Source organism: Apostichopus japonicus, chromosome 10 (genome assembly GCF_037975245.1).
Source record: "Apostichopus japonicus isolate 1M-3 chromosome 10, ASM3797524v1, whole genome shotgun sequence".
NCBI lineage: Eukaryota > Metazoa > Echinodermata > Holothuroidea > Aspidochirotida > Stichopodidae > Apostichopus > Apostichopus japonicus.
The window spans coordinates 7,054,684-7,122,419 of NC_092570.1; the positions used below are offsets into that span (position 1 = coordinate 7,054,684).

At 36.9% G+C, this 67,736-nt stretch overlaps 4 protein-coding genes across 8 annotated transcripts; 1 reads left to right on the plus strand and 3 right to left on the minus strand.

Annotated features, from left to right (window-relative positions):
* Window positions 1-269: 269 nt before the first annotated feature.
* LOC139974858 (SPRY domain-containing protein 7-like) lies at window positions 270-10,089 on the minus strand. The gene is made up of 6 exons (XM_071982343.1): window positions 9,873-10,089; window positions 6,202-6,318; window positions 5,751-5,920; window positions 5,097-5,199; window positions 4,137-4,250; window positions 270-3,300 (listed from the first exon to the last, which is right to left on the minus strand). Exons 1-5 carry the CDS (start codon window positions 9,997-9,999, stop codon window positions 4,153-4,155), a joined length of 615 nt encoding a protein of 204 aa, XP_071838444.1. The 5' UTR covers window positions 10,000-10,089; the 3' UTR covers window positions 270-3,300; window positions 4,137-4,152.
* Window positions 10,090-11,017: 928 nt separating this feature from the next.
* On the minus strand, window positions 11,018-30,057 carry LOC139974857 (armadillo repeat-containing protein 3-like). Of its 3 annotated transcripts, none has more exons than XM_071982342.1 (19): window positions 29,930-30,057; window positions 27,897-27,983; window positions 27,227-27,344; window positions 26,205-26,330; window positions 25,502-25,570; window positions 24,683-24,884; window positions 23,631-23,799; window positions 22,862-23,045; window positions 22,017-22,169; window positions 21,041-21,326; window positions 20,360-20,432; window positions 19,442-19,578; window positions 18,268-18,436; window positions 17,474-17,574; window positions 16,635-16,733; window positions 15,610-15,819; window positions 14,054-14,216; window positions 13,257-13,352; window positions 11,018-12,092 (listed from the first exon to the last, which is right to left on the minus strand). In XM_071982342.1, the coding sequence occupies exons 2-19, from the start codon at window positions 27,942-27,944 to the stop codon at window positions 11,982-11,984; spliced, it is 2,514 nt and encodes an 837-aa protein (XP_071838443.1). In that variant the 5' UTR covers window positions 27,945-27,983; window positions 29,930-30,057; the 3' UTR covers window positions 11,018-11,981. The 3 variants fall into 3 exon arrangements, with proteins under 3 accessions (XP_071838443.1, XP_071838442.1, XP_071838441.1); XM_071982341.1 differs by having other exon boundaries at window positions 29,925-30,041; XM_071982340.1 differs by having other exon boundaries at window positions 29,878-30,020.
* Window positions 30,058-30,151: 94 nt separating this feature from the next.
* LOC139974859 (succinate dehydrogenase assembly factor 2, mitochondrial-like) lies at window positions 30,152-33,489 on the plus strand. Its single transcript, XM_071982344.1, has 4 exons — window positions 30,152-30,303; window positions 31,147-31,322; window positions 31,492-31,601; window positions 32,096-33,489. Exons 1-4 carry the CDS (start codon window positions 30,229-30,231, stop codon window positions 32,209-32,211), a joined length of 477 nt encoding a protein of 158 aa, XP_071838445.1. The 5' UTR covers window positions 30,152-30,228; the 3' UTR covers window positions 32,212-33,489.
* Window positions 33,490-34,361: 872 nt separating this feature from the next.
* Window positions 34,362-59,238, minus strand: LOC139974718 (long-chain-fatty-acid--CoA ligase 4-like). Of its 3 annotated transcripts, none has more exons than XM_071982065.1 (14): window positions 59,080-59,238; window positions 49,465-49,879; window positions 47,857-48,034; window positions 45,161-45,267; window positions 44,579-44,723; window positions 43,219-43,366; window positions 41,938-42,133; window positions 41,128-41,267; window positions 40,277-40,449; window positions 39,234-39,308; window positions 38,576-38,764; window positions 38,128-38,294; window positions 37,104-37,209; window positions 34,362-36,509 (listed from the first exon to the last, which is right to left on the minus strand). In XM_071982065.1, the coding sequence occupies exons 2-14, from the start codon at window positions 49,813-49,815 to the stop codon at window positions 36,355-36,357; spliced, it is 2,130 nt and encodes a 709-aa protein (XP_071838166.1). In that variant the 5' UTR covers window positions 49,816-49,879; window positions 59,080-59,238; the 3' UTR covers window positions 34,362-36,354. The 3 variants fall into 3 exon arrangements, with proteins under 3 accessions (XP_071838166.1, XP_071838167.1, XP_071838168.1); XM_071982066.1 differs by having other exon boundaries at window positions 59,076-59,182; XM_071982067.1 differs by lacking the exon at window positions 59,080-59,238 and adding an exon at window positions 58,795-58,814.
* Window positions 59,239-67,736: the final 8,498 nt, after the last annotated feature.

The window sequence follows — 67,736 nt, forward strand, 5'->3', positions numbered from 1 at the left end:
TCGGGGTGTAAAGATTTTTGATCATATCTTATACTTCTTGAGATGTGCTACTACAAGCATCGACAAAATAAAGCAGTTTCTCAGAGGAAACAACATTAACCAGTTCTTAAGATTAAATGTTATTTATGGTGATGAGCAATGTGTCCTCCCTACCAATCCCCTCCCTCCCTACCCATCCCCTCCCTCCCTACCCATCCCCTCCCTCCCTACCCATCCCCTCCCTACCCATCCCCTCCCTCCCTACCCATCCCCTCCCCCACCCACCCAAAATAATGAAAGTTGAAGAAGGGAAGAGGAAGAAAGAATGGTTCAGAAAGTAACAGAAATTGAAAGAGCCTCATTTGTATACTGAATATCTGATTAGTACTGGCGATCCGGGATTTAATATTTATATTTTTGATATTTTTAATGTAATAAATAATAATAAGCAGGAAATGAAAATCAAAAATTGTAAACGATTACGGCTAATAGTCTTAAATTTCTCCTTGAGTTACCCTCGGTTTTATACCTAAATTACCATAGGTACTTGCTGGTGCAAACCTAAGTGAAATTTTCACTATTCCTCTATCATGAAATATTATATCTTGCAAAAATTAAATGGTCGATAAGGTCATATATGTGGGGAAAAAAAATCCTCAGCCTTTGGGACCTTTATTAATATGAATGATGGATCAAAGATAACAGGTATTTTATTCTGATCATAGATCATTGGAAGAATATTATGATTATTTTTTTTATCAAGATAATGGGATGTTCAAGTTATATAAAGGTGATTTCTTATGGGTTGTAATATTTCAATCTAATTCGGTCGTAGTATTTCAATCTAATCGGGTAAAGTAGGCATTTTCGAAGAAGAAAAGATCTGAAACATTCAGAACCCTTTCATATGGTTCAAGTTTGATCAAACAGAAAATCTAGAATGGAACCATCATATTATTCACTATTGCGACAATCACTGGGTGAGACATTCAAAAAATATCAAGGATCATTCATATCGTCAAGGAAACCGCTCGGTTGTGGAAAGTAAGCATGCTTTGTAACAAATTCAATTTATGCCAAAATACTCTTTAACACTGAGAATTTGAGGCATAAAAATGTAGCATAAAATAAAAGAAATCGGTACAAAACCATCCCCAATGTATACCAGGCTGGGTTTGCTTTGTCAGTCTCTAGATCTGTGCATCTAAGTATTTGCATATAAAATAAAAGCAGAATAATAGAAAGGATGCCAGCTGTAAAATATGGTAGCATCACAAATCTTTTAACGCAAAATTTGGTTTCTCTCTACGAAGTTCTGAAATGTAGTCGTATCATGACAGACACCCCCCCCCCCCTCCCACCAAAAGTACTGTAAACACTGGCTGACTTATCCTGACAACCCTGTTAATATTTGGATCATGAATGTTAAATGCCTCACGATGCAGAAGCCAAAAGTTATGACTTGATTGATTGTTACCCTAATGGGTAATAAAGAAACAACTGGTAAAGTCCCTCAATAATGACAGTGTTATAATAATAATAATAATAACAGAGATTTATAATGCGCACATATCCACCCTACAGGGTGCTCAAGGCGCAACAACAGTTCATATAAAGCGCAAGTACACACTTTAGTCTCAGTGCGCTGATTATTATTAACCCCTGGTCATTGGTAACTTGTCACACCCACACACCAAAGTGTGCACAATTCAATCAATCTCTCCTGGGGCACCACAGTGCACCACAACCACGTGTCCCCCGGGGGACTTCCCATAGGATGCAGCCACAAACCGGCGCAAACAACTATATTTACAAGTTACCTCGCAGGTCCCCATTTATACACCTGGGTGAAGAGAGGCAATGGAGATAAAGCGCCTTGCCCAAGGACACAACGCAATGATCTGGCCAGGGCTCGAACCTGTAATCCTTAGATCACAAGTCCACTGCCTTAACCACTTGACCACAACGCCCTCAACGTGTTATAGTTAGTACTATAGTAGTGGTCCCTGATACAGTAACTATTAAAATACATTAAAATACACAAGTTGCCATAAACAGTTTAAAAAAATTAAAAATAGATTTACAAACTTGGCAGCACTGTTTTTATCAGTTAAAAATGAATCTTGTTAATAGCCTTCTGCAATTTTTTTCAATTACAGTACTTTCATGCATTTGCCACATAGCTTATAGATAGGTTGATAGTTTCAACTTTGTGCCCCAATTCTGATATTCAAATAAGACTTGACAATATACATCGGCTACCAGAGTGATATTTCAGGCTTTGGTGGAGATTTTCTTGGATAATTTTGGCAAAGGTTACACACTTTTGCACAATTGTTGACATATGTATGTGACCTACATTTTCTATTTCAAGAGTATTCTTGAAGGCAGAAACTCCGGGCTCCATACCCAGTCATTTCGCTTTAATATTCTGGTCTTGTTCAAATTCCCGAGAGCAAGAAACCAGAGTTTCATAGTAGAAAATCAAGAGTGATGAGTTATTCCTTTACTTATCCATTTCTTTTTTAAATTTTTTTAAATTAAATTTCTGGAACAAAGTGTACATTACTCCACATTCTCAGCGTCTTTGGACGGAAACGAAAAGTCACTTACGTAACTTCATTGTGGTGAATATTGGCTACTTTTTGCGAAGATATTTAGAATCTGTTTTTCACTGCTCTATTTATATACCTAGTAGTATATATGAAGACACTTTAACTTGTATTCAAGATGATGGTCTCACACTATTAAACACATATTATATACAACCCAGCTACACACGTCAGGGTGAGCTGAATCTTGGACAGAGAGACGACTAACAGATTTGTATTTTTTATTTTTATCGGTGCAACATTTAAGCAACATTTGTTCCCACTATGTATTTCAAACCGCTGTCGGCCTGAAAAGGACTTATCTACACTGTAACAATGTAAGCATCTTCACACAATGTTATTAACAGATTGTACACATGTATTAAAGAAACACAACTACATGTTCATCGCTTCTAAATACTCAAGGACGAATGTAGACCGACTGCAAACCGGAAAGGATTCGATACCAGTGCATCCGTCCGTCCACAACATCCAATGCCAATGAAGAGGAGACATTCACCAAATATTTTACCTTTGCAACAACATGTAAAAGCCACGAGAAACGGGTAGAATACAGAGGGAAAGCTGCGAGGATGACCATCAAAACTTCGGCATCTACTGGTCAATATTTGACAAAGTCAAGATTTCTTCCGTGGTGGAGAGGAGGAAGCAGACCTCAAACATCGCATGATGACATCACACGACAGTCAGGTGATAGCTGGTCATGGACCTGACAGAGAAATAGAAAATGGAAATTCTGTTATTAATATCTGAGAAAATATACCATGTAATATAAACATGTATGTAATGCCAGGGAAAAGGAGACATTCATTGTGGAGACAACCAGGTAGAACATCACCTAACTAACCTTGATCTGAGAAGCATTAACGGTAACTTATATTTGCTTTCCATGTATCACCATCTTCAGTTGCTATATTGAAATTATCCTACAAAGTGTTTGCCCTTTACAGGACCTTATGAGGAAACTATTGCTACATGATAAAATTTTGGGTGTAATCAGATGTACATTTAGATTATGAATGTACACACTGACTTTTTCCTACATAACAAAACTTTATGGGGTGTCCCAGTTTGGAAAGAAGGGAACCTGAGGAATGCCAGAAAGGCAAAAATATGATTTATGCATGGAGCCCTCTAATCTATTTCTTGAATTATCGACAACCTGGTGATACCTTACTCCACTGTTACAGAATAGGCAAAATACCTTACCACTCCATCTGTAAGTTTCAAAATAGTCCACAACAGCCCTGGCCACCGAGAATGTCGAAAGTAATGTACATAACATGACTACAAATGTTCAAATTACATCAACTTTGTGGGACACTCCATTTGGTTGTATTTAATCGTTAATAACTCACTTATTTGGAGTCATTAAATGGTTGGAACCCTTCGAAGAACATTGGAAAAGAATCCAAATATGGGTGAAATAGACATGGCTTGATCAACATTGTGTAAGGTTCCTATATTACCCAATGCAAACTGTTATAAAATGTTCTCACTTCTCACAGAACATTAGGATTGAAACTTAACTGTCGTAATACTCACCAGACAACAACACATTTCAGAGCAAAGATTTCTCTATCATGATTTTGTCAAAGTTGTTTGGCGGAACGTGATAGAACTCGCTGAATTGGATGTCTAATATCGCGCTATCATCGACTATAGGGAAAAATGATAAGAAAGGAACAGTGAACTAACTCTTCCAAAAAAAAATGAAATTTAAACAGATTATATAGTAGCCTGTTTGATATTATAAATAGTAATGGTTTTCAATGCCTTCAATGCATTGACAGGATGCAATACTGTGTGTCTCCACTGTCAACCATGTCTCTTACTGTCTGAAGACAAATAGTCAGCTTTTCCTATAAAACTACAGTTTAGTGGTCACAATATTCAAGCAATATTCAAGCAGCTAACTTAAGAGAAGTACAACAATGTGAACCCCTCGTTTGGAAGCAAATTATTCTACAAACAGCTATGTGAGATATCACCAATGATGTGCAGCGATTTGTCCAACATCTGTTTCTAATTTTTTATTCTTTTAAGTTTTTTTCCTAAATGCAACAGACCAAGAATACATTTGTGTGTGCACGTTAGAGATAACAGAACTAAATGCATTTACGCAGCTGTTTTGCATTTTATTCGTCAATTTACGGCAATCTTACTGAATATTGATCAATGTAAGATTTACAATTAAACAATAAGACATCCTTCTATATCTTCTCACCAAATGACTGCATTAGAGAGTCATTATTACATCAATAATTTACATTCATATTTGTCACCCAGACACTTTTCATCTTTAATAGTGTACTAGTCTTTACTCAAATGTAACAAGCAAAATTAAGAAATTTCTAATTTCAAGTTGGAAATGAAATGTAATTCATTTAACAGAGCTCGAACAACTACCTGATCTGGCTTAATTATCTGTAAGTTGTTTATGTAAGGGGAGGAGGGGGTGGGGGAGAGGCGGTAGTTTAAAAGAAGGGAAGTGGGATCACTTACCGTACAACGCAGGGTAGAGAGTTCCTTTGATACCAGTGACTGGACTCTGTAATGATTCGCCATTCTTGTAAAAATTCAGCTCTATGTGGTCATAAGTTACCCCCTATGTATCAAAAAAGGAAACAGAAGCTTGTTCAAGTACGAAAGCAAAATTTTAATCAACTTTGGACTCTTCAAAAGAAATACATGGATTGTTAAGGGGTTCAATATTGATAACATTCTACTTGCTCGGACTGTTATAAACACCTCCATCTAGGCTTTAGCAATATTTTTTGAGGGCGAATGATTTCGCCCTGTTATCGTTTCACTACAGGTTCCATAATTAGACAAAGATTATTGTACCTTGCTGTCACAGTGTGACAGGAACACCAAAACTGCCAGACATTGTATCCATCCAATTAATAGAAAAATAAATTAACTAGAACATACAGGCTTTTTCCATAAACAAGATCCTTGATATAACAACTGATCCAATGAGATGGTAAATCAATTTGTCACTAACAAATGTTAAACAAAGCTATATCATACAAGTTTATGTGAATAGACACCTAGTGCTCAAGTTACATGAGAATATTCTAAGATGGGTAGAAATGTAATGGCTACTCCATGATATACATGTTAACTACTGGGAATCACTTTATCAGAAATACAAACCAGTATGTCGCCCTCTTGAACTTCTATCCCCAGTTTTCGAATGCATTCCGACCCATGGTAGAGGGCGCCATCTGATCGAAGCATCCAGCATTCCGCGTCGGCTTGGTTGAAGCCCAGTGGTACTTTATTCAAATCAATCTTTCGAGTCGCTAGACCGATTCCCCAGATTCCTGACGAGAAAAGAATGATGGGAAGAATAACAACATCAACAACAACAACAAATCTTTACTCTACAGGAATGGGTTTTTAAAGAGGTTAATGGAAGTTCCATGGACAAAAATGCAATTCTTTCAGCAAAATAGATTATCCAACGAGATCCAAGTATTGTTATGTGAACCCAGTATGACTAAGGCCTGTTTAATTACGAATAGAAGACTAGATAGTATCAAAACTACAAATGATGTATATAGTTGAGAAGATGCTGACTGGTAATAACTGCTAAAAAACTTACCTGTGGATTGCACTTTCATTTCAAAGTAAGCTTTGTCTTGTACTAATGGAGCATTGGCAAGAGCGCCCCCAGTACCACATATTCTCCTCCCAGTCTTGACAATGACCACATCATTTCCTGCATTTGATGATACAAGGAAATCAAAAAAAATTATTGCACTAAAATCTGAGAAAAGTATACAACATGGTACAAAAATTGATTACTTGATTTGTTTTAGATCTCCAAAGATACAATATTAGGCAAGAGAGTCGTACCGGTTTACTGTGTACAGATCAGAAGCAATTAAGGAAAGCAGGCTTCACTGCCTTGCACATTCTCCCTCCCTCCATCCATCCTCCCTCTGTCCTGCATCCTCTGTCCCTCCACCCTGCATCCTCCCTCCCTCCCTCATCCTTCCTCTGGCCTCACCTTACCCTGGAACCTTTACACAGCTTTTGGGGATACTGTCTTGGATGTCATCAATCATTGAAACTTCAATGCAGCGTAAATATGCAAATATTCAATTTACCACTTTCTATTTCCGGCAATGAATATATAACAAAGCTTACCTTAAAATGTTCACACTGCCATATGAGTCATTAAGTAGTTCAACTTTTCCTATTCCAGCTTTCCTCACCACCCACTCACATATATTCAACGCAAGCCTTAACATTCTTTGAGGGAGACAAAGTAACATTGGTTTGGAGCAAAGAGGCAGACTGTTACCAAAATCTCACTAAACCATCAGGAGATGGAGCTTAAGCTTTTTGCAGGGTAACGCTGGTAGGGTGCTCAAGTCTGAGGTCTTTAAGGGCCTGCCCATAACCGACTAGTGCGAGATTGTGGGAATTATTTTACACTAGATCAAATATCTGTTGAGGGGATTGACTGATGTGTAGGTTATTTATGTCTATTTACTGGACTGTTTGGGTCAGATTTATGATTTCAATAAGACTACTCTTTGACTTGAAATGGAAGCAAAGGCATTTAGTAATGATGGACATATTATGTATAGTACATCAATATGAACATCCCCTGCGCCTTCCCCTACAGGCTACGACAACTCCCACCAATCATAGATATATATGCAACTAACATAGTTTGATGTTACACATTTCATACATCACTATGCACAGTGTATTATATGTCATGTTACACACAGTTATGGTAGACCTCGCTGACAAACCATACCCACACACTGAGGAGTCTGAGGTCCACATGGAGTACTAAAAAGCTAGTAGTTTGCATTAAATGTACACTTGCAAGGTAAATCTGTTTTACTTGCTGGAGGTTTGAAACTACAAATTGAAGCAAACAAGTATCTATATAACCCTGATAAACAGAAAATTTGCAAAAAAATTCAGATTATTGATGTACACAAGTTTTAAGTTGAAGCCTATTTGAAGGAAGTTATAGAAGTAGCTAAAAAGGAAACATGTTCAACATGTATATATCCTCCTGCTGTATAACTTGCCTTTCCTTGAAGCTTAAATCCTTGGTTTTAAGAAAGATGCCCAAGAATGTAAACCAAACAACTTCATCCACACACATCTCCATCCCAATCCTTATAGGTGAAATCCTATAACACTGAAGCAGTTCCATCCAGAATGAACTCTAGACAATTCAATGCTATAACCTAACTCCTAATAACCACATGACTGCAATGAGGTTTCATTAAAAAATGCCCTCAATTAGCACAATAATAAGTCCTTGTTGAATATTCTATGTGTATAAATATTCAACAACTGCACAATAGTATCTTTGCCCATACCACCTGTTCCTAGTATGATGAACTATGCAAACCCAATTCATCATCCACAGCTTAGCCAAAATTCTTAGCCCATTCAATGTAACTACTTTGCACTCCATACCCCTTTGTTGCAAAATACATGTAGACATATAGCTACCTGTATTATAGTAACAGTATAAGTTTTAAGTGTATGTATCACTGTATCTGAACTGTTCAGCTCAGAGAATGGTGAGGCTGACTGCTTCTTGGCTGTGATTATATCCATACATGTAACAGTAATTCTGCACTAGACATAACACTGATCACAGTCTCAGTAAGAGAAATCTGGTGCTGATCGTGTATTACAGACCTGTCAACCTGTTTGACCCCAAAATAGGGAGAATAACATTTTTCAGGGCCAAAAAACCAGGGGAAAATAGGGAGGTTGGTAATTTTCAACTGAAATTACTCCTAAATAAATAGTCTACAGTACCGCTCATGTATAACTGGACATTAAAAAACCGGGAGAATAGAATATGAAACCGGGAGGCTGGGAGATTCGAGTAAAACCGGGAGTATCTCAGTAAAACTGGGAGAGTTGACAGGTCTGGTACACAGAACTTGTTATGGGGTATTATGTTGTTGTCGGGAATGGGTGGGGGGTTTGGCCAAAGTTGTATCATGGATCACAAAGGGGGCAAAGAGCCAAAGAACACCTAATGAAAATATAGATAAGAATTCTCTTCAAGGACAATAACTTACAAATTCTAAACCAGTTGGTTGTAAAACTGGTTGTCACCATTAACATACTAACAATATAGTAATCTAATGGACATACACTAATGTACACTGTGTACTGCATAATGCAGACAGACTAATCATATGGCTAACATTCTTTCCAAACCTTGCAAACAACAAGTGACTAATTGTTCTAACTGTCCTGAGCATTGCCTTACCCTGAGAAGACAATGATTTCAATTGGTTGACATATATAATAATCACCCAACCTATAAATGCCTAGTCCTACATAAAACATACTGTAATCATGTGCAAAAAGTATGCACTTTCATTAACAGTTGATAAAGTAGATGAATAGGTCATTGACCTTGATACAAAACTGTGCATCTTCAATTCTTTTAACTTGAAGTGAATGCCAGTTTGTCAAATTCTTGTCAGGTAAAATTAGGCTTAATGTTACAGTACATCAGTCCATGTCCCATTCATAGCTGGTTGTTTTATTTTAGAATATACCATTCCATAATAGGTTGGCATCAAGTTTAACAATGGTAAAAGGGTAGGGATTAATAATAATATAAATAATCTTAATCCACTAAACTACAATTGATTCTGGATGTGAATTGTTTTCTCAAATAACTTGAGAGCGCCAAAACAACGCCTGTTTTAGATTGTACACGAATAAAAAACTGCCCAGGCTACTTAATAGAATGTTTCGATTGGTGACGAATGGGACATGATCCTAGAAATCAAATAGTTCTTGAAACCCAAGAAATCCTCACATTGTTTTATATTCAGAGGGTTTAGGCCTGTGTGATACAAGAACATCATGAGCAGGGTCATATTTGAGTGTCTCAAAGTAGCCTTAGGGTAATATTAGCCTATCAATTAGGCTTATCCAGGCCTTTAATAATAGCCTAGGCCTACAGTATATGAATTTCATAGGTGCAAGACATGACAACATCCCCTGTATCATCCTATGGTAGCGCTTATGCTTAATAGTAAGGTCGAAGGTTACTAGTTTATTATTGAGCATAGGCCTATAGTGGTGTATTATTAACCTGGAACTCAAGCTGTAAGATATTGGTAAATTTATTACAGCGGAGTAAAGCTAGAATCGGCAGTGTTACTGTTAGCCTAACATTAGACCCTGTGTAAGGCCTAACGTTACAAATCGACTAAGAGTAGCATTGACGGAATATCGACTAATTAGCTGGCAACATCTTACCCATATGATTGGTGTCTAAGCAAACGACTGGAATTTCTTTGAGGGGGATGTGGCCAGTACCAAATCCTACCCTCCATGGACAGCAACGACACCTAAGGCAGCAGAAACAGCCCGACATTTTATCCATTGGCTGTGTTAATTAAATTTCGGTGACTCATAAATTTTCGCTGAAAGGATACTGAGCCGATAATGTACATTCGGGTGTACGTATATGTACAAACCCCTTTCGGCGATCGTAAATAACAGAAATATGAATATGCAATCTCAGGAAAGAAAAACAACCAATCAAAAAAGTTTTCTTTATGGGGTTTCGCTTACTAAACGGTTGCTCATATGGGAGTTGACAAGAGAAGAATGGAAGGTTCACTAGATCTTTCTGGTAAACATTTTCTAGCCTAGATGATAAAATTATAACTACCAGATACAAGAACAGGGAAACAGCAGGGTGGTGAAGAAAGTTGGGATCTAGGAAAAGTTGAAATACTTAATGACTCATATGGCAGTGTGCACATTTTAAAGGTAAGCTTTGTTATATATTCATTACCAGAAAAAGAAAGTGGTAAATTGAATTCACATAGCATCATGCTGTATCATGGGGAGGTACCATATGCCCCTCTCCTTGAGAAAGTTTGGTACGATCTGGGGTGTTTAGTTGGAAATAGGTGTTATATTTTGCAACTTTTGAAAGTAATTTATGTTCAAGAATGTTCCAATTATCATTTCCTTAATTAATGTCATTTTCCTTCTTTTTTTCTCTCCAATTCTTTGGTAACCCTCTGAATGCTTTTAGCAACCACTAATAGGTCGGACCCTCACTTTGAATACCAGGGTTATAGAGGATGGGAATAGCTATTAAAAGCAGTCTTCAAGAAGATGAACTTCAAGAGGATACTACTGTAATACACAACCTGAAGCAGTCATTCATTGAAAATCATCCCTGAAGGTTAGTTCACAATAATACCCTTAATTTGTTTCTCTTCCCATAATTATGGTGCATACTTTATTACTTGATTTTTGTGATTTCATTTGTGCCATACTACCTGCATTGGTGTGATCCTATCATAATAAGTGCCTATTCTAATACAAGAGATTTGATGAAACATGTGAACAAGGACTGTACAGAAGCTGAAACACAAATGGTATACTTCGCTATTAGCATCTTTAATGTATCCATTCAAAAATCCCTTTATAGAGAGCCTTTATTGATATTATTCTGAAATGTTTTTCTTTTCTTGCTTCCATTTGTCAACAACTGTCCATCATTTTGCAAGAGTCTGACAAAGTGCAGAGAAGCAAGACCACCATGTGAAACTTATTTTTAAAACTTACATCCAATAATAAAATACAATAACATAAATAAAAAGCATTTGTTGGAATATTACTTTATTTCAAGTTTCCCAATTCTCTACAACACACGTATCTACATATTGAGGTTTTAAGTCGTTACATTATTATACAGGTCAAGGAAACAAAACCAGAAGAGATGAGGGTTTACATAACTATATACTCACAACCAAACAAATGATTTTGCTAAAGGAACCCTTCCCCTCCCTTCCTCTTTTCACCTCACTAAATACCTTCCTCCCCCCCCCCCTCTCCTTCGTCTCTAAGGTAGAGTCTGTGTTCGCTTACACTTTCCCTGTCAAGAGCAGTAATATTACCACAGCATCTCAATCAGCATCAATGAATTACATTGAAATTGTAACTATTAGCTAATTAGATAACTAACGGTAACCAATAAAAGTAAAGCTGGATCAATACTCGTTAGGTCTGGTAAGATAACTGCAAACTAGCAAACTGAATGCAGATAGCTTCTTTTCAGGGTATTCTTACAAGAAACCACAAGATAGCAAAAAGAGAACATGTCACACAATTATAAATATGAAAACATCACAACAATTGAGGCACAAAATCACTTTTGGTATATTTCTCTAATGAATGTTACACTAATGTTTCTCCACACTTCTTAAAAACAATGTTTCCCAAAATATTGAAATATGGTTGATGTTTTGTGATCTTGTCCAGTTTATCTGATTCCCAAAGTTGTCCATGTTTTTTTCCTTCAGTCTTCAGGCAGCTTTAATTAATCTTGTGTTGATGCTTGTTTCTTCATATTTTCTGGTAATTGATGGCATCTGGTGAATCGGATAGAAACAGACTCCCTGGATGATGGATCAAATCTACGATGAACGGTTTTGGAGGAAACCTTGGTAACTCGGGCTGTAATAATAGATGGAAGAAAATAAGCGATTCAGAATGAGTCAACATACATTTATTGATGAATAGAAGATTAGCAAAGACGAAATATGAATGAGCTACTAATTATAAATCTAAGTACAAGTTTTATATTTGTTTGTTGTAATACTGAGGGTTTAAGCAGATCAAGGAGTGGGGACAGCTGTGAGACAGGTAGCTGTTGTGTGACATCACAGATTATTGTTTAATCCATTCTTCTAAGTCCACAAAATGATTTTCAATGGTTTTTTACCCTTGGATGACATTCAAAACTCTTTTTCCTCCAATTATTCTTCAATGAATTGTAAACATTCCATTTGAAGCAATAAACGTCTTAGGATTTCCCATCGAGTTTGATTGTGCTGCATCTGAGAAACTAACCTTATGATCTGTGAACTAGACTACATAGTCCAGTCACTTTAACTGATGGACCACACTACTTTTTTCAAAGGTCATTTCTCAAAATTTAAAAAAAGTGTTATAAAATTCCAACCTGGACTGATAGCAATGTGTGTTTTTAATGGTCTACATTGATCAAATTCAATGTTGTGCCTAAAGTTATCCTCTCATACAAGAGAACCCCATCTCGATATGTTTGTCCCTAACTTTAGATTATGGTTGATTGCATGTAACCTAATTCGGCTAAAATCTTCCACAACTCCAGGAAGTGTATCACATAAGGTGGTCTATGATGTCATTATGGTAGATGAACATCAAAAGCATGACATTTCTCAATTTCTTAAATTTTAATTTTAAAAATTTTAAAAATTTTAAAAATTTTAAAAATTTTAAAAATTAAAATTTTTTTTTTTTTTTTTACATTTTTTACATATTTTAAATTTTCTCAATTTCTTGTTAATTTATCCTTGAAATGAAATACATTTGGAAGTTTGCTTAACTCCATTACCATGATGACATCATTCACCTTGCTGTTGCCATGTTGTGCATGTCACAAAATATCTCTACAATTGTGACCAGACTCTATCTGGTGAACACCACAAGCTGTCTGATGCAAAGCATGATTTATTGACTATAAAATAATGATCATAATAAAGTTTCCAAATTCACACATAATTACAATGACAGGAACAACAAAAATTATGCTGGCAATTAAAAACGATAGAATTTGGATGGAAATGAGATACTTACGTTGTCATCGTCATCTGTTAAGAGTACTTCGTTCCACGCTCTGTTGTACTCTCCTCTCACTAATGTGCACGCAAGACCGATCCTGTCTGCTAACACCTAAAAGAATCATGATAAGAAATTACGGATTACTTCTCTCACTTGTCTCCATATTGAATAATTATGGTACTTTAAAAGCAACAGGTAAAGACCATCAAAAATGATATCATTTACTAAAGGAAATTGATCCCAGTCCACCTATTTTAGATGTGTCCCACAAGATCAATTTTCTGTCCCCCCGCCACCCCCCACCCCAGCCACCGCCCAAGGTTTAGAGTTACCGTTTTTGTCTACCTTTCAGAGTAGTGCTCTGTGGTGTGAAACCCTATGATATTACCACCAAATTAATTTTATGTCACCCCACCCTCCAAACCCCACTCCTATGGCATAGTGATACTGTTGTCAGGTACCTTGAAGAGTAGTGCTGTGACAGTGGATCCCTCAGTCTATTCCCACTGGATTAGTCATCACACCCCTCTCCCCCCCCCAACTCCCCCCTCCATCTTAGCATAGTGTTATTGTTGTCAGATTACCGTAAGGAGTAGTGCTCTGTGATAGTGGATCCCTCAGTCCACTGATACTAGATTAATTTCACGTCCCTATCCCCCTCCCTTCCATCTTATCATAGTGATATTGTTATCATATACCTTATATAGTAGTGCTCTGTGGTAGTGGACCCATAAGTCTATTCACACTAGATCAATGTCACACCCCTATCCCCCTCCCTTCCATCTTATCATAGTATTAGTGTATTCAGTTACCTTATATAGTAGTGCTCTGTGATAGTGGATCCCGCGGTCTATCCTGCCGATCGGAATGATGTTATTCTTCAACTCGTACTTCAGCTGACTAATGGATAACTCGTAGCTGAAATTTGAAAGCTGCCCTCGCTCGATACTGCCTCCCATTTTCTGACTGACAAATCTGACGAAAAAGGGAAACGGTAAATGATCATAAGATGAATCCTTACAACAGGTTTACCTGCGACCGTACCTGTTTGCTAAAACTGACAGTGGCAACTACCGTGAGAGTGAATAGTGACAATTTTCTCTTCAACTGTCACCAGTAGTGTCTAACGAAGCAACTATTACTTCATATGAAACACTACTTCAACCATATCTATGATCAATAGGATGACAGCCTAGCCATCTATTAAAATCCACATCTATTAAACCCACATCTATTAAACCCACATCTATATAAGACCCACATCTATTAAAATCCACATTGCACTCTGAAATACTCTATATTTCCAACCCATGCTGTTTTACAAACTGAAATTACACTTCTAAAATGTAGTTATAAACTCTAAAATGATTTGAAGTTGTTAAATCAACCCAAACATGACATCAGGTGATTAGATTATATATAAAGTGTGATGTCAAAGGTCATTTGAGAACAAAACTCCACACAGTTAGCACAGATATGGGGAAATAATTTATCCAGTTTCACATTGCAAAATGCTACACAAAATGGTAAAATTTGCTATAAATATCACTATTCTTGTACACAGGAACCACAGTATTTACAAAGAGACAGAAACCAGAACATCCAAAACAGCTACACAAAATTTGAAACACTGAGTTATTCCCTGTGATAGTGTTAACTGAGCAGTGTTTGGGGGGTGGGGATGGGGAATGGCATGTTATATACCACATACATATCTATACCATTAAATCTATATCCTGACATGATAGTGTCCTGCAGTTCATTGTTTGCTGAAAATTTATCTTCATATTTAGGTCAATAACCAACATCCCAATTTAGCAAGTTTTGAAACCATGAAGATGCAAATCTTTTAAAAACTGGTTAAATATTATGAATAATGCATCTGGCAACAAACAGAGTTAGTATAAATGTCATCATGTGCAATTTGAACTGAAAGTGAAAATCAATTTATCCACCGAGGAAAATAAAAATTCTTCAAATAAGTTTGCAAGTTAGTTAAACCTTTCTAAAAAGGAGGAGAACAATAACAACCAAGCAAAAATTCCAGATTTATCATATTTTAAGACAAAATCATAACCAATAATATTACAATATAAATATAGCAATAAATATTATAATAAATTTTTCTTTGAAAAGACCACACCTACTATGACCCACTCCCTGATATAAGGCATTGTTGACATGGTTACACTATGTTTACATTCAAGCAACCATATCTCAAGTTAGGAACCAGATCTTTGAGATTTTGGGGCTTTCAACCAAACCAGTATAAGCCATTTTGCTCTCTTTCTCCCTGTATGCGTGTAGCATTGTCTACCACCCTGATGTTAATTCCTTTTCAACTTTTCCTCACAGAAAGTCAACTTACTGTGCCAGACAAATGACCTGTTCCTTGGTGGTCGGTAGCGGGTGTATTTCATCTGTGACGGCGTTGACGTACTCTTCTAGTTTGGAGTCCGACTGCGGTTCATACGGTGACTGTTGCTGTGACAACAGTGCCTGCTGCTCGGCTAATCTGTCCGCCTCTAATCTCTCCCGTAACTCTCGTTCTTCCCGCTCTCTCTTCGTCTCTCTTTTGCTGATAAAAAAATTGAAACCAAATAACAACTTCAAAAGGATTTAAAGATGTTGAATAAAACCTTTTGAGACAAAACAAACTGATATATTGAGATAGAATCTGTCAGTGACTAATGTAGATATAGATTACCCGAATTAAATTATCTAACCTCTCCTCACCCACCATCTCCACACTTACCTCTCTCTCTCTCTCTATCCAAAGAAGAAAAAAGAAAAAAAGTATCCTAAGAAAGATCCTATTATATCCATCAGTCATTTCTATGCAAACTTTAATGCATAAATGGATGGAACTTGAAGGAATTCTTCTTTGCAGGCGAGCAAATTAAATACATTCAATAAAATAAACAACAGAGAAATAATGTCATCAAATTATCTTTCCCTTTTGCCTTGTAATGGATACTTTTTTGTTACATTCACTTTGCTAAGCAAGATTAGAAACTAGACCAGGTTTCCCTTATCGATGAGAAACATCACAAAATCTTTCCGGTCATTTCAACTTGGACACAGAGGACAAGTTTTATATGCCTGACTTGTAATGACTGACTTACAAAGTGTGACTTGATACAATCAACAATGACTTGATACATCTGACTATGTATCACTTATTAGTGATTTGTATGAACTTTTAACATTGCCAATGTTTTCAATTGATAATTCTTCCCTTGACAACTTTACAAACTTTCAATACTTCAGAGACTATATTATTTGGTTTATAATTGATACAAAAAGTAGTAAACAGCATTTCATTTAAAGGAAGGTGTGGACTTGGGTTGGTGAAAGGGGTTGTGCGGTGCAAGAGGTATTCCTGAATCCTACCTTTTTACAGAGGACTTTGAAGGTCTCATACTCGTTTTGGAATCCACTCTGATATCGCCATCGGAAGGAATGGTTGGGACTGGAGTTACCGTAGGGCTGCTGTTGATTCAAAAAGAGGAAAAATGGATCAGTAACGATATAAGCTTACATCAGCAAAAGAGAAAGTACAGAGTTTATATCAGTATCAGTGACACAAAACATTGCCCGGGCCATCGGCTTACAAGTTTGCATTCTTAACTACAATTCAAGTTATGAGAGCACTGTTATGTATGAACATGACACGGGTGTTGTCATGACAACAGGGGCTAATGGTATAAATGAGCTACAAAACATGTGTCCTTTAGCTTTACCTACTATGGACTTATTCTTACCTTCTTGGCACTCCACAATTAACCAGTATGGCAGCTTTAGCTTTACCTACTATGGATCTATTCTTACCTTCTTGGCACTCAACAGTTAACCAGTATGACAGCTTTAGCTTGACCTACTATGGACCAATTCTTACCTTCTTGGCACTCCACAGTTAACCAGTATGCCAGCTTTAGCTTTACCTACTATGGACTAATTCTTACCTTCTTGGCACTCAACAGTTAACCAGTATGACAGCTTTAGCTTGACCTACTATGGACTATTTCTTACCTTCTTGGCACTCCACAGTTCACCAGTATGACTGTTTTAGCTTTACCTACTATGGACTAATTCTTACCCTCTTAGCACTCCGCAGTTAACCAGTAACACAGCCTTAGCCTTACCTATTATGGACTAATTCTTACCCTCTTGGCACTCCACGGTCAACCAGTATGACAGCTTTAGTTTACCTACTATGGACTAATTCTTACCTTCTTGGCACTCCACAGTTAACAAGTATGACAGGTCTCTTTTGGTTCACTTCCCTCTTGCTCAGTTCTTCGAGGGTTTGAAACTTTTCATCCGGTCGGATCTATATCAAAGGAATCAAGAAATTTTACAGAATGACATCTCTTACTACGGATGAAAAGCAGATAGACAAACATAACATTCAGTTGGGAGATTTGAAAATGCAGTCGGGGAATATTTTGATTGCTCCTCTGAGATCAGATTGCTCTTCCATACATAGGTTCATGACTTTATGAAAAGGCTTTGAAGAATCGTGCACAAAGAAACGTCTCATGCCGGTAATCTGACCTAGTTTCCAATGAGAACAGAAGTGTTAGACACCACCATCGATCCCAGAAAATACACACACAGCTTGCTACCGTCGGTAATTACACACTGGTGTACAGTCAATACATGCAGCTATGGTCAATAACCCCAACACAGTGTACATAACAGCGATGAACATCTCAGGTCTATATAAAAGATAGCAAGGTATCACGTTTCATTACTGTCTGCATTTTGTAGCGACAAGAAGAAAACTTCACTTGCAAGCAACGGACAGTTAACCTATTCAGATGGTGCCACTCGGTTTGGGGCGAATCTTGATCGCCTTTAAATGGAGAATTTATAAATTGGCCTCTCCCTCCTCCCCCCCCCCCCATCTCGAAATCCTGTGCACATCACTGGAATGAGCCACAAAGTGCTCGTAACATTGAGACTACTCTTTCATCCTGTTTCCATCAGCTTAATCCAAATTCAACATTTTGACTCCTCCTACCTTGCCAGCATCGTAGAATCCATCTGATATGATGTCCGTGACTGCCAGCTGTCCGGTCAGACTGTACTTGGCAGAGAGCATATTATCCAACAACCTCTCCAGGGCTGCCTCGCTGAAACTGTTCTGTCTGGTCGCTGATTGCTGGATCTCCTTCAGGACATCTAGACCACTGAACACACAGGAAATAATGGCAAATAGTAATATAAGTTATTTAATTTACCTAAATTAATCCATTGTTAGTCCAAACGTTGCATATTTTTCACAGGATGGGAACATTTCCTCATTTCTGACCAGGTCATGTATGACAGTGGTCCACAACCTTTAGTCCTAGACCCAGAAATTTCCATGGGGTCTGAGCCATGACCCACCAGACCCCCACTCCTCAGAATCAATGCTCAGAATACATGAAAGCTAGCTTGGAGTATGGACTTGTCGGCAAAATTCTGAAAACTTTAGATAAATTATATGACACCTGGAAAATTTCCAGTAACCCATTGAAAATTGGGGCCTTCTTTTGGACCACATCCTTTGGAACCCATCAATCTACAATTACTCAAGTACTCAATATTCTAATTTGTTAAATTAAGTCCCACCAAATTTATGTAGTGTTGTTTGGTTTGCTTGAAAACACCTCTAGATTTTATGGAATAATTTCATATTTTCTAGTGCAATTTGGTGGACTAAAGGAACAAATTTACATACATTAAAATTACACTCGCTTTCCTTCAATAATTTAGCATGATACGACATGAATGTGGCATATTCTATGCAAAACATTCATTAAGAGCCATCTTGTCCAATAAACAGCCAGTTGGGACAATTTCCTAATGCTAATACCTCTCTAAACTGTACTCCAAAATCATGCACTCAAAGCACTGGTATTGTCAGTACAAACAGTTCCTAACCTTGATCTGATAGAAACATGATATTCATACTGCTCCTACTGACAATACGAGTGCTTTGAAGTGGGACAGAACACTACAGTATAGAACAAGTTGTTTCAACTGGGTGCAATAAAAAATATTCAAGACATGCATATTCATAGCTCAAATGACTAACAAAGCCACTGATATCAATTTTAATGTTAGGCTAGAAAGCCTAAACAGACTAGATTAGGAGACAGTCCTTACAAGTTTCTAATATACAACCGAACCATCAAAACAAAAAACATTACCCAAGCTTGCAGAATTCTGTAGCTGTGAGTGAGTCGTTGGCACAGACAACAATTGCCCAGGATGCTGCTCTCCGAACCTCCTGGTTACCGGATTCCAGAAGCTTTAGGAGAGGAGGCAGACCACCTAGACCTCTCAACTAAACACAACAAGCATTAGAAGACAAAAAAATAATAATAATAATCATCAGTCCTTTTTTGACAAAATTTTAATTCAAACAGAGAGAAATTGTAACTTAAAATACAAACTTTATCTATTGCATGCATATCTTTAAGGAACTTTCCGAGAGTGTGTGTACCACTGTCCAGTGTAGATGATAAGTATAACACTAAACATTGAGGGAGACCAGGCATAGTAGTTCAAGCTGCAGGAGGATATATTTTCATTTGTCATTTGTTAATTATCAACTCCCAGGCAATCCAAACAACATTGGAAAAGCAAATTATTTTGTTAAATTTTGTGATATTTTGTTAACTTATATTTGTTAACTTATATTTTGTTTTTTGTTATATTTTGTTATATTTTTATCTTTTGTTATTATATTTTTGTTATATTTTGTTAACTTATATTAACTTATATTTTGTTGACTTATATTTTGTTAAATTCTCTTCCCTAAAGAGTCTTCCTCAGTCGGAGTTCAAAGTCATTCTTCGCACTCCAAGTTAAAAGTGTCTGCCCATTTAAAGTAAATATGCAGGCGATTTCCCCTTTTTGAAAATAAGCCAGCACCCACTGAATTTGCATCAACATTGAATAAACATTGAATATTCATGATCAGCTGACAGGACACCAAAGTTGACTTTGGTGGTGCAAAGCTTTTTTTCAATTTCCTCATTAAATACAAGGTCTATAAAGGTTATTTCTAACAACAACTCTGATTGGTTGATATTAGAATAATAGGCATTTGTAAAATAACCCACCTGATTCCTCGTATCTACATCACAAACAAAAGAGGCGAGAGCTATGGCAGCCTTAGTCTGTACCGTAGTGTTACTGTTGGTGGACGGAAAATAAGGAACATTTTCATGTGAATCGGATATTATGGATTCAGTCTAGAGCTTAAAGCTTTTAATACCAAACCATCAATCTTAAAGAAAACAAATTACATATACATTGCATACTTGAGAAAATTTATTCAGTTAATTTTTTTCAAGGATGATTTCAGGCAACAATTTAAGTATTGATATGAAAATTGCAGGCAAAAGTTTCTGAATCTATTTTATATTCAATGATATTGTTTAGATGATCTCTCTTGAGTTGAACAATGTCTTGAATGCTCCTTTAAAGCAAATCTGAGGGTGCCACTGGATCTATTTAATAATAAATATAATAATAAATATTTTATTTTAACTTTTGAGGACAGCCAATAAAGAATGTCACAATCAATCAATTTGGTTGACAAAGTTTTTGCATTTTAAATTACAGACACTAATATTAGTGGAAGATTCTTAAGCCTTATATTATATAGAGCCAAGTACGTAAAAAAAAAAATTAAATTAAATTTAAATTTAAATTTTTTTAAACTTAATTTTTTTTTAAATTTAAAGAAATAGTATGCATATATAGGAAAATTGCAAATAACATGACCATCACTAACAAACCTTGAGTGCAGTGGATCAATTAAAGCCCCAACAACTCCTTTCTTCTGTATATCCGCTCTCAAAATCTCGTCCGTCGCCATGTTAGTCAGAACCTGTGCTGCATTAGCCTGAGTGGCCTCTCTGGTGGAACTGAGCAGGCCAATCAGGGGTTCCACTCCGTTCCTATCTCCGATCTCTACGCTGTTTTGTACCTGGCCAGAGGTGAGGTTAGCCAGGGCCAAGGACGAAGACTCGGCTACGTCCAGGTTATCACTGTTCAGAAGCTTGATGAGAGGGACGATGCCGTCTTCCAGAGAAAAGTGTTAAAAGGAGAAATAAATTTGTACAAAAAGAGCAGAAACGTATTTATAATAAAGGAGAGGAATATATTTCGCAAGCGGATTTTTATCCGGAAAGTACTTACAGATTCGTTCGATAATAATCCGACTATTTAACGCAGAAATAATGAATAACGTCATCACTTAATGGTTATTATACTGGAATTATCGTTACGATCATGAGAACTGTTAGCATTAGCACCATCAGGAGGTCAAAAACTTGTCTGTGTTGTAATTAAATGCTTGTTGATCGGTGGTTTCGTTTGTAATCATATTTATTGATTTCTTTTTAACAGTCACGTATAAAGCATGTATTTTGAATATGCAAACAATACTAATGCAGATGTATACACAATATACCAAAACTCTAGCAGTTAACATTTATTCATCGCATTCCATACTGTTTGTGTATTGTTTGTCAAGTTATATGAACCATTAGAATATATATAATATATGATGTATAAGATATAAGATATTATATACAATATATAATATATATATATAATAGATGATAAAGATATTTGTGGATCTGCATCACTGACATATGTCACATCTTAACTCATTGCTCAGAAAAATAACAACCAAAGTCCCCTTTTTATTCCCACCCCCTGGTCGATCACAAACCCCCCCCCCCCGGTCCAACATGCCTGGCTACCTACCAAACTCGGCAATGACACTCCTTGAGGCTGCAGTCTCTGCCATGATAGCCAGTGCCTGGGCAGCGGAGGCCTGGACGTCCTGGCTGTCCGATTCAAGCAGGACAATTAACGTCCTCTCTCCTTCCTGCTCGTGAAATATCTTGCAATTCTCACCTGACCGGAAAGGAAAATTGTGTTATCACGAGTAAATACCTTTAAGTCAGCGCACAAATTAAAAAAAACAAAAAAACAATGCATCAATGTTCACTAAGAAATAAATAAAATCACAGCCTGTGAAAACTAACAGTTAAAAAATCAAAGGCAAAATCTCTGTACTAGCTCTTCCCGCCTCCGTCCTCTTACCCCCTCCCCCAACTCTGTGCCACCTCCAATCCTAATCCATGAAAGAAACAACAAGATAAGTCAAAACCATCTTAATTATTCTTCTTATAATGGATCATGTGATTAAATTTAAAGGGTGTGAAGACTCGCGCATCTAATGCCGGTAATTTGACCTAGTTTCGAATGAGGTGTAACAGAAGTGTTAAACACCACCATCGATCCCAGAAAAATACACACACAGCTTGCTACCGTTGGTAATTAGACACTAGTGTACTGTCAGTACATACAGCTGCGGTCAATACCCACAGCACAGTATACAAACCATACAGCGATGGACCTCTCAGGTCCAGCTAAAGATAACAATTAAGGAATCACATTTCATTACTGTCTGCATTTTGTAGCGACACAAACAAAACGTCACTTGCAAGCAACAGAAAGTTAACTTTTTCAGATGGCCGCACGCGGTTTGGGGCGAGTCTTCAATGCCTTTAAAGGCCATAAGGATTATAGCAAAATTTTCTTACCATTTCTGGCCGCTCTGGCAATTGCCTTGGCAGAGTTCATCTGGATTTCAGGGATCGTAGATTCGGCTGCGAATGTCAGCAACTTTTGTAGCCCTCCTGTACTCTGTATCAATTCTAAACTTTCTATGTCTTCCAGGCAATTGGATAGAACAAGAAGGGCATGGACGTGAAGTTCTTCAAACTCCTGTATCGAAAAAGGAAAAGATGGATTTCATTTCATTTGAAAATACAACATCACATATATATGCAAGTAGAGAAATGAATAATCAGAGAATGAAATTTCCTGAATGAAAATAGTGAAATTGAAGAACCAACCCTTCTTGAAATTCGTAACTTGAGTCAGTGCTCCCAAAGCTTGACCTACTCTCAAAATATTGATGTTCTCTGACTTTTTAATGGAGGGGTGGGGGGGGGTGAGAGGGAGGCCTGCAGGGAGGGAAATGAAATCAGGTACTTAATATTGTTTAATTGAAGCAACCTCCAGAAGGAATGTTGCATGTACCAATATTTACTGCTCCAGAAGAGAGAGAATAAACTGAATATGTGGTTACCAAGTATATATTTTAAAGGAAGCCATGGGGATGTCCCACAGCAAGAAGAGTTAGTATGCCAATGCTCCATACACCTACTAGGCAGGAAACAGCATGTCATGCAATTGGTCATTTTAGTACATGGAGCTTTCCTTTATAACACTCCACATCACAATACAACCCCCCCCCACCTCATTCCCCCATCCCTGTCCCAATAAAAAGGAGATATGATAACTTACTTTAGTTCCAACAAACTCCAACAGCTTTTCTAGTCCCTCCAACTCTCTGAGGGTTTCTCTGTTGTCTGGGTCCTGGGTGCACAGAATCAGACTCTTGAGGGCCAGCTCCTGTATCACCGGGTACTCTGACTTCAGAAGATCTAACAGAGGCTCAAGGCCTTGAACATTTCTGCAAAAAAAAAGAGTAAAATTTTCAGGAAATGTTAAGAAATTTTCAAAATAACTCAACCAGCTGCTTGATATTCAGGGATGAGCCTGGGTTAAAAAAAAATCACGGAACTTTGCAAAATTTGCGGTATAGGCTCCAGTTTGCGTATGCTACAGTGTTTTAGGATAATAGTTTTTATCCTCGAGGCAGAAAAGAAATCACAGATATTCCGCTAATTCGAGGAAAAGCTCATGCCTGATATTCCATTAAAATCAATTCTTTTTGATAACTGCAACTTTTTTCTTAGGGAAATTTGAGAAATACTTTGTCTCCATTTTACACATATAAATTTGTATTAGTTATTAACTATATATGAAGAGAAGTGGAGAAGAGTAAATGACAGATACTAACCAGCTACTTTAAATTAATTAATTAGTTAATTTGACTCCTTTGATCCCTCTGGACAATTGGAAGACAACTGAGACTGTCTGATAGATATTACCTCTCTAAACTTTTGGCAGTTACAACAGACTACAGTTTTGGGTGTATAACACATACAGACATGTCTCTCAAAGTAAACATTCATCCTAGTTCCAATCACATTTCCGATAGTAACACAATCTTGTCATACAGTTCTTGCTTACAACTTATGTTTGGAAATTCTAGCTCACTAGCAGGGCTTCGAATGGTTAAAATAATGAGGGAGGTAATATTGAGTATTAAAAAGTTACACTAAAAAAAAAGAGCATACAATGGGAGGGGAGGTGTGAGTTTGAAGTGATGAGAAGGGGTTGGCTAGGGGGGGAGAAGGCTTAGGCATGAAGTAGAAATGACTACAATTATTTGAAAGGAGCAAAATAAATAAATTTAAAAAATATTTTTTTTAAAAACGATCTTCACAGACCTGATAGCGATTCGACATTGATAATCTTCCAGGAGTAATAAGATGGCTTGAGTGACATTCTTTACGACATCAGGGTCCGGATCGGAGAGCAGATTAATCAGATGTGATAGGCCGTCTAGAGAGAGTATCTGGATCTTACTGGTGTACTCATGGGCCATACTGGATAGAGATAAGGTACTGAACTCATGGACTAAGGTCTCCTCTGTATTTAGATTTAAAAAGAAGAATATTAGTGACTGATTGTTGACAAATGCAGAGTTGAAAAGTTGTATAATTTTCTTAGTTTTATAGCATAGTCCCCATTCCCACTCTAAAGGAAAATGTATGGTTGATTCCAAACAAGGCAAGGCAAGGGATGGGGGTGGAGGGATGAAAAAATGTCCAAAAATGATGTCCAGTGGTAAGTGGCCACTATATTTTCTGTTTGTTACAAGTTTCTATTTGTGCCAAAATTGTATCATCTTTAACAAACAGAAGTATTTACTGACAGAATCATATCATCCATCTTGCAATTAAACATATTCTGTCGAAACAAATTCTGAATAGGTATCAATCGTACATGGAAAACTTTTTATAGTGATATGCATAGAACAGTCGGTAAGAGCACTGGATTATCCAATGGAGATAAATTGGTCCAATTCCAGTGCATAATTTATTTTTCCAATTTCCAAGGGTTGTTTTACAATTTCTTAATAAATTTTCATTTTACCCTGTAATCTGAATTTTTTAAGATAATGTTGCTAATATGTTTTAGCATGAGACAGATAATTGGCTACAGCATGAAATAAATGTCTGAAAAGAAAGAGAACCAGCTCTCACCTTCCGGCCCTAAGAGTTTGATCAAGTTCGGCAGGCAGTCGGATTTACGGAGGGCTCTCCGAACATCGGCTAAGATGAGATGAAAATATCACAAATCATTCTGAAGTTGCCCATGACATATACCTTCTACGGAGGAATTTTTGAATTTTTTTTTTGTCCTTCTAAATTTCCCATCAAAATACCATAAAAGAACATATGAGCCAAATAGTTTGCTAATAACAATATTGTAAGAATTACCAATGAAAGAAATGGGTCATAGCGTACTTTCTGTTTGTTTTTAGGATACTGGGTTAAAATGTTTTAGGAAATCCTCTTTCCTTGCACTTTGTCCCTTAGTCTTTCTTAAGGGTGTGGGGTGAGTGAAACAGAAAGCTAGATTGCAAGCATGAGAAAACCTTAACCTGTGCTATGAATGCAGATTGTCGATAATTGACGGTCAAAGTCTTTCATACCAACCAATATGTAAACTGTCATTCATAAATAATCCCCAAAACATTCACTTGACATTAGCAATGAGGCCTCTAGCGAAATTGAACCTTTTTATTAGGAATGCACTGATATTACCTTGACCTTGAATTGACATCATATTGATAGCAACTTTCCCCATTTGCATTTGGAATTGAAGGGGAAAAAATGAGTCAAACAAAGAGGTAATCATAGAACTTTGAGGGAATTTGTAAACAACACACATTCAGCAACTTACGATGAGTAGAGAGAACTCCTAACACCATCACAGAATTTCTTCGGACAGTTTTCTCCTCTGAAGTGATATGTTTCAAGAGACGTTCTACAGCTCCTAACTCTAGTAGCATTGCCCTATTTTCATCACCTGCAAAAACCAAAAACAATAAACATTGTAACAAAACAAAGTATTGCTGCATCCAACCATGATGATGACAAAAGAATTTTTATCTATAAAAAAGTTTATGTTTAATAATAATTGTAAGCAACATGCTTTTGATATCAGATGGCATAACTGGAAATATTTATTTGAAGTTTAATGATAAATTTGTTGTTGTTGATCATATTGACTAATGATCATATGTATATGTTATTATGAATTGTACATTGTTTGGACTCTTGATGGAATGATAATCAAAAATATAAAAATAAATAAAAATGATGATGACAAAAGTTATTTTGTCCAATCCCAAGTAACTACATTATCTTCAAAACTCACTCCCCAAATCATCTACTACACACAAAAAAAGAAATCCATTATCTTATATTGATTTTGTTGTAAAGATAAAACAAATATAGCTTTCCAGGAAACTTAATTTTTAAGCTAATTTGAAGTGAAACTAAATAGAAACTACAACCTGCTAGTTATTGTCTAATTCCATCCAAAATTGTCTCCACTGATCTGCAAAATACTTTGTTTATTCCTTAGATATTACAAAATGCTAAAAAAAAGCTTTTCAGGTTGAGTTTTATCAATTTTACATGTCAAATATACTTTAATCCACTAGTATGGCTGGTCATATTTTAATCTGCCATGATTTTGTCATTATTAATGATATCTGGGAGACATAACTATATGAACTGACTGGAATCATTAATTCCTTGATAATTATTTTTCACTTTGTAAACAAAATTTCTGAGGGAAACAAATGTCTGATTAAATGCCATCTTAAATGAGAGGAATACTTGCAGGGTTTGCAATACTTTCAAACTCATGACTAAACAAACGCAAAAAGCTGCTTTAACGTTATCGATAAAACTTACATTTTTCTGCAAATTTGTAGAGTGCTTCACAAGCTTTGATGAGTATTTCATCTTCAGGGCTATCAAGCATCAACACAACTGTTTGAGCTTTCTTACTTTCGACTGCTAGTGGATCAAACTGAAAGAAAATGAACAGAAGCAACATTCATATTGCAGTAACTTCATCTTGTTAATTTTATCTACAAGATTTTTTTTGTTTGTGTCCGTGTAAGTGTGTGTGTGTATGTGTTAAATTAATCTGTTTGGTGCTTCATTTAACTCATAAACATTTAATAACAAATTATAAGCAACATTCACATTGTAATAACTTCTTCTTGTTAATTTTCTCAATGTTTTTTTTGTGTGTTTGTGTGTGTCCGTATTAAATTCCTCTGTTTGGTGCTTCATTTAACTCATAAACATTTGATAAGAAAAATCCAAAAAGTTCAACGCTATTTTGAAAAGTTGTCTTTGATTAAAGCAAGTTTTGAGGTTCATCAAAATTTCAATGGCACAACATTTTATGCATTTAGGGCAAAAACCAGTGCTAAAATATTAAAGGACTCTTTGAAATCTTGGTGGCTCAACACTAATTCGAAAAAAAAAATTAAGTAGATTGCTGAAAACATGAAATAAAATATGTAAAAGAAACTATTTTGGAAAAAACTGTAGAAGAATCATAAAAACTTACGACATCTTTCGGAGGGGCCTCTGCTTCCTTCTTGACTTTCTTTCCCATGATTCAAACACTATGAATATTCAACACTTCTAAGTTAGTCTGATGAGAAAGTAAAGAAGAATAAAATTTCAAAGGATACTGTGAAGCCTACATATGATACTTTCTGTGCAACGATGACGACAATGATTATGAATTTGGTTGAGCAAGGCAAACACATTGCTCAAGTGTTCTGATAGACACATGCATCACTGTTATAATATTTCACTAGTCTCATACATCACACAGTGAATGACAATGAGTAATGCATGGTGACAAATGTCAATCTCTATGATTTTCCTTTGTGATATGCTTTTCTCATCCAATTATGTGATTTCCTTGAAAGTTCTAGCTGCCAAATTGAGGTACAGTTTCCTTAACTGTAAACAGGCCTTCAATTTGATTGCAATTTTTTACTATCTACTAACTAAACAGCGACAGTCGGCATCATTCATAGGCCGATCAACAAGTAATAATTCATATTTTTCTGATTCATGAGCAATCACCAATTATATATTTAACTACAAACCAATACTAAATGGTTAAGTGACATGCTGTAGTGTCTTTTCATAATTTCATTTCAATAGTCCAAAGGTTTTTCTAACTTTAGTTCAAAATAATACCTTGATTGCAATACAATAGTTCTTATGACATCACAGGGGACAGCAAAAAAGCTCCATAAAAATTAAGTTCTGCACAAGATACAGTACATATGGAAACTTTTGAGAGCACAGTAAATCAGTGCTTACAACAGACCATAACAGAATTTCAGAGAAAAGTTACTGAAAGGAGGCTGCTACAATTTCACATTGTAATAAGACGATGAAAATGTTATTCCCCCCCCCCCCCAAAATATTTGTATATGCTACGTATATCATGCGTACTCTTTGTGCTCTATGAACAATTTTATAATGGCTACAGACTGGTAATTAAGGCTAGCCTTAGTTAGCCTAGGCCAATATTAGTCTTAATACTGGCAGTAGGCCAAATAGATTTTGATATTAGTTAGGTAAAAGAAAACGCCAATAGAAGACTGGTATAGTAAAGGCTTCATAATTGACGCACCTTCAAATATAACTAGCAACGACACAGCAGGCCACCTAAACTTTTTGCAGTCAAGCAGAATAACATATTTCATGAGTTTGAATCTGTTTCAGCTATTTTGCTGACTAATTGCTGAAATTGTTTTTTTTAAGCTTTTAACACCCTCCCCACAGTTTTGCACATATTGTGGGCAATTGGAAATCTTACACCCTAAAAATAACCAACATTACCTCAATATGATACCACTATACTCTCTGGAACCTGACCTGTCTGAGCTTAGAGTCTCAGAGCATATCAAACAGCATCCAAAGTCAATGGATGTATACTACGGCCTACACTACAGTTAGTTTATTGACGATGTGTCAATTTAGGGGTAAGAAAGAACTTGACATGGCAGACATTTTGTGATCAAATTTCTGCTCAATTGTATGGTGCATAAGCACAGAACTTTAAATATTTTGAGATCATTACATTTCTGAGGAACTACACATTTGAAAAACACATACAGTTGAGTGATTTGGATTTTTCCTTGATAGACATCATTGATCAAATCCTTAAGTGCGTAAATTATAAGCCCACCATGCTACTCAATGCCAGTCAGAATTAGTGAAGGATCCTCAACCCGAGTAGGCCTATCTTGCATACTGTTCAGAGCTACAAACGTACCGAGCAAATTGCATTTTGGCGCATACATATTTTTTGTTATGTTTTTTTTAATTTCCCCATCCGATTACACATCCCTAGCCTACATAACTTTGCAGTGCCCGGCATAAGTGTACAGTACTAGGCCTAAGCAGTAATACTAGTCTACCTAGGCCTAATAATACTTAATAGGCCTACACACAGTGCAGCTTTTAAATATTAACAACAGAAAAACGCAACAAAGATTTCTTAAGAAACTAGCTGTTCCTACCAAGTTTTCTTAGGTTACTTCAACACAAATGACAGGAGGTTAATCACCTTACACTATCACTAGCCTAACGTTAGGCCATGTAAAGTTGTGTGAACAGATGAGTACTTGGACGCACTAATTCCTGGGCATGTTGTTTACACCTGTTGCTACGGCCGGAAAGTAACTATTATTTTTGTTGCATCCTGAAACTTAATTGGTAAGCTTTCATCAGCAAATTGATAATCAAAATTTAAAAATGTAATTAATATTTCATTAAAATATTAACTTTTAACGAAAATAACATGATTTTGTTTCTCAAATGTAATTTAAGTTTCTACGATTAAATTACAATCTTGTATCTGCCTAATCAAAATGGCAGCCTCCGTTGCCCGACTACTTCCTAAAGTAAGTCGTGATGGCTTTCACCTATTTCCTGGCACTTATTCGGTAAGCTGACTTTCCGTGTTATGTAAATGAAATTTGAAAGATGTATATGTATCTTTTTTGGGGTATATTTCTTTCATGTTCTTTATAGCTCAATATAGGTGGTATATGACAACAGTACGTTGTCTTTCTATCTGTCCGTAGCCTAACATATAGAGAAGGTGTACTAATAATAGCCTAGCTATCCATAATTACGTAACTTCGAAACGACAATGATAATTGATCAAAACATTGTAGAGAAATGTTGGAAAAAGACCTGTAACTCTATTGCAAGCAAGTTATATGAACTTAGGTGAGAACTCAGGAGGAGAATCGTGCAAGGGTGGAGAGTATGCATAGCCATGGGGTTGTGTGACATAATTTAATTTAAATCCACTTTTCAAATTACAGAGCACATGCACAAATAGACCAATATCAGTACAGTATGTATTTCAGGGGTGAGATAGTGAAGTTCACTTTTTCTGTACAATGTTTTTATTAATATAAATATTAATAGGACGGGTTAAAATGTGATTCCGCAAGATGGGTGTTCTATCCTCTTTCTGCGGTTTAATACCATGTAGATTATAAATTTATCAGTGAATCTATTTAAAAAATAAGGCCTAGTTGTCACAATGTATTGCGGTAATATACAAAGCTAGACTATCATGTTTCAGTATAATTAAGTACTAGAAATATCAGTGATAGCTTGAAAGCATGGTAAATGTATTTAAATCTCTTCCAGCTTTTATGCTTAGAAATTATGACCTACATCACATATCTTCAGCCATTGTGTATATGGTTGTTAACAGTCATTTTCATGTCGAAATTGAGACTTCATTTTGTTCTGTTTTTCTTTACTGACAGCTAGTGCGAAAGGAGGCCGTATTCACGTGCAAAGTCAGATGGTTATCGGATGAAGTAAAAGAACCTCCGATACCAGACTGGGAGAAGCCAAAAAATGAATCAGCTGAATTGACGAAAGCTAGACTGGTGTATCAGAGCAGGAAGAGAGGCATGTCAGAAAATGGACTTATTTTAAGGTGAGGACAGATTTTAAAATTTACTTGTTTGCAAAATTTTGCTTTTTCTTCTTTATGACAAATTTTAAGTTGGTCACATTTTGTTTGAGATATATCTTCAATTCTATAATTCATCAGAATCTCTATCATATTGTAAAGATACATGTTTTTCTTTCTGTTGTTTCTTCAGCAACTTTGCTAATAGGTTCTTGAGTACATTCACAGAGGATCAGTTGCATCAGTATGACCTCCTTATTAACAAACCAAATAATGACTGGGATATATTCAATTGGGCAACAGGTTTGTACTCTTCCTTAAAAGTTCATAGACACCTATGAACAAAAATAAAAATAGCTGCAATTCCTGTTCAAATCCATCCAAGACTGAACATTTTACAACTCTTTTTTAATTCTAGTTTAATTTATGAATCAGCATCAGTAATTATGCACATTTCTGATGTAAAGGGAGGCAAGATTGACAGGAATTTTCTCCTTGAAGCTTTTGTATGCACATTAGGTTAAGCAAAGCTATTTCTACTGAGAAAGTGCCAGAGATACTGTATGATAAACTGACTTATATTTTTTAAACATAGTCTATTATGAACTGGTGGCTGTAATGTAACTGCACAACAGTGTATTCCAGTGCTCAACTCTCTTGCATTGTGTAAAAAAACAAGCTTCAAAACTAGCAGCTTTCCTTTGCACTTTCTCATGTTTTACAATTTAATACATGTATATATTCCACAACAATTTTCAAAATTAATCACAAACTGTCACACTTTCCTCTCCTCACAGGTAATAAACCGACACCCCCAGAGTATGACAATGAGATGATGAAATTGCTGAAAGAATTTGTTAGTAATCCAAATATGGAATCCAGAATCAGACAGCCGGATTTGCAAGAGAAGTAATCAAAGCTTGGAATTGGAAGTTAAAACCATTGTATGAAGTTTCATTCTTAAAATACACACCTGGCAGATAGAGGTTGTCATCAGCTTGATGTAACAAATACTAACCATTTCCTTTGTCTTTTGAAGTATCATAATGCATTAAGGATGAAGCATGTCTAGCATCAAATATTAGAAGGGCTTTGGTTGGGCCGTTCATGTGGCTCTTGGGATTAACGAGAAATGGTTATCTTGTCTGTCTGTCTTTAACTGCTGGATCGAATGTGACCCTACTCACTGCTGCATCCTGGATTGTTTTAATTTGTCCTCAATGCAATCATATAAAGAAGAGACGGTGTGCACAGACAAGAAATTTCAACAGTTTTAAGGGTAGCTAATAGCAACTATCTTTAAACATCATAATTACAATAGTATTACCTTAAAGGCAAGAAGACTAGCCCAAAGTGCAGCCGTCTGATAAAGTTAACTTTCCATTGTTTGCAAGTGAAGTGTTTTGGTGTCACTACAAAATGCAGACAGTAATGAAACGTGATACCTTGTTATCTTTAGCTGGACCTGAGATGTCCATCGCTGTATCATTTGTACACTGTGCTGTGGGTATCGACCGCTGCTGTATGTACTGACTGTACACTAGTGTCTAATTACCGACGGTAGCAAGCTGTGTGTGTATATCTGGGATCGATGGTGATGTCTTACACTTCTGTTGCACCTCATTCGAAACTAGGTGAGATTACCGGCATTAGACGTTTCTTTTTTTTTGCGAGTCTTCACACCCTTTAAGATTCTGGTCTATCATAAAATACTGAAAGACTTGGGCTGTTCAGTTGGGGGTGTTTATGTGATGCTTTGGATTTACAAAAATATATACCTTTGCAGCCTGCCATTAGCTGCCAACTTTACTGTTGCATTATTACAATATTGTGTCCTAGCTGCAATCATATAGGGTGATGGTGGGATCGGTTTTACAATTTATATTTTCATATGCAAGGAAATAATAAAAAAATAGATAAAAGGAATAGTTAATGGTTCTCTTTAACCATCACAATTATTCCCTCAGTGGAGAAATGTCATTCATTCCCCCAGTGTACTTCAAAAACTTGGACTTGAGTTGAATCAATCAATGGGAATTTTGTATAGCCATCCATCATATACCTCCATTATTAAGTATTATCAAACTAACATTTGGTCTTGGAAGTCATTTTTGAAATTAGTGCACAAACCCAACATGTAAAGATTGATATTGCTATCTATATGATAAAATACAGAGTATATTTGAAAGTTTCTCCAAGTGTGATTTCTTTCTTTACCACATGTGAAACATCAAAGTATCAATTAATCGCTACTTCGTCTCCTAAGTCTATAGCAAGAATGAGTATGAATTGCCCTACATAAAATTGTTTGCATAAAATTTGCTGATCGGCACTTCGATGGTATTACTTTAGAAGTCTTTGTTTAGCAACAAAGTTTTGACCTCAAGGCTTCATCAGAATTTTGATTGATGTACATTTTCTTTATGTGGCACCACAGACACCCACTGAGAACCTGCTGAGTGAATTGTGTGAAGTAACCAAAGACAATAAATGCAACAACTATAAGTCTAGCACAAGACAAAGTCATTAAAGGAGTGTTAGCTCAGTGGTTAACGCCAGTGCCTTTCAATAATAAGGTCCCCAGTTCGAGTCACTCCCAGATTAATATATGTCGTCCAGTTACAGAGTTGTTGAAAATTGACAATTTATAATCATGGACGTTAATTTTGAATCTAAGAGACTGACTTGGGTCAGCTTGCGGCTTTGATAAGCCAATGAGGCTTCTTCACGAGTTCCTGCTTGCAGGAGGATCTAAAATACATACATACATTCTAACAGTGGGTCACAATATTTTGGGGGCTTTCCTAGATATTTCTTAGGTATATGCATTTGTGGGATGAAAGAAGAAAGTTTGTGTCTGAATCAGTTATGGGGAATCCTGCAGGAATTGGGAGAATGAATAAGTGGAAAGAGGATGGTGTGGTGGAGGGGTTAGAGGTGGGTAACAGAACGGTTGGTTGTAGGGGGTGGGGGGGGGTTAGGAGTATACAGAATGTACAATTCATGGGAAAAGCCTTTAAAAGCGGTAAACGATGATAACCAAGAAGAAGAGAGGAAAAAACATTTAAATAATAAAGGCAGGTTTATATTTAAAATCACAAAGGATTATAGGGTATTATAACAAGTTTACCAACACCAAACTATAATCACAAAGGTTCAATACTAAAACAGAGGAACATGTAACAATTGAGTTTTTAACATGAAAGAGTAAGGGAACAGTTTTGACGATATCTTAACGTGAACATATTTAAAAGATGTTTGCATCAAATTATATAAAATCTCACATTAAGGAAATTAATAGGATCATAAAAGGGTCCCCCTTTAATCCTCTTTTTCTGTGCATTTCCCAATTTTCTGTAATTCATATATTTGGGGTCCAAATATCTGTTTACAAGGAGGGGAGAGGGGAGGAACAATTTGAGATTTTCACATCTGTTCCAGGGGTTTTTGAAGGAAACAATAGATAAAGTTTGGAACTGAATGTGTCCCATCAAGATAATCAATACAGGTGATACCAGAAAATATTAAATTTTCAAAAGAACCTTGTTTTCCCACTGTAACCTTGATTTCTTGGCTTCCACCAAGAGCGCTAAATAATAATGTAAATAAGATGAATATTCAGATATGAAAGGTCAAAAAAAAAAGGAAATTAATAAGAGAAAAGTACTATAACTAGCTGCTGAAGTTCTCAAGTGGCAAGTCCAAAATGATTTACTAACTAACATAAGTAAGAGTTGAAAGGTATGGACGTACTACACTAGTACCAGACTACTAGACTAGCCTGTTAACTTAATATTATGATGCATACCTATATACAGTAGCTTGGACTTAATTCATAATGCCTCTGTTGGTGCTTGGAGAATAAATGCTTGTCCAGTCCATCAGATCACTTGCATAAAATACCACTTTTAACACCATCTTCAATGACAGAGGCACAACATTGGTCATATCCCTTCATTCCCAATAATGGGGACAAATTGCATCTATTGATGGGTTGGACAATGCTAGGTCAAGTCTATCAGATCCCTTGTGTCAAAATACCCTGTAACAACCAGGTGATCGCTAAGGGAGGTGCAAAAGTGGTCCTCCTACTCCCAGTTCACCACACACAGACACCCACATTCGCTAACATGCTGAATAAAAGGAATTTCGTGTAGGCTTGGAAAATGCTAGTGCATCAGATCTCTTATGTAAAATACCGCTAAACACCAACAGATCACCCAGGTGAGTGTGTAATATGAATAACGAGACTCTCCCACAAGGGAACAATGATTAAGCTAAACATGCCAAATTGTGTCCAAGCATAGAAGTGACCAGAGACGTGACAAAAAGCTTGCAGTTTAAGCAGCCTTTGTGTATTTAATACTAAAAAGAAAACATAATATTGCATGAACCCTACATAAAGAACATTCATGGAAAATGGTTCAAGGTGTACATCAGTAAATTCCAGTATTTATGATTTTTGCACTCGTGCAAATATTTTTTTGTTTCTCATCAATTACTAGTACTTTACGTTGGCCAATGAACTCTAGCTACATCCAATACCGAGAGAAAAGTTTTGAATTTGAAAGTCTCTCATTTTCAACAAAAAGAAAAGAAACAAATCTTTTCTAATTTAACGTTTTTTTACAGATCTGCCAAAAGAATTTACAAAGAGATCATGAAAGTTGACTCATCTCGGATCCCCTCTTATTAACAATGAATATTTACATGATGTTAAGCAAACATGCCAGGCAATTGCAAATTTTTACAAACTAATTAAATTAGATTCCTCCTCGAAGTACAAGAAAGAAAAAGCGATCAGCTATTAAGAAAAAAAAATCATTAAAAAAAAATAACAAAAGATATAATAAGCTGAGCTTTGTCTGCGTATTTTTAATTAACATAAACTGTACTGACACCAATTAACAAATTTAATCAAAGTTAAGATAGAAAATTGTTTCGTTAATTTTGATACACCGTATGTAAAACTGATATTCCAATAACAATGAAATTTTAGTGACAAAATGTCTAGTTCTTTTTTCGTTTTTCCTTCTTCCATGTCAATTTGCACCGTTCATTTTCCGTAGAGTCGCCTGATACTGATGTCATAGTAATCCTGAAGCGGTTTGCGCTTCAGTTTGAAGGCGTCCGTGACCAAGCCCGTGTCTGGTGTCCAAGCTTCCTTGCAGAGTTTAATCTTCTTTGGTACCTCCCATTTTTGTAACTTGGCTGCAAAAACAGAAGGAAAGAAAATATAGTGAGGATTAGATTGACTTTGCAGGAACCTAATTGTAAGATCTCATGTTCCACGTTGTGAAGTTCAAGGAATAAACTTTGGCTACCTCCTATAAAAAACTTCAACTGCCATTTTCAATCACACTTTTGGCATGGCTTGTTTTTTATCATATTTTAGACAGAACTCACACTTGCAGAAGGGTGTTGGTGACGTAACACCCCAAGGCTACGTCTGTGAAGCTAAATCTGTGTCTACTTGGGGTAAAGTTACTCTACTAGCACTGCATAAATCATTAAGAAATATGCAGTTGAGTTTCTAAATTGCACCTCATAAATTGATTATGAGAAGGGTATTTGAGAGGGGGGGGGGGGGTTTGAGGAGGGTATACCCAGGGAAGGATCCTAGACTGGATCTTTCACTTGTTCAAGCATAAAAATCTTGTCTAATTATCATGCTGTTTTCACTTCATCTGCTACTATATTAACCACATCTGATATTGTACTGAATCAGTTATTATATTAACAAACTTTATGACTGTATTAATTACATGTTAATAAATTACATATTAGTTACATCACTACAATTACCTTCTGAGCCAATCTGTTGAATGGAGAGTAGAATTGTGCGTTCAATTTCTCGACTTGCGCAGATCTCTTCCCAGGAGGTGCCGATACCGCACTTCAGGGCGATTTCCTGTCAAAAGAGAAAATAGAGATGAAGGTTTCTTATGTTGAATGAAAATTCTACATCCTTAACCATGGAATCACTGGTAACAGGCTCGCTGGGAATTTGAGTTAGCATTGTAAGGTAGGCAGTGGAAATACTGTACATTTCTTTTTACAGTGCACTACAGCATGTGTAGGTTAAACAAGGAAACCAATTAAAACATCATACACTTGACTTGTAGGGTATCTCCCTCTACAGTACATCATGTATCATTTTGGCTGTTAGAAAAGTCTGACATCTCGGCAGTAGATTTGAGGGTATTTACATTGTTTATATATGAGGACAACAACATTGCTGCCTTGCTTTAGAACTGGATAAAGTCAGTGGCATTGGGAACCCATGAACTCCTTTTTAAAGGAGAAATGATGGTTTGACTTTATATGGAGAGTTGCAAGATTTACAAGTTAGTTTCCTACATTGTACATGAATGAAAAGCAGGAACATTGTTCTTTCTTTACTTCATAGGCACTATTTCTGAGAAGATTGATGAGGAAACTAATCAAATCTATTTGCCAGTTTTAAACATATAACAAATTATTGCAAAGTGAGCAAGTAGTGGACAGAACATTGCACAAGTTTGGTTACCTAATGAGATTCCCCAGCATATCCTTGCCACAATGACATCCACAGAAACTCATCAGATACCAACAGGGTTGCAGGCAGCATTTGTGCTAAGGTATGGACCGTGCTCTTATAATAACATCAGGCACGACAAGCATTTCACTTGCCTTTTTTTGGGGGGCAAGATTTCAGTATTTTCTGTTGTTTTCACTTTATCATGACAATCTACACTAAACCTTCAGAAAATTTAATAAAGCTTAAATCCTTCACTGTATTCCTCTTTCGGTTTTTATCACTCGAAAGATAATGTTACATAATTTTTACCTCAACAGCCTTTTTGTAAGGGACGACCAAAGCGATGACGTAGTCGAATTCCCCGTCGCCGTAGATGCAGATGTTCTCGATGTAAGGGCTCTTCTTGAGGGCGACTTCAACTTTCTGTAGTGAGATGTACTCCCCGGTTTGTATCTTGATCAGGTCCTTCTTGCGATCTATTCGATGAACGAGAAATATCATAGATAGAAGCAAATAGATGAAAACCAATGACGAATGGAAGGGAGGATGGTAGTAAAAATTTATCAATATTCCCCTTATTCAGTTTTTCAACATTTCAACAACTCTGACCTAGGTGACGGTCACATTAATCCTGGTGTAACAGAAGTGTTAGATATCACCATCGATCCCAGAAAATACACACACAGCTTGCTACCGTCGGTAATTAGACAGCGATGGACATTTGTGATGCACACACTACATTAATATCTCTACCTACCGATGATTTTCAGTGTACCGTCCTGTTGCAGCTCTCCGATATCTCCTGTGAAGAACTCCCTGACGCCGTTGTTGTCTCGGTAGACAGACCTCGTCAGCGTTGGATTCTTATAATAGCCCATTGTAATATTGTTACCTCCAACCACCACTTCTCCTCTAGGGTTAGGCTTGTCTGTCACCCTGTAGTTACCTGTTGATTTAAACGGAGGGGAAAAACTTCAGAAACATACAAATAAACGAACGGAGGATATATTTATCCGAAGCAGGATTTGATCGTCTCAGAGAAATAGGAAACAATTTGAGACAAGTATTAAATGAGTATTAAGTATTAAATGAGTATTAAGTATTAAATGAGTATTAAGTATTGAAATGAGTATTAAGTATTGAAATGAGTATAAAGTATTGAAATGAGTATTAAGTATTTAAATGAGTATTTAAATGAGTATTAAGTATAAAATGAGTATTAAGTATTCAATGACCACAGAGACTGTCTTGTGACAGTAAAATTAAGAAAAGTAAAGATTCCGCGACAAGAGGTTTAACTTGGTCCTTTTTCATTCCATGTATGGTAGTTAAGGATTTTGCTGGCAAAACTTAGTTTCAAAATGCTTTTCATAACCATATCTAAAAGATGGAATAAAAATAATCAATATAGTCACCTTCTGTCCAATTCTCCAATCTGATATAGTTACAGATGAGAGGTGGGCCAACATGATTGGTACGGTGATCACCAACTGGTAAGAATAATCACAAGCAGAAATTAATAAATAAATTACCGCCAAGACACAGTGGCAGCAAACTAACCATAAGTAAGTACTTCCCAAACATTGTCGTTTTGTGGTGGTGTTTAAGATATGCAGAGAACATAACAGTATAATGTTACAGGATCTTAAACAGCACAACTCCCCTTCCCACCCCAGCATCCTCCTCCATCTATCTGACTCCTTCAAAATTACTTCCTCATAAAGTGATATCTACTCCACAGGGTTCCACCTCTGGTCACACTTCATCTCAGAGATTACACCTTTCAATAAATTTACTTCACAGTATTACAGCAGCATACTTTATATCAGTCAAGTGTGAAGTGGTCACATGTGAATATTAAATCAACTTTTGATCCTGTGGGTGTCAGAGTTGTCCACGAACCCCCAACTTTTCGAGACTCGATCTGAGTCATTATTATACTATAATACGCATCATACATCGAGTTCATAGTGTAATATTGTAATGAAGAAAAAAAGAGATGAACAAATATTTATTTGGAAACTTCAAGATCAGATCACGAATTGTATCATGCATCGATCACCCATCACACACGATGAGACAGATGCTCCTGTTTTTTATCACATGCACGGTACTGTACTACTCTGGCAACATATGCGTATGGAACGCGAAAAGAGTTTGTCGATAGGTACGACTTTTGTACATTACTAAATTATATGATATATCAGATTTTAGTTCAACAAAAAGTACTCTAGATTTGACCCCCTGGGATGGACTCTCGCACCACCTGGGGGTTCATGCACCCCAGTTAGGGAACCCCTGGACTAGAGAGAACCGACTGAAGATATACGCGTATACTTAACACTGAGCAAATAAGCTTCACAAAATCAATCGCAAAACACCTTATTTTTTGCCTTTTTCTCTTTTTCAAATGATTGCTTTGTTATATACATTTGTTAATAGTGTGTTGTATACTCACGTTCTCCGACAGTCGCTCCCCCACAGGTCTCTGTGAGTCCGTAGCCTTGTACCACCGGGCAGCAGAAACAGGCGTGCATGAAGCGCTGAGCATTAGACGATAGGCTCGCCCCTCCACTCAGGAGGACCCGTATTTCACCACCCAGAGCCTGCTTCAGTTTGCCAAATACAACCCTGTGACAAGAAAAGGTGTGTAAACAAGTCCGAGATTCATACAAAGCTTTCTGGATTATGATTTTAGAAGAATAACTTTTACCTTGACTCTTTAGGTGGCTAGAACATCTTTTAAATCACTGCTGATGATATCAGCATTTTGGATGAATGTCTGATAACCACTTAACCATTTTCTTTTGCAAATGAAACTGGGCATCTGATACCTGTTTACACTAACTGGCACAGCAGCAAAGAAATGGTTAGACAACTCATCTAAGGATGGATAGCTTAGTCAGTAGAAAAACACATCTTGTAATTCTGTTTTAGCTGGTAGACAGACATGCCATTCTAGCCTGTAAGTTCTTTTCCTTTCAAATTGTGCTTATAATTTACCAGCCAGTTTTTCTGATCATGATCAGATTGCTTTTTGTAAATTTTATTCAAATGAAATAACAAAAAAGCCAAGTGAGTATGTTAGCTTTAGTGGAAATAACAGTTTTCAGGGTTTTTTTCTATCTGTTCTCCACACCCATCATAGGCCTTGTTCATAATAATTAAAAACAACTAAAACATAACATAATTTAAACACTCACGTTCGGTGACTGACAAAATAAATCAATTACAATCACAATTTCTGGGGAAATAATCCGATAAATATCGAATAAATGTTCCAAGAGGGCGAATGTGTTTTTTAAATACCTGTTCAAGATGGGTGTCTCAAATCCCCGGCTGAGTTGTCGTAGCTTGTAATCGTAAGCAAAGTAGAAGAGCATTCTCTTCGCCACGCTGCCGTCCTTTACTTTGTCCATGACTCCCTTGTACAGTCGTTCCATGATGAGCTGAAAGAGGTGGGGGCAGCAAACTGAAATAATTAATTGCCCATCAACAAAATTATAAAGACAAGATGGCTTGTCAACCAAACATCATGGTTGTTTTAATTTAGGAGACCTCCTGAACTTGAGAGCTCTCCCAATTGAAAATTTCTAAGTACCTCTTAACTAGAGCTAAAAAATTTGTTTGCATTTCTCCATAGCTGGTGGTTTAGAAGAAAAGGTTATGTTAGCAGGGGATAGGAGCCGGGGGGCACTTGGGGCACGTGCCCCCCCCCACTTTTTTTCCAAAATAGCAAATGTGCCCTACTGGCAAATAAAATGTGCCCCTTTGATGAAGAACTGTCTATTGGATATCTTAAGCCTTTGTTAATTTTAATATTTTATTTTAATTATTCACGTGCACCATAATAGTATTGATAGCATACTAACACATCATATATATTTAAGTGATATGGCCGGTGTGTATCGGTTTATAACATAACGAGTGGTGGTTGTGGAATGAGAAAGTGCCCCTCTGATGTTGTGCTCTGATGTTTGTGACTTTTTGGAAGCTTCCTACCCCCTTCATTATGTTAGGAGTGGGTTGTAGTGGGATGGGATGGGGGTAGGGTGGGTTTGGATATAGGTACAGTTGGTATTGGATAAGAGGGTCCGTCATTCGAAAGAGTGTACTCACTGGTACAGCTGCCATTAATGTCGGCTTGAGAACGGTCACATCCCCCTGCGTACCCTTCTTCACTTTGGTGGACATGTCGGTCAGAGTGAGAGGTGAAGAGTACCCAATGCGAGCACCAAAGGCGAGGACAGAGAGCTCCACCGCTAGCTCCAGTACGTGGGCGAGAGGTAAATAACTTACGCAGCTGTCTCCAGGGCTGAAACAGAATGAAACATCAACGATAAAGACTGACCCATAACCCAAAAGGGTTTTAATGGAATTCTCAAGCAGGATATTATTGTAACAAGAGCCCAAGAGCACTATGGTTCCTTGCTTGTAAGGAATATTTACAAGGGAGCAGCAATGTTCTAAAATTGTTATGTGGTCCGATATACACACATAATATTATTGCCAAAAATATCACAAATTAACTGTTGGTCCTTTTGAGAACCTGTTTAGGACCAGGTGTCTGATATGAGCAAGAGTTGGCTTTTTCTTACAGAACTCACAGAATCATCCTAACTGTTCCTATTAAGAATTTTAACAAAACCAAACGAAACACAGCTGTCTCCAGGGCTGAAACAGAATGAGACATCTCAAGCAGGATATTAAATATTGTGAAAACCAAGTCCCGGCACATGAACAAGGATTAAACAATTTACCCAGTCATGTGTGAGACTGAAACATTCGACAACAAAGACCCTTCTACACAGTAACTTTTTAATGAAGCAATTCAAGTGAGTAGTACTATTATAAAATGTATCATAAAATCAAGTTTTGCTTTTGTTATCCCTGAAAGATAAAACTCTTTTGCAACACTGCAACTGTAAATTCTATTCAAACGAATTACTGCACCCTGGTCTATCCTTTGCATAATTTTTAACCAAACCAGGAGAAGCTTGTTCAGTATCTGATTTCCAAGTGATATCACTTGGATATACCCCTCCTGGCACGACTTCACTACAAGATATGGACTTAGCAATTCACCAAAACTTGTTACTCAACCTTTCACAAATTTTTATTGCATGGAGGAGTGATGAAAGGTATTGAAAGAACAGAAGTTAAGGATAAAGTGTCAGTAACTGACATCTACAATGTGCAGGTATTAAACCACAACAAAAGTCACATCTTGTTAGCTAAGTCTGCAAGTGTCTTCGGTTTACAGGTTCAGTCGTCAGCACTGTGTCCTTTTACAACCCGGTTTAAACCGTGAGAGACGAAGAGGGGAAGTAGAAGGCTACCCCCACCCCCCCCTGCAAACAATGTTCTAAACATCACCAGGAACTTGAGTTTAATACTCACCCAAAAGCACTTATCCTGCTAACTGCTCCTGCTACCATTGATAATAGGTTCCTGTGTGAGATCATGACTCCTTTCGGTTTACCGGTGGAACCACTGGTATACATTATGATAGCTAGATCATTAGGTACTGGACAGATTCTGAAGTCATCTGCAAGGGAAAAATGGGGATGTAAATGAAGATAGGGGTCAGAAAAACCAGGAATGGTGGAAATTTGAGAAATTGATGATCATTATAAACACGACAACAATTTACAGTTTTTCTCACGATCCCATGGGGGATGCCTTTTTTTTTGGAAGAATTCAACGTTCTGTGTGACGAGATGAATCCATGGGAACGGAAACATCAATTTGAGAGACACGTAAGTTAAACATATGTCAAGGAAGAATTTATCCAGCATAGCATGACAAAATGCTATGGAAATGTGCAAGTTGCTATACGAGTGCAGAGATGTATTGCAGATTTTGGACACAGAGATCATAGCATTTTAATATCAGAGACAAACTTCAAACTGGCCTTCAAATCTGCTGAACAGTAAATTATTTCCCTGGATAAAGGGAGTAAATTGAGTGTATGGACACACTTGAAGAATGTAGTGTATATGGATGATGCGTACACATCCTACCGTAAATTTGAGTGCACAACCGAATTGCACTAGGAATGCTGAACAATTTAAGAAATTTTGTAAAAATAAATTAACCATAAAAAATAAATTATCTAAAAATAAATTCAACCATCAACAAATTAGTCTGTGTGATAGAGATAACTGTGATGAAAATCTTCACAACACAGCTACAGTAGTAAGAAAAATCTTGTTTCAAAGTTTGGAGAAATCACAGTTTAATATTCCGTCACATCATCATGCAAGGGTAATGACTTGAGCAAGTCCACCATTGACATCACATGTGCTTTTCAAAGTGACAATACATTTTCCAAATGCTGTTCAAAGCTACATCAGGGAATATCTTAACATGGCCAAATTGGTCATTTAGTGTCAGTGTCGAACAATAAACATTCTGCCATGAACAAAAATTTGAAGAGAATAACCAAGAGAAAGTATTAAGGTTTTGTATCCTAGTGACATAATGACATCACAAATTTCTCTAAATGACAGCCCTCAGAAACAACTTTCAAAGTAGCATACTTCCCAAACCGACCCAGGATTTTTCTTAGATGTTTGGTGGCTTATGTTCATCGCAAAGACCACGACCATATATGTTCCCGCTGATACTTGAGTTTGTGTCTCTGTTAATTGTACCTATTTGCAACCGCCCAGCTCTACCTCATTCTGCTTCGGTCGACAAGATCACTACACCCCCCCACTCCCCCACCCCCTCCCCCGGTGCAGTTTCCTTTACTCACCAGATTCATTCTGTCCTGACTGGACCACAGATTTAAATGAATGCACTTGAATTCCGTTGTCAAAAGTCACCTTTGGAGATGAATTTCTAAGTTGGTCTGCCATGCAGATGATGGTGCGAACATTTGGGATACTATCTTGAACGGCCTAGAATGGTAGAAGAAAACCATGTACATTCCATTAAAAAGGTTACTGAGTTGCTAATTTGAGCTCTGTAGGGTGGAGGATAAAATCAAAACATGATGAAACAATACTGGTTCATCTTTAGAGGTTGCAAAAATACGAAATGTGTTAATTGTATGAGATTTTTTCCTTGGTCAATATTTATCGACTTTATATCATATCACTTATAGATAACTGAGGTGTAAGTGGGCGGTGCCCAGGGAGCGAGGGAGCAGTGCTAAAACGTTTCCATTATGTAGTTAGATGGGAGAGTGCAGATGTGGAGTGGGAGACAGGTAAGAGAGGAGCGAAGTAAATTACCAGTTTTACTCTAGGTGGAGTTGAACAAGAGTGTTGAGGATGTGAGACATGTAGGCAAAGAGGCCATGTAACTTTCGGGAGAGTTTATGCAAGTTTCTTACCTGAAGTTTTGGCAGAAGACTAGCACTGGTAATGATAAGACTTATCTCAGCTTCATTAATTCCATGAATAATTGCATCTTCCCCTAGAGTAGCATATAATGTCACCACTGTGAAAAACAAACAAAAATTGATCCAAAATATTAATGGTTCAACACATTCCATCTGTTGTGCAAATGAATAATTGAAAGATACCGAGGAACTCGTAAACATGGATTCGAAGGATCTGACAGGACTTTGATGTTTATAAACAGAAAGAAAAGTTGATCAAATTTTACCGATATTCTCCAATCTAGCGTGTGCAGAATGCCCTTCACTACGGCACGACTGTTTACACAATAAACTAATTCCTAAATTTACCATATATACTTGCCCTGAAACAGATTTATATTGTACGATAGACCTAACCTAACCTAACATTAATGTCATTTAACCAGGGAATAATGTATCTGGTATTATAGCAGTGCAAACTGCTATACGATGCAAATATCAGTCAAATTGAGACTCAAAATGCAAACAGTTTTTTCTATACACAGAAGCATTAGCATACATCAATCTATGCTAAATAAATTTGGGTAAAACGGTAAATTGCTATCGAATTTCTTTATTCTTTGCTAAGTTGTAATTCACTTACTAGATGTCACAACCACATTTTTAAGTCTAAAATAAACAACCGATCACACCTTTCGGGGCAAGAAGACATACATCACAATTTGGCATAAATTACTAAGTGATGCTGCAGCACACACGGATGCACGAGTGAATGTCACAGGAAGTGGAAATATAGCTATGTAAATTATCTTAGTATGAAACTCTGACCTATACCCTTGCTTTTCAAATTTCTGAGAGTTTCTAACAGTATTTAATCATTTCTGCTGCAGAGCAGTCATGAATTTTCCAGTTTCTTCCCCATTCAATCAAACTTTTCAATATCAACTTACGTCGCTAGGCGGTTGCAATAATCTTTTATCCTGTCCTTGTCTTACTGTTTTTCATTCTCATTCTTTAATCTCCATCTGTATATATCCTGATTGATTTATTTTCCTTTGCTCATTTATTTTTGTACTGTTTTGAACTTTTATGTGCGAGACACTAATTTCCTTATTTGGAGCAATAAAGTTTTACTTACTTACTTACTTACATTCATGGTCAACATATATCGTGGCAAGTCAACTCTAAATGAAGCTTTAACATAACAACCCACCCTCCCCATTCTCTTTCTCATTCACATTTTTAGAGCACACACGATGATATAACCTTTCCCTTCACAAACATCCTGATTGGTTTTGCTTGCCCCTTTTCTTTTGATTCCCCCCCCCCACCTCCACCCCCACTCTCCCAGGTAACATCCACCCTGAGCACGGTAGATCTAATCCTCTAGAAATGCAACTCCTGACTTAGCGTATCAATCATCTATGTATGTCCAAGTTTTCCTCATAACATCAGATAGTCAAACCCAGTGACATCGTTAACATTGAGAAGCACTAGCTGCTGTGACTCTACATGTATATTAAAAGAAGCTCTGCGAAACCTCTCGTCTCGGGAAATGAAGAGCACTTTCAATTGACAAGACTCCAAGGAGACAGAACTGTTGCTTCCTTCCCTAGGCCTAAAATTGCTGGCAGGCACGTTCAAAATTAGGATCAAATTATTGGGGAATGAGGTCAGAGTAAAACTGCAACATCCAATACGAGCCAGTCGACGTATGGGATTACTAAGATTCGTTCCGTTTTAAACATATCGCACAATTTCCCAACAGGGCAATGCACAATAATTCGAAACTACAAGCGTTGTGGTTTCATTTATAAATATTCCTGCTGAGTATGAACTGGAGAGTGGTGACATTTTCCAAATGCTATAAATTTTTAATTTGAAACAGTTTTAAGAAAGAAGGGGAAACCAGAGAAAAGTTGAAGAAAAACCTCATTTTGGGAAGCAGTTTTTGTCACTTAGGCAAAAGTAAATGACTTAAATAAACGATAAACTTGAAAACGAAACAGAAATGAGGAGACAAATTGCACTTGTTGCTTTGTATAGTGTATCTAAATTTGTTCTAAATTATTCGCAATAAGGGCAGGATGAAGACTGCGATATCTAATAAGAGGGAGTTGGCAATATGAAGGTTTGCTCTGTTTTCAAGTACATGACAGAATACAACAGAGAACTGAACAATAAATTTTCAAACACACTTTGAGCATTTGCTGGAATAATCAGGTCCACATGAATTGGAAAATAGCTTTGTTAATCAAATTCAAGGAGGTTCATTTTTTATTAGTAAAAAACAGAAAGACTAGATTTCTTTCATTCAAAGAACAAAAGCTCATTTTGGAAACCATATGTTGACAAATTCCATGTTATACTGGTAGGTAGTGCTGACTTTCATTACAATAACCACATTGACATTTTACAATCCCTTTGCATTTTGGCTGTCATATAACATATTCATACTTATGCTCAAACTTCAACAAAAATTTCCTTGCCACCCTTCAGAAATCATATTTGAATTTTAATAACTGAACGAATTTAACTTTAAATTTGAATTACCCTCAAGGTCTTTGCAGCTAACTACTGGAAAAAGTACTTAAGGACTGTACGTTTTGAAAGCTTTCAGCAAGTTTAGCATGATAACATATAGAAGGCCATTCCAATGACCTATTAAAATACTGTATTTTATGATGCTTTTAATGTAAAACACTTACCTGGGTGATTATATCTAAAACAAGCTTGTAAGGAAATAAGGAATTCTTCTCTGGTTTCTGAGAAAATTAAAATATTCTGTCGTGGTTGTACACCTAGTTGGTGTAAACCTTTCCCGAAGCAATCGACCTCTTTAAACACTTGTCTGTATGTTTTCCATTTGTACTGGCCCATGATGACCTAGAAAGAATAGGAATATAGATACGAGAGTCCACATGATGAGAAGCAGGCCTCGACAATTAGTTTTAACAGAACTAGCCATGTGGCGACCGTGACTAAAATCTACTCGCCAAAATGCAAAATCCACCCGCCCAATACTATCGCTGTGATTACATCACCATAGTTTGTATTATAGTACAAAACTGCAGCAAACAATACTTTCTAAGAAGGCAATTATATATTATCCCAGCTGGTCAACGTGTTTGAAAATGTCAGCACATGAACATTGACTAACCTAAGCTTTGAGTATGGGTATTACGTAGTATTTAAAGCAACCTTTTTGTATAACTGTAGATAAATTATGGTCAATTTTTCACATTAGAAAAAAATCCACACTTAAAACTCCCACTACAGTACCAATTCAGATTACTACACTTGTAAGCTTTACTAGTGCCAGTGATTCACTCTACTCATTAGTTCTGCTCAAACATTGACCAAGAATTTCAATTAACAAGATTTAAGGGACACATCCTACGGCAGAAAATATGACACTTTCAAGTTTCAACTTTCAAAGACAAAAATATTTCTTCTCTGCTATATACAAATCCTCATTTCAGTATCCTCATTCTACCCTTTTCTTTTTGGTCTTTAGCTTAAGATAATTAGGATCAAATCAAGGGCACTAACTTTTGTTGGACAAACGGATAAACTCTGGCTTTCAAGTTGATTTCACAAATTATCCAACAGCAAGATATCAAGTAATGACACCTGGAGATTCTGATCATCAAGATACAGTTTAAGTCATGACTAGTTCTCTTAAAATGTCCTACCACACTCCCATGCCCCCCCCCCCCTGCCACAATCCCACACATCACCTTTACCGTTACAAAGCAATTTCACATTAGTTTTCCACACAATCGTCTTCCCATGTTTTCAGAATTTCCAATCCCATACGAAATCAGCCAAATGATGGAGATATGAATGTCAACAAAGGTTTTTAAAGAAGTGACTTAAACTTAAAACGCATAGATTTTTTGAGAGGAAAATGCAAAGATCAGACTACAACCTGAAAGAAGGAGCAGACAGTGTGCTCATTTTGATTCCAGGACAACGTTAACTTAACTTAATAACCTTAACTTTGTACAGCACTACTAATAATAGAAGACACAGTGCACAGTACATTTCATTCTACTGTCACTTCCTTCGAGTTAATTTTATCACATTCTTAGACAAAGAACCACATTCCAAATATGCCATCAATGGATGGATGCAACATCATTAACATTCAATGTCATAATTTTGCTAGTTTAATTCCAAAAGTATACTCAGATACAGAAGAGACAAGTTCCAAAGATCTTTGAGTTAAATCAAAACAACAATGGTCTGCAGAAATAAGAGAGTGCATTTATAATCCCCATATCACGAATCAACAAGAAAAAGAGGTAACCAACCTTTTTAAATTTTTTCCCATTTGCCTGAAGCTCTTCATCTTCTGAGAGTACCTCCCTGGTTCCAAGGCAATCTGCTTCGTGATGAGCACGGCACGCTCTCTCAAATTCTGCGTCCAACGTCTTGTACTTGGAGGCGAGACTCTCTATCAGGGGACTCTTTTCGAAGACCCAACTGCCACCGGGATGGCCACCTGTCGGCTGGGCCTTGACACGTTTCTCAAATTTGTTCGATGGATACCAATAGATATACGATGGTAAGTACGTAAACACATCACAGACCCACGAGACTGCCATGATGGCGCCTAAGACGAGTCTGAAGGGTAACGACTCAGTTTGATGGGGATTGGCCATTTTGAAGGTGCGTAGGGCAAGATGCCACTCAGCTGCTAACAATGTTTAAGGACTTCTCTCCCTCCTACAAGATAAACAAGAAAGAAATGATGAAGAAAATGAGTGTGTGTATTAAACATACTACAAACATTGAAATATATGAACTTGAAAGTTGAAATAACTCTGGAAAAAAATCACCCCTTAAATACCAACTACTTACTCTTCATCTACATCAATCATTAAAAGTTAACCACACATAAATAAATTCACATAAAAATATGATATGAATTCACTGTCAATAAACAGTTCCTTTTTACTGTAGCTCACAGAAACCCTCTTCAGTCGTGTATATCCTGCTGACTGTTTCACTTTCTACTGAACAAGGTGAAAAGGTAAATTCCCATTTCCCAATAAGCATTATGACATTTCTCTCCTAGTGAATCCTACAGCTTTTTCACATAGAGCTCTACTTTGCCTACCAGAGTTGAGTTTTAATTAGTATTCTGTGTCCTTTCTCGTTTTTGTTATGCCTCATCAGAATAGGAGAGGTTGTTGGCATTTGGAAATTAACTAAGGGTATCCGTAGATAGAATCAGAAGTCTCGACCAAATCTCCATTGACTTAAGTGTGTCGATAACTGTATACGTCGCTGCATACATGCCCGCGCACAAAGGTGTATAATAAACGTTGTACTGTTTGAACATATGTTGCAATTGGAATGGACGATATCATTGTGAATCATCAGTATTATATCTTTGCTTCCGTTATTGAAGTTTTCTGTTTATTTTGCAACTGTCGAGATTCGATGCCAAATAAAAACTTCACGTTTGCATGTAGTAACGTTGGGGATATAACCAGGCACCATTTACTAACTGTCGCCTAGTTACATGTTTCAGAGACAAACCAGACGCAAAATCTTTGAGACCAGGGGGTACAATAAAAAACCTGGCGCTTGCTAAACGTACTACTTGTAGGCGTACCACATTGAGTAGAGGAAGCCTGTTGTCTTTGGTAGAGATCAATGTGAATGTTGAATACAAGAAAAGTTTTGATCTCAGTCATCAGCTGCCAATATGTATACATATATTGTTTGTCATATCTCAATGTTTTTTTCTGGACTTTGAAGTATGTTGTTCAGCCTGGCTATACCCTACAGCCTAGAATGTCACATTCACATTATAAGAGTATTCTCGTAGCATCGTCGAAACCACACTGCGGTTTTACTTTGTGGTTACTATATATATTTGTATACCTCAACCTGTATGATTATTGTACAGTATATAAGATATGAGACCTTGAAAAAGAGGAAGCTAAGATCCAACAAACTGTAATGCCAGAGTTTACAATTTACAAGCCACTTTTCCTTTCCGTGTTCCTCCTTCAATTGAATTCTCAAATTCCAGGAAGGCTCAAGATCACTTTCACTTCAGTGATCAACAAAAACTAGAGAGGTGAAGCATTGTTGACTTGGATTCCACAGACATGCCAATGATGTCACTATATATATATATATATCTACATACACAGTAGCTCCTAATTATCATCTATCTTACTATAGTGGCCTTCAAGTGAGTAACTGGTCTTAAAAAGTTTAAGGAGTAACTTGAGTTTACATTGAGTTCATTTCCAAAATATAAATAGTGCAATGGAACATTTAAAACTTTCCAAGGATGTGGAGGAGGAAGGAAGAGGGAAAGCTCTTATCAACAGTACGTCACCCACTCCCATCCCACCCCCCCCCCACTGGCCCCCTCCTTCTCAAAAGGCAAATGGCAAGGAATAAAGGCAAAAAGAATTTACAGATAAAAGGAAAAAAAAGAGAAAGACAACAGTTTTAATGGCTCTTTGCCACATTGCCATGGAAGTTGGAACCATTTGCTGTAACCCTAGTATGCAGAAATGCAACTTTAAGTGTCAGGATACATTTTGTATAGACCTGTGTAAACTTCAAAATAAACATTTGAAGCTACATAATTTGGTGTATACATAATACAGATATTGATATAGGAATTTTGGGATGATCAAAAACGAATGTTTCTGCTTAGAAAAAGTGTAATTTTTATGATAATACATCTTCAAACTTTTGCACAACAATTAATTGGCTATTCTGTGTAAGTTTTGCATTTGCTACATAAGACAAATCAATCCCTGCCTTATTTATATCCTCTTCTTCTTTCAATTTATTCTTATATTTTAATTTTCCTTTTTATGTCTTTTTTTTTAGTAAAAATTGTGTTTCATCCAAGGTTCAAATTACTGTACTACAGTAGTCTGCTCATAATAACTTAATACTCTGCAATATCCCATTTTCTTTGTGGAACAGGGGAAGGGCATGGGGGTCCTGGGGGAGGGGGTGGGAGTGCTCAAAGTAGCCCATTGTCAGTCATCCTTTGAGGACTATTGACTTGATATATCACCTGATGGCATGATTTTTTTTTTTTTGTTGTTGGTAGATTTGACAAAAGCACCTTGACATCTTAAGACAGTGATTCATGTTTTCATGTCATCAAGAGATTTATGGATGACAGTGATCGATATAAGAAAAAAGGTGCAAATATATTACAATGGGACAAAAAGGTTACAAGTTCACTATAATAAATAGACAGAAGATGGAGACAACAATGGATAAACAGGATCATTAAAACTAGTTTGGAAGTAAACTTCCAACACTGTATGGAGACTGAAATACACTTACAGTCTATGTCTTTGTCAAAGTGACCTTGACATTCCTATCTGCCAGATCTTCTAGAGTCACCACATGTGTAAAAGACCTTCCTATCACCTGATTACCATACTAGTTAGTTAGCATTCTTAGGTAAGCATTCTTATCCAGGGGTTGCCTCTAGGGTAAACATACATGTTCATTACATAATTAGTAATTCTATATAACTTTATGAGTATTCACATCAGGATCATGCAGCTACTGTTAAATTGGTCTTTAAAACAAAATTCAACTTTATGAAACAATTTATATGATGGGTACATTCACGAACATTGCTTATTAATTTGTTCATTGACGGAATATATGTTGTTCTTTAATATTGACTGAGCGCTATACCACCAGAGTGAGGTGAGGCTTCCATATTTGAAAAAGCAGAAATATCAAGGACATAGTTATGATATATGCAGCTAGCAGCTGTCATGCATGTACTATTTATATTGTTATATTGCGAAAAATATATATATACAAACACATACATATATGCTGGTACAGCAGCATGCCAGCAGAGTTTGAACCGTGTCACATGGGCACTAAACATGGATGGTTCATAAATAAATTATGGAAGTTCCTTTCCACTAAAGCTACTGTCAGAACCAGGGATCTGTTGTTTATTCAAACACAGACCATTTATGTGAACTGAAAAGCTAGATTGAATGTTGCTGACTTGCTGTCCAATGTCTACATTAAATTGGAAAATGTGAAATAATTAGGATTTGTGATCAAGTTATAAACACAGATAATCCAGAATTACATTAATGTTGAGGGAGCTCCCTGTGAGGAGAAATTACTCCGGAATCATCTCATCCGGACCACCTTACCCCCTTCCCTCTCTTCCCCCTAAAAAACTTGTTTCAAATTTCAATGATATACAGAGCTCCCAACTGACCCGCAATTCGCGGGTTGGACCCGCATTCTAACACCCAAACCCGCTGACCCGTGCAAGCGTCTGAAAAACCCGCATTGTAATTGTCAAGTAAACATAAAAAAAAATTGCAACAAATTTTGACTTACAGTAGCAACAATCACTTCTTTAGCATTTAGCATAATCGAGTATAAAACCTCCTTTACAGCATCATTTGAACCTCAAATTAGCCTGTACTGTATATTTCTTTCCATTGGGGCGAGCAGCAACATTTTCATGCCACGGGAAAGAATGAGTTATCACCTACTATTCAATTTATTGATGTTACACACAAAAAATGCATATTTCTCAGAAAATTTTGGGTGACAAAAGCCTTTCTAAGTGCCACCATTTTACATGTACAGTAGGCATCACCAGGATTCCAAAAAAATTCAAAAGGGGAGGAAGACACCCCCTCCCCTTATACCCCTCCCCCAGGACGGCCCAGCATTTGCCTTCTCAAGAGTTGGGAGCTATGGATATAATTCTATAATCTAAATACTCCAACATTCACCATTAGTCGTCAGTAATACGTACCATGGCATACAGTACCAACATGCATCTATACTAAGTATATACTGTACTAGCATTACACACATACAGTATAACTCTGTGAAAATGACCTTCTCCAATTGGCTGCAGGGACATGCATAGTAATATATTAGTCACACTACTCACAAGTTGTTACTCCTGTTGTATTTGATGCTATGTATGCCCCATGGATTTAGTGAAGAAAACAATTATCTGTTTTTCATCGCTGGCTTCCCTAGACTCCCCAAAATAACAATTTAATGCCAGTAGCATAATTCTAGTAGCATAATTCTAAGTATAAGGATTTTCAAATTTTAATATATATGATTATGGAGAATAAAAGAATCCCTAGAGGTAAATGGCTCTAGAGTGCTTTTCACAACCAGCTGACTGAAACAGTAATCAGAAATGTTGTACCCTGGTTCATGTCGCTCATAAAAGGGCATTCAAGATGATTAAATACAATTTCGTTTCAAATTCTTAATTATCAATTATATACCAAGCTCTGCAAACTGTGATTAAAAGAATGTGCTCAATATTTAACCTTAAAAAATTAAAACACACACACACAAACAAACACACTCAAAAGTGAAAATATACCGTATTGGTTTGATTAATGTGCAATTTGTCTCAGAAGCTCTTTAATTTGCCTTTTATTCATTTAAAGTAATTTTAATCATGCAACAATTTTGGGGCCAATTCTGAATACCTTTGAGCCTCAAGTCTCAAAGGAAATGTTAGACAGACACTTCACGGAAATCCTTTTAGATCCTTTTAAAAGTTAGTTTCCTGCTAAGGCTTTAAAACAGAAAGCGAAGTGTGTGAAATTCTGGGAAGAGCAGTGTAATCCATGGTGCTAATTCTTGAAACGGTATTTTATATTGTACTGTATCAAATCCACTGCAACAAACCGTCTACAGGTGCATTAATATCCTCAAAGTCATTTTCAATTCACTATGTGTATCCATGATCTATGAAAGTTGCTATTCTGCAATCTTCCTCTTTAGGAACAGACCATTTGAACCTTCTGTATATAACAGAACACAATTCGATGGCATGTTTGATCTGTAATGTTTACAAGTTGATTACTGTGGTTCGTTTATTGACTTTTGTTGGCAGTATTATCCCAGGTACGTACTGCTGCACAAGTAGCCTACTGTTTTACCTGATATATATAAGAGATGCCATTTTGTACAATAGGATTTTGTCGATGAGTGTTTGCAGTGAGACAGATAAATCCAAACATTCATTTGAAATGCTCAATTTGACCAAAACGCCATTTGGCTTTGTAAATATTTACCATATAAATTGCTCAATATTCAAAACAACTATCTGACTAATGTAGACCAAGTGAGTTAAACTTGTCCAAGAATTAGGTGAGAACCAGAAAAGATCAGAGATTCCACCTCTCATTTGTAGCGCTCCCATGTGGGTATCAACACTTTAATTCACTGGTAAGAACTTAACAGTATAAATGTTTTCTTCCAAAGTGTTTCAATATGCAGAAAGAACATGTGGAATATGGATACATGTATGACGAAGGCATTTTCATTTACCAATTTTGAGCTAGCAAATCAGTTCCGCCACCAACCATCCCTTTAATTATTGTTAATTAATGCATGAGAGTTTCATGACATTGTTGATACACTGTGAAATATTTTCTCAACCTTAACCAAAGCCAAAGTCATGTAATGTAAATCACAGAAAAAATGGCAAATTTTTTGCACCATTTGAGATAACCTGTCAACCCCTTGAAGCTCAGAGGGTGAAAACTGATAACCTTGGCACCATTGAGTGCACATGTTTAAAGCAAGACTATCAACTCTTTGAAGCAAATCTCATATCCTGGATGACTGCATTTTTTTTGGAAGACCCATAGAGCCCCTTCACAAAACTAGACTGAACTGAATTTGACCAAACTATGTTCACCAAAAGAAAATTGTAGCAATAGAGAATTTACAGATTAATTAGCTTTAATTTTGGAGTTACCATGTATACAAGATTTTCAGACTTGTTGACCGCAAATGACCTTTGACCTCCACCAATTTCACTAGGGTTCTTGTACTTACCAAGCTGGCTCTGTATACCATGTATGAAGTTGAACAAAGATTTACGTTTACAAAGTTTTAAGACTTTGACCTCTGTTGACCCCAAATGATCATTGAACTTTACAGAAAAGAAAAGGGTTCTTGTACTTAGTAAGACAGATCCACATACCAAGCATGAAGTTAATCCACCATGAACTTTTTTAGTTACAGTTTTTACAACGCACCCCATCAACATGGCATACGTACAGTAGTCTACGTAGAATCCTTCTGCCTCTGGCGAGGAACCAAAAACGCAGACTTTTCCTAGGCTAAACTATCTTACTTTTTGTTCTTCTTATCAATTGCATTTTTTGTTGCCTTAAACATGTGTGTACCACTTCAGTTTAGTGGGTAAAAAGTATGTTGAGCATTGCAAAGTGTATCAAAGAATCACTATATACTTGTTTCAGTTCATTTTTCATAACCTGTAGTTTAATGTCACAGTTCAAAGCACTATCTTAAGAGAATAAGCAGAATGACTACATGTATATTTGTAACTTATTTGCATCATCAATATCAATATGATTGCTTTGTTGCATGACATGGAAGTACCATTATAGGGTAGTACTACTAAGTACTATCATTAGAAAATTGGACGGATTGGTTGCTAATGAAACAAATTAGATTGGTCTCACTCTCCACTGCTGAGATGTAGAAGAGTTTCACTTTATTGCAACGTGCATTGCACAATAGTCTATGATGTCATACATGAAAAACATCAATAAGTGGGTTTGTTTGTCTTAAAAATTGAAATGATTATATAGTAAATAATCTTGCAGAATAATTTCAAATATTTGTGTGAGGGATTATTATATTTTGTTGATAAAGTATCATTTTTAAAGTGATTTATTCAAAATTACAGTTTATTCAGTTCTAGAGGGGTTCTCATTGCAGCTCAGTGAAAATAATTTCACACAAAGACGGTCTGAACTCTAATATTGGTGTTCTTGTATCACATCAAACATTATTGCACATTGTACCTACATACCAAATATATGCAAATTTTCCTCCTTTAAATCTAAACAATGGAACAAGCTATCAAGACTGGGGTTGGACCAAACTGTTTCATGTTGTTTTATATCTCAGGACTTTTTTCATACCAATTCAAGAATGGCATAAATTTATATAAACTACATTCAATAATAAATATTCAATTTACCATTTCGTCAGTGCTCATGGCCTAATTGAAAAACCTGAATGCAGAGATTGAAAACATTGACAATTTAATTTTAAAAAAAATTTCTACGATCTCTATGTTGTGAACAGGGACAGAGAAATTTGTAAAAAGAATTCTAACAGACTGCAAACAAGGATTTAGAATTGTGCCAAAAGATCAATCCACTAATTTCGAAGGAAGAACATGACATTGAATCTTCACTTGTATGCATGTACTATACATCAAATAAATAATTATCAGTGGGCACCTTAATCATTTAACGTCATATATTAACAGGTATTCCAAAAAATTTCTACAAGATTTCTACAACCTCTCATATCAACATGTAAGTTACGAACAAAACTAAAAATTTCTTAACAGAGAAATGCAGTCTGCATTTTGGACCGGAGATGAGTGGGATGGGATTTCTACAAGCAACGAAAAAGCTTCGAGTCGAAACCTTACATATCGAAAGAAGGAATGATTTTCATTACAACTTTGATTCCTTTTTTTCCGCTGTTCTCTAATCTGAGTTTTATGTTTCTCTTCCCTATGTTTTGTAACTTTGTGATTGTACTAGTTATACTGTCATAAGTTGCAAACGGTTTAGGCTAACTTTTATTTTAATGAAGGTCTGTGGATTGAAATGTTGGTCATAAAATGGCAACAGTAAACAGAAGCAAATGATATTGAACTTCTACAGCAAGTAAATAAAAAAAGGTAAATTGCCAGAAAATCAGCCAAATGGAAACATCTTCAAACTTACAACAGGAGAAGAAAAAACCATGCAAGATAGGTTGTAACATTAATTTTATTCTTATAGATTAATTGAAAATGCAATTCTCATTCAATTTGTTTACAATGATCTAGAATTTGGGAACTTAATTTTCAAATCAATGTCTACAAAGTATTAAGGTCTTAGGACACAAGAAACATAATGTAATGTTAATAAAAGCTAGTAATTGTAGAAGAAAAATGTGACAAATATGTATATTAACAAACAGACTATAATTTCACAAGTTCTTTTCATTCAACTATGACTGAACATAAAGTTAATGACAAAAGAAGATACCGTTTTTACAGGCTTAACATTGAATTTGAATACATGCAGTCTACATAATTTATTCACAAGCATTAGTTGGAGAATACATCACTCCTGGTATAGCCAATTTGTTGTGTAGTTATATTACGTAAATGTGAAATATTAATATTTTGAAAATGATATAGACCTAAAACAAAGTAAAAATTATGACAATTTATGCATGGTGGGTTTACTATCTGTGCAAGTATCCTAGACACAGTCTACAACTTACAAGGCTATAGCTAAGGCCTTACATTACAGTCAAAGGTGTAGGCTAGGTTTGATACTGTAGTGTAAGTCAGGCTTAGTGTGTGCTTAGTGGTAAAATGGAACAAGAAAATAGGGGGTACAGTTTTAACACTTAGTAAGGTTATCATTCATCAATCATGTTTGATTACCCATTACTAAGGATGGAACATTTTGTGACATAAAATTGCACAACAGGTAACCTCTGCTATTTGTACAAAACAGTCGTCTTCTGTTCCCAGTAAATGTGATATATCCACGAGGATATTAACTCACCTGGGATTCGCGGTTTTGTAAACGTATTCTTCCACGCACGCGATTAAATTAGTGTAGGTTTAGTAACTAGTTTCACTATCGCATATGCTTGACAGGCCTAGCGTAGCCTATATCAACCTATAGCCTAGGCTTGTATAGCTCAGCCAACTGGAGATTGTCCCAGACAACGTATACTACACCCATCAAAATGTGTGCAATTAACTTGCACAGAATGCTACCATCTGTTTAAACACCTCCAGAATTACTTGATGAATCATATCATCAACAACAAACACACGTACTCACTTTCGTTCCTTTATCCGAAGAGAATGCCGGTATAATTTGACAGATTTTTGTTTGATGACTTGTACTGTGTGCTGTGTTATTGCGTATGCTTTTACCACCACACATCCACATACTGTGCTGCATAATATAGGTAATTTGTGCAGATCGTAGTAACACCACGTTATTATGATGATGTACATTTCATTTATGGTACGATATGACGTCACAGCCATTTTGTCAACATAAGACAACTAACAATTATATGAGGTGTAAATGTATTATTATTTAATATTTTAAACATTTAAAGCTGACTTGGACTCATTCATAGAATAAATCATTAAATTATGACATATTAATAGCAAAGCAAGGTGATTTATAACATCTTGTATGATGATAGTATTGATAATATAAGGTTAGTAGTAATTTAAACCCCCATATTGCGACTCGTCTAAAATAGTCCATGTCTTACTCATTCAATGAAAAACGTACTGTGGCGGTAGGAGGCTTAGTCCACGTGTTTTTTTGTATATTATGTTTTCATAACTTGTTCTAATGAAGGTGATCTTCATAATGTAAAAACCTGCTACTACAATATCGAGAATTTGGACACGTTTATGTGCCACATATTATAAACTTTTCATAACAGAATTTTAGCGGGAAGGGACACCGATATTTAAACGTAAACCATTGTGGATATGATTAATGTATAGTACTGGTCAGATGAGTACACTGGAGAAGTTAGTTGTACCTTTTGAGTAATTTATTCCTGCTATAGGCCTATCATGATCGTAACGGCGATAAGGTGTAAGTTCTCCCTCCCCAACCAAAAAAAAAAAGCCGAACTTGGATTGGATGAATGGTCATTAATATTTCGTGTACTGCTGCTTGTCTATAATGCATATTATTCATTATTTTATATGAAGGGTAACAAAATAACCAGTATAGCTGTATTGTCTTGTGTAGCCTACAGAACCGTAGAATGATACACACACTCCATTCCTACGTCCACTCACACCCATTTACACTCACTCCTCATCTTTGGAGAAGACTCATGACAGGTTAACGGCTCGGTCGGTAGGATCGAAAAAGTGCTTTCGAAAAGTAAAACGGTAAATTCAATTTGCCACCGCCTCCCCTCCACATGGGCTTATCTTGGATGTAAGAAAGGAGTGTAGCCTTGTGGAAGCCGACTCCCGTGTAGGGTGGTCTGAGGGATCCTACATAAAATTAGGTCTATACGAAAGGTCGTGCTGATAACCACTTGTGAATTTCTGTCTATGATTGACTGCATGGCTGGGTTCGTGTACACCCCCACATGATCCCCAGCATAGGCGTACGGGACCACTTCAGTTTGTGGGGCAGAAACTTTTGTGCCCGAAAGTTCCCGTGACACTATCTAAGCGGAGCGCCACCATCGGTTGGCGCGTAGCGTACAAGAAATTTTTTGGCAAAATATGCCTCTCAGATTGCCGGAAATGGCACTTCTGAGGCCTTGCAAGTTGCATCTAAACCTTCTTTATTTTATAATCTCACCTTTTAGAAATTTACACTTCCCAAAAAATTTGGTAAATTAGAAGAAGAAAAACTGGAAATATTCGGGCATCATGATGCTAAATAAAGAAAATCATTAGGCCTATATTAATTTTAATACAGAAACCAAATAACAAAAACGCTCTCCACGGAATTGTCGGGCAAATAGTTGAAAACATTCGGGCAAGCTACTGCATATTTATATATATTTTTTCTCCTCTTAGGCTGCCCGAATTTTGCAGGGCTTTTGCCCGAATTTCTTGTCCTCTGGAAATTTGGGGGGCAGTCTGCCCTCCCTGCCCCCCCCCCCCCCGCCTCTTACGCCTATGATCCCCAGGATCCGAGCTTGGTCCTAAATCAATACCAAACATGAGCGATCTTCCAGAACTTTTTTTTTTGGGGGGGGGGTTTAAAAGGTGGTTAGTATGCATGCAAATATCCTACATATTCAGGTAATGGTCAATAACGCTGATAATTCAAAATGTCATCTTCCCAATCTACTCCCTCCCAAAGTCCCATATGGAGAACAAAATGCAAAAAGAAATAAAAAATCCAGGGAGTGTTTTACACGTGTAAAGGGTGAATGCCTTGTCAATAGAGGGCGTCAGTTAACAACTCTGTAAAAAGAGAAAAGTCAAAGTGAAAATACGCTGCGTTTCGACATCAACTTTCCGTATTAGCCTATCAAAATGCAGGGGTATAGACGAAGTTAGTTGACATCTGTTTAAATGTTTGTTTTGTTTTCTGTGGGTGGGGAAAGTCCTGTAGCGGATAACAGCAGATGATATGAGGTTTTCTTCCGTTCTAGAAAACCAAACCTAGTTCACCACATGGATTTATTAACGATCATATGGATAAAACGCTCTGATTTCATCAAAGATCACAATTATGAATTTGGAACTATGAATTGAAACAGGCACAGTTCTTTTGTCTTCTTCTTAACCTTCGGACACGAATAATTGGCCATTTACGCTTTAAGAAAACCAGTATTCTACTAAATATTTATATGAAATGAGGTTGCAATAGGGATATTAAAATTAGACGGGAATGTATCTTGTCATATTATTTGGGGTCGAACATATGAAATAAATCTTTTTATTTTTATTTTAAAATTTCAGGAAAAGTAAAGGAGATTGATTGATGAGAGTATGAGGAACATAAAAATGTTTTGTGAAATTTTGCTTGCTTTTTGGAAAAGATTACTGCAATTTATGCGTGTTTGTGCATGTTGCTATAGGCCATTGGACTTTTCGTTTGCTTCGGAAAGGCTGCTACATTCGTTGTGGGGTACATTTTTATGAGACAAATATACCCTGAGCTCAATAGACTGAAAAGGAAACACTTTTCTGATATCGAACTAAAAATATAAATTTGTTCTCTTCGAATATCACTTATTGTAAAGGTCCCCTTAATATTTTCTTAGTCCCCCAATTGGCTCTGGGCCCAACGATATTGTATCCTCCCCTTGCCCCCCCCCCCTTCCGCTCTCTTATTATGCCTGGTCCGACGGTGGAACTTAATGAATACATTACGTAAAAATGTGAAGAAACGCAGTGACAGCCTTTCTACGTAGAGTAGACGTAAATAATAATATGTATCGTTCAAAGTTGTAACGAGTCACTCCATATGCAGGTCGAGTTGAGTAGCAACATATATGCAGGTCGAGTAGAGTCAGTACAAGTCATATTTTGTCTCGAGTCAAGGCACTGATTGTAATTCCCCTTTTTGAGCATGGGTGACTTTAATAGCTATTCGTTACATCCTGGCCCATAGTCAAGCCGGGTCACGGGGTTCGTGCCTCCTCCCTGTGAAAACTAATGATACGAGCCCCCCCCCCCCCCATTAAATCATCTACTTACAATCTTTTCGATCGCTTATTATTTCAGACCATGGAGTTTCAGGCATTACAACAAAATATGTTAACAGCTAATGTTTTCAAAGGCCGCCCTCTTTTTGAATTAGTTCCTCTCTGGGCTTTCTGACGCGAATTCAATACGTTTTGAACTTTTCTGTTCTATATGTTTGTGCTATTCGTCGATGATTACTCTGCCTTTTATTACCCATGGTTCAAATTTAATGTAGATTTTATAACTGTTCTCTTGGAAAGCAAAACCGATAGGTTAATCTGTTGAGTAATTGATAATACATAGAAATTCGCAATATTTTCATTTATTCTTAGTTCAGTTAGAACTACTGAACTTTGGCATCCACATACAGATTCGCTCTCAATAAGCGTTATATCGTTAGCGCGGCCGTTCCCCGGATCTTGCGTAAAATGTTGTGTTCTGATGCTAAGATTCCACAGATGCCAAAACAATGGGTGAGCCAGGTGCATACTGTGATGATTGCGTAATATGTTTATTGAAGATGTAATTTATGTGTCAAACTTACTCCAGAGCAAAGGAGAGATTGCACGGTTCCCTGGTTATACGAAGAGCGCACTGCACTCGAAGCAGGTATTCGTTCTCTTTCACAAGTTTCAGTGCTTTTCTAAGCAACGCCCTTTTCAGTTGCTTCATTCAGTTGTTTTAGGCCTAACAGTTGTAACACTAAGTAACAGTTAGGCCTGACTGTACGAGCCTAGGTCCGTCAGTACGTAGTGTTATGAAACTATGTACTGGGGATGGATTATCACCGGAGGACGTTGAATTCTCTGATGTGAGTAGGGAGAAACGGTTTTATCTAGAAGCAGGTTAACCCGGGGGGGGGGGTAGTGTCACTGTCCTCCCCCTCCAACTCCACCCTCTCCCCCTCCCATCCCCTTTTAAAATCTTCATCATTCATATAGACATAAGGAACACATTATTCTTTATCTCATATTTTCTCAGACCCTCTAACTTAAGTGGACTGGGCTTTGGGACTGAATCCACCCTGATCCACTTTCTGACCAGACCTGGGGAGAATTCTTTCCTTTAAAAGTTTTCAATATCCATCAGGTTATTAAACAGACGACACTCTTTCAATTTTAAGAGGACAGGATATGAAAAAAAGACTGCATTAAAGACGTTATTAGGGAGTGACCACTTTTTATGGGGACAGGGGGTGGGGGTGTGATGGGATTGGCACTTTTTTGGTATATATTTCAGTCAGCTTGTGAGTCGCATTTTTGGAGATGGTGAATGGGGATGGTCATAAAAAGCTTTCATTTCTTGCCATCCCTTGGTGGCTATGTAGATATGATGCAATATTTTATACCATAGGCTGTGCTAGATGTTAACTAACCCCATAAAACATGCTAATTTCTACTGGGACATTGACTCGTACTCATAACCGAGAGGAATTCTACCTGTACATTTACTCGTACTCATATCCGAGAGGAATTATTCCTGTTTTACGTGTGCTCGTACTCATTGCTGTTGTACTGTACTTGTACCCACAAGTCTGAATTTGAAATCGGGGGAAAAAATATCCCCACTTGAAAAAATGAGCAGTTTGGATCAAACAGATTCTTGCAAACAAAGATCTGCCTATAGCTGTCACAGGTTTTCAACATTTGTATTGGCTCTTACAATTTGATATTTGCAGTCCTTTTATCTTTTGACTTAATCACGTCACTGTTCCATTGCCCTCTCATCTGCGGCCAGGTTGTATTAATGTTTGGAGTTCTATTGGTGTAATCACTCTACCAATTAAACCGTCAGCGCATTTGTTGTAAAATTATATGTTAGCTGCTGACAAAGATTTAACTATGACTGAAACATTGTCATGTTGTCTGAATGTTATCTGTCTTGAAAAACCTTTGCATCTCTGTGACTTCACAGAGCATTTGAGTGTACATAGCAAACATAGTACATAGAAAAGTATCTTGTTTGAAAGACAATTGGATGCCGATATTTATAGAGGTCGTTTTTTTTGGGGGGGGGGATGGGGGGCGGGGTGGAGGGAATTACTGTTGTCATAATGTCACAGAACTGTATAAAGGAGGGTATCTTTATTCGTAGTTCATGGGATTTTGGACCAAAATTCTTGAACTTGAAATGGAAGAAAGCCTAAGTATTGAAGCATTTAGGATTATGTTGCTCTGACCTATCTTCAGGAATGATAATATTATATTGATTAGGCTTGATCAAAAGAAACTTGTATGGCACAGAATAATTGAAGCTCATCAACTTTATTTGATTGTCCCTATTTTGTACCGAAACATGTTTAAACAACTTCAAGCACACTCATATGGCATTCCAGCACCACTTTTGTGATTTCCACAAATTTGTAAAATGCATGTTAAGCATGTAACTCTGAATTGTATGTAGTTGTTTGTTGCATCGGAGGAACTCATGGTCCGTGTGTTGGACTAAGTAATCCAGCCATTTTCTTTGGTGGGCTGTAGATGTTTAAAATTCCTTAAATTGTAAGTGATAAAAAGAATCTGGACTGATTTAGCAGTGTTTTTTAACATCTGACTTGTGTATATGACATGGGATGTCAATGGCACATGACAGTATATTGTGGTTATCATTCTCTAATGAGGGAAAACCCCAAAATATGATATATATTTGTTAGCGACATAAGCACAATAAGACGAAAAAAAGTAAGAAAAACCAAAGTACAGCTGTATAACTTGAGGAGTGTTATTTTGTTGTTATTTTAATTTAGGAGTGTTAGCTCAGTGGTTAACGCCGGTGCCTTTCAATCATAAGGTCCCGAGTTCGAGTCACTCCAAGATTAATGTATGTAGTCCAGTTACAGAGTTGTTGACAATTGGCAATTCATAATCATGGACGTTAACTATGAATCTAACAGACTTACTTCGGTCAGCTTGCGGCTTTTATCAGCCAATGATGGCTTCTTTGCGAGTTCGTGCTTGCAGGAGGATCTAAAATAGATACATACAACATACATACATAAATGGTTGCAGTACTCTGTAGGGTTACATACTGTTGGCTCAATTTGAAGGGGAGGAATTTAACCAGGGGCGTAGCGAAGTTTTTTTTTGTTGGGGGGGGGGGGTGTGGAGAATTTGATTTGCCGACGGATCTGGAAGTGGTGACTGAAATGGGGGAGGGGTCTAAGGGGAGGGGGTGTCCCCCTCCCCTTTGGAAAATTTTTAGTTTTGAAACGTCCTTAGATGCAATCTGGTGCATATTTTAAGTCAAATTTGATTTGCCGACGGATCTGGAAGTGGTGACTGAAATGGGGGAGGGGTCTAAGGGTAGGGGGTCTACCCCTCCCCTTTGGAAAATTTTTAGTTTTGAAACGTCCTTAGATGCAATCTGGTGCATATTTTAAGTCAAATTTGGCACGGAAGAAGCTCCCGTTCTCCTTTTCTCTATTCAGCTTTCCTTCTTTCTTCCCCTTCCGCTCTCTTCACCTTTTCTCCTTTTGCCGACAGACCCAAAATTTGCCGACAGCGACCAATTTATTGGGGGGGGGGGGTGACACCCCCACACCCCCCCCCCCGCTCGCTACGCCCCTGAATTTAACTTCCCCTGACTGAGTTAGGTACGGGGGTAAACCGTTATAGAAGGATGTCGTGGGTTTGGAGGAGTGGTCTAATTATTTCTCAACTGAATGTTTAAAACTGAACGTAATACTGAACGATTTCCTCTGACCGGTGATGGATGGATGTGAGGGGCCATTCCTCCCCCCCCACCCCCTCTTGTGCACACCACTGTCTCACATTCATCATCCACTTACCTATTTCCCGACCACCCCTTCCACCATTCCCATGGATATGATTCACCTAAGGCAGCTTAATTTGACCTCTGTTAGATAAACTTAAACAGATAACTGTCATGCCCCTTTGACCTAAATTTCATATTGTTGTCCCATTAAGTGTTCCCAATTCACTGTTTCTGTTGCAAACCCCTCATTTTGGCATGAGGCATATATGTGTGAAACAGGTATTACTGTGTGGCCATTTTCCATGGGTGGTTGTTATGGTAATCTCCTTCCACGTTTGTGTATGCATACAGAATCATCAGGTGATTACTATAACACACTCTCCCTAGACTCACTCGAATCTGTATCAGCAACTAACTATATATATTGAGTATCATCATTCATTCACAATTGGGGGTGGCAGCATATCCCATCCGTCATGGCCATCTTGTTCGGCAAAACTCGTGCTGCTACAAACATGGGCAAATGGATCTTCCATAATAGGGTTTCCCTAACTTTTTTCCCCCATGAACCCCCTGTGGATGTCAGAATTGTCCACGAACCCCCAACTTTTGGAGATACGATCTGAGTCATTATTATACTATAATACGCATAACAGTGCTTCGTAAAAGATCAAGTTCATAGTGTAATATTATAATGAAAAAAAAACAAGAGATGAACAAATATTTAGTTGGAAATTTCAAGATCAGATCACGAGTTGTATGACGCATCGATCACCTATCACACACGATGAGACCGATGCTCCTATTTTTATCACATGCAGGGTACGGTACGACTATGGCAACATATGCGACTGCGTTATGGAAAGCGAAAAGAGTTTGTCGATAGGTACGACTTTTGTACATTACTAAATTATATGATATATCAGATTATAGTTTTGACTTTCAGAAACGTCTCACGAACCCCTGGGATGGACTCACACACTCCCTGGGGGTTCATGCACCCCAGTTAGGGAACCCTTGTTCTATAAGTCACAGTAAAGTATTTAGTTTCCATTACTGACTCTTATTCAGTAGCAACCAAGTTTTTGGTCAGCGTTGGCTAAGACCCTCACTTTGGCATGGAACTGTTACTCATTGACTCTGTTACTGTTTATATATATGGAAAGTGGAAAATAAACTTGAAATTTGTTTCCTCGTGCTACTCATGCAAGTTTAGCGTGGTTGTAATGCACAAGGATGTCAATGTGCACCACTGCATACATCGGAACCGGTATCCATCATGTCGATGACCTATGCCACGTCAGTCAACAGCAAAGCCTTAATTGCTCCTGTTTCCTTCTTTTCATATTACTTAAGGACACAGAAATAATTAAATCTGGGGCAAATGGTTTCATGAATATATTTTTTTGTGGAAAGTTCCGCAACCAAATTTGAAGCCTCAGTGTTAGATCCTGACCTGCTCTGGTTTGAGCTACTTAAAGGTTTCTGTAATCAGGTATGGTTGTGTACATGAATTAATTATCGTTGAAGAAATTTCCATCTAAGTTACAAGTCAGCAAGTGTACCGTGTCGAAAGGCTCTCTAGCA

Coding starts and splice junctions, on each gene's coding strand:
- LOC139974857 (XM_071982342.1), bottom strand. CDS start 27,944: ATGGGAAAGAAAGTCAAGAAGGAAGCAGAGGCCCCTCCGAAAGATGTC. Junction 24,885..25,501: donor CAAACTCTTAGGGCCGGAAG/GTGAGAGCTGGT, acceptor ATCTAAATACAG/AGGAGACCTTAGTCCATGAG. Junction 23,046..23,630: donor TGGAGTTTGTTGGAACTAAA/GTAAGTTATCAT, acceptor TTTTCGATACAG/GAGTTTGAAGAACTTCACGT.
- LOC139974859 (XM_071982344.1), top strand. CDS start 30,229: ATGGCAGCCTCCGTTGCCCGACTACTTCCTAAAGTAAGTCGTGATGGC. Junction 30,304..31,146: donor TATTTCCTGGCACTTATTCG/GTAAGCTGACTT, acceptor CTTTACTGACAG/CTAGTGCGAAAGGAGGCCGT. Junction 31,323..31,491: donor GAAAATGGACTTATTTTAAG/GTGAGGACAGAT, acceptor TTGTTTCTTCAG/CAACTTTGCTAATAGGTTCT.
- LOC139974718 (XM_071982065.1), bottom strand. CDS start 49,815: ATGGCCAATCCCCATCAAACTGAGTCGTTACCCTTCAGACTCGTCTTA. Junction 41,268..41,937: donor CATTAATGGCAGCTGTACCA/GTGAGTACACTC, acceptor CACCTCTTTCAG/CTCATCATGGAACGACTGTA. Junction 39,309..40,276: donor GGGAGCGACTGTCGGAGAAC/GTGAGTATACAA, acceptor TATTCTTACCAG/TTGGTGATCACCGTACCAAT.
- LOC139974858 (XM_071982343.1), bottom strand. CDS start 9,999: ATGGATAAAATGTCGGGCTGTTTCTGCTGCCTTAGGTGTCGTTGCTGT. Junction 6,319..9,872: donor CTTAGACACCAATCATATGG/GTAAGATGTTGC, acceptor CATCAAATGCAG/GAAATGATGTGGTCATTGTC. Junction 5,921..6,201: donor AATGAAAGTGCAATCCACAG/GTAAGTTTTTTA, acceptor TTTTCTCGTCAG/GAATCTGGGGAATCGGTCTA.